Source organism: Polypterus senegalus, chromosome 14, assembly GCF_016835505.1.
Source record: "Polypterus senegalus isolate Bchr_013 chromosome 14, ASM1683550v1, whole genome shotgun sequence".
Taxonomy (NCBI): domain Eukaryota; kingdom Metazoa; phylum Chordata; class Cladistia; order Polypteriformes; family Polypteridae; genus Polypterus; species Polypterus senegalus.
The window spans coordinates 136,139,223-136,211,311 of record NC_053167.1 but is presented as its reverse complement, the minus strand read 5'-3'; the positions used below and the strand labels follow the sequence as shown (position 1 = coordinate 136,211,311).

The following is a 72,089-nucleotide window of genomic DNA, read 5'->3' as shown; positions in this document are numbered from 1 at the left end:
GGTTTTTAAAGACTGCTTACTTCATTGTGCTCTAACCTCAGTTGTAAAAGAAACGTTTTAAGGATCCCATAGGATACCCCTCACAAACCGTTTTACACGCTGCATATGGCGATTCACCTCTGTGAGAAACATGCCTCTATGAAGAGTCAAGGTAGCTCGGAGGTGCATGACATGCACATGACATTAATCTGACCTGCACTGCATGTGCCCTCTACGACAGACGAATATAAATGACGCTGGTTTTTCTGTGTCATTGCGTCCGAGTTGGTGGGCGTGGCTCTGTGAGTCGTCGTCGTATCCAATGGTCTTGGAGTTGGTGGGCGTGGCTCCTTCCTGTGTGCGCCATAGGTGTCTCACTTGTCAGCGGCTCAGTGAATCCACGCCTCTTCCGGCATGCTTTCCATAGGCGTCTTGCCTTAGTGAATTATATATATATAAATAGATAGATAGAAATGTACTATATAATAGATAGATAGATAGATGTGAAAGGCACTATATGATAGATAGATAGATAGATAGATAGATAGATAGATAGATAGATAGATAGATAGATATAATAGTTGAGCATGCAGACAATGAGTGTAGATTTGCTGACACACATTTTTCCAAATGTTACTGGAGAAATTCCCAAAATTGATGTAACACTCAAAAATAGCAACCCAATTCCATCCAAAAGAATCCTTACAAAGTCAATTATTGGTTTCAGATTTCCACAAATGAAGGAATACATCAAAAATACCTGATTCTTTTCCTTTCTTTACTTCTCCTCCAGCGTAGTACTCAGCTGCTTGACAGAATTGCTCCCCCTGCTGGACGGCGACTCCATGGCCTCATTCAGGGCGTTCACGTTGGGGCTTTCAGAAACACATGCTGGATTCTCCGAGGCATACATTCCTTGATGTTCCCAGCCTCCATTTATGTAAAAACAGTGGAGTTTCGCACGCTTATCTCTCACAAAGGTGGATGATGACTTGTGGTAATTGAAAGCACATGAGCGCCATTCTTACCAGCATTACCGTTTAATGGCCATCAGATGAGCAGAAACACACAGCCATGTGGGCCGCAGACCAGGACAGGCTTCAAGAAAGAAAGAAAGAAAGATGGGCAGCAACTATTGTGTGAAGCTCACTGGGTCTCCTGGGTGGGGATTGCAGTTATTTGCGTGCAGAGATCTTGTGTGTGTTAGGTGATAATGTGAAAGGCACTATATAATAGATAGATAGATAGATAGATAAATAGATAGATAGATAGATAGATATTTCCCATTACTCTCTACTGATACCACTACTAGTACAAGGCGCTATATAATTGATATTTTGCATATCATTCCTCATTTTTGCCTGCTTTGTCCCATTTTCTTGTCTGTGCTGACCTGGGAGATGCCAGTAAGGACAGGGGGTGGACTGGCACTGCTGCACTTGCCAGTTGCAGCATTACGCGGGTCACGAGATGTCTAAGCTGCTGATGATGTCACCGCAGCCCACCTTTTATAACAGACCTAGAGGTGAAAGCTGCAGAAGCCCCCCATTCCCCTGCACAGACCAAAGGCTTTCCTGTTTGAAGCCTCAATGACTCCGATGGCCAAAGCCTGCCACCTGCTGGTCCTCAGCGGGACTGCACGCCTGCTCGTGATTCACAGCGGGGTTTCCTCCCTCATTCAGTGGTCGGTATCGGTGCAGGTGATGTCGGTGGGCTCAAAGACAAGTGATAAACGTGTTTCACGATTTGATTCTTTCGACTTTGAGTCCCTCCTCCCACCACTAGCAGTCCTCTGGGATTCCCTCAGCCAACAGGACGCAGATGGTTTAATTTAATTCAATTTATTTCGTGTCACATTCTGTCTGCCTGCTCGTTATTTGTGGATGTTAAGTGTAAATAAGTTTTTATTGCCTTAATCAGCGTCCCACGGCGCTGCGGTTAACAAGATTTCCCAAAGGCTGTGTCTCCGCCAGCTGACAGATTAGCTAGAGAATTAAATTCTTCCAGTCTGTGGCAGGTGCAGACAACTGGTTTCCAAGAATTTGCCATCCTGGAAGTTGACAACTTTAAGTGCCCAGAAAACTGACTTGGGAGTGTCGGGGCTCAAGTTGGGACGAAGGGCGAGATGAGCAGAAATGGCTCCCTGAATCTGTGTGAGTGCAAGAAGTCAGCAAAGAGGGTCTCAGACGCTCCTGGTGACCCAGCAGTGGTGGCTCAAGGTCCGATGACATTCTGCATGCTTTTTGTAGTTCAAACCCGAGAGGCCCAAATGGCTGCCGAGGAATTTTGGGAGTGCAGAGCTGGACCCTCCATCTGCCCGGGGGTCCGAGATGTCCGTTTTCACAGCCTGTAGTGGAGATCTGTGTCATGACAAGGGCCAGACCACCAAATGATCCCCCCGGGGTGGTCAACTGGACTCAGCAGGCAGGGGGTTGGCCTGGCAGATCTTGGAGATGAGGGATTTGAGCACAAAGAGCAAGATGGGGGGCTGCTTCTGTGATGTCATTTGGGGGGCCTGCGGCTGGGGGTGTGAAGTTTCTTTTCATTTTTTATTTTAAATAAACATGTGAAAATGTCTAAAATCCTGTTTTTGCTTTTCTGGGTGTAAAATATGAATGGAAATGATTTTAAGAACAAGGCTGCAACATAACAAGAAGTGAACAAGTGAAGGGGTCTGAATACACAGTGTTAAAAGGCGAGTTTACAGGGGGATATCCTGGTTATGGGGGGCTTTAACTGGGGTAACCTTACAAAGAGCGGAGCGGAGTTTTTAGATGTAATTAATACCAATATGGGGGGGGGTCACCTGTGTGGATTTAGTGTTTAGTAATAATTGATGTGATTGGACCTCTAGGGTCACATGACCGCAATATAACACAAATGTCAGTGTTTTGTAAGACGTAAAGAGTAAAACTTCTGAGCAGATGAGGCAAAGTCTAAGGAGGACAGACTGGGATGAGCTCTGAAGTGTGGAGACGGTCGAGGGGCAGTGGAGCAGATTTAAGAATATTTAACATGTAATGCAGGACAGGTACAGACCTAAATCTGGAATTAATAGGAAATAAAAAAAAAAAACTCCACAGTGCGTTAATAAAGAGTTAAAAAAAAAGCTGCTGCAAAGGAAAAAACAGAACAATAAGACGTCTAAGATTAATAACTCCAAAATGATCCATAAGGCATATGAGAACTTGAGGGCAACCATTGAGAAGGATATTAGAGAGAGGAACACAGCAGACAAGGCGAACGGCGACCCTAAGAGATTCTTAAAGTGTTTTAGTAGTAAAAGATCAGTCGGGGGGGACGTGAAGTGCATCAGGAATAGTAAAGGGGAACTAAAAAATACAGACAGTGAAAGAGCAGATGATCTAAACTTGAATTTCTCTGAGGTGTTCACAAGTGAGGAAGTGGATAACCTCTGAGCCGTAACAGGGACTACTAAGGAGGTACTGAGAGATTTGGAAATTGAAGAGAGAGAAGAGCTGCTGAGATTAAACAGGCTGAAACCAAACAAATCACCAGGACCAGAGAATATCGACCTCGAGTTCTTAAGTTAGGTTAAGTTAAGTTCAGATATAAACCCTGGACATGTATCTTTACCAAGAGAGCATTGGAGAGAATGTGAAGGACTGGAAAACAGCAAACATCCTCCCGTTATATAAAAAGGGGGACCGGGCAGATCAGAGCAACTACAGGCCAGTAAGCTTAACGGGCATCACCGGAAAATTAATGGAAGGAATTATTAAGGAGAAGATTGAGGAGCACATGGCAAGGACAGGACTTATTCTGAACAGTCAGCATGGGAAGAGAAGAGGGAGGTCGTGTTTTACTAACAGGCTGGGATTCTATGAGGAGGCAACAAAAAGATACGACCGGAGTGGAGCAGATGATGTTATTGATCAGGACTTTCAGAAAGCATTTGATGAGGTGCCACATGAGAGGGTGGGCATCAAATTAAAAGAAGTGGGAGTTCAGGGTGATCAGTGTAGGTGGGTGCAGAATTGGCTCAGACACAGGACACAGAGGGGGACGGTGTGAGGACCTTCATCAGAATTGGCTGACTAGCAGGGGGCCGCTGCTATTTTTAATATCTATAAATGATTTAGACAGGAATAGAAGTAACAAGCTGGTTAAGTTTGCAGATGATACCAAGACAAGTGAATTAGCAGATAATTTGGAATCCGTTATATCATCACAGAAGGACTTGGACAGCAGACTGGCTGGGCAGATTTGTGGCAAATTAAATTTAATGTCAGTAAATGTAAAGAATTACACATAGGAAGTAAAAAATGTGAGGTTTGAATACACAATGGGTGGTCTGAAAATCGAGAGTCCACCTTATGAGGAGGATTGAGGAGTCATAGTGGACTCTAAGCTATCAACTGACAGACAGTGTTCAGCAGCCATTAAGAAGTCTAACAGAATGTCAGGTTATATAGCGCCTTGATGTGTGGAGTACAAGTCACAGGAGGTTCTGCTCAAGTCTTAATAACTCACTGGTGAGGCCTCATCTGGAGTCCGGTGTGCAGTTTGGGTCTCCAGGCTACAAAAAGGACATAACAGCACAAGAGAAGGTCCAGAGAAGAACGACTAGGCTGATTGAGGGGCTACAGGGGAAGAGTGATGAGGAAAGATTAAAAGAGCTGAGCCTTTACAGGAGATGAAGAGGAGACCTGACTGAAGAGTTTAAAATTATCAAGGGAATTAGTGCAGTGGGTCGAGACGGCGACTTTAAAATAAGTTCATCAAAAACACGGGGACACAGCTGGAAACTTGTGAAGGGGAAATTTCACACAAACGTTAGGAAGTTTTTCTTTACACAAAGAACAATAGACACTTGGAATAGGCGACCACGTAGTGTGGTGGACAGTAAGACGTTAGGTACTCTCAAAACTCGACTTGATGGTTTATTGGAAGAATTCAGTGGACAGGACTGGTGAGCTCTGTTGGGCTGAATGGCCTGTTCTCATCCATCTTGTTTGAATGTTCTAATGAAGGAATATGAATGACCAAAAAGAAATATCTCGATAGACACAAAGCGCACTGACTGTATTGCAGAAGACAGTAAAGGCAGCTGAGTCTTCTATAAACTCCTGCAGGATACATGAAGTCGACATTGAAAGTATGGAGACAAATTTCAAGTTGAATTCATTTTTGCACAGCAGTACCATCTGCTGGGGACACCGGGCAGAGCCACACCTGCTGTTAATGCAGAGCCACACGTATAACGTGACGCACACATCTGGAGACAGCCAGCAGGTTAACCCTTAAACCGCCAGAACCAGTGCCATTTGCCAGCACGCCGGAGCTGATCAGTCAGTGCCGTACGTTTGTTGAGCTGCCAGCTCGTGACAACTGGCGCCCCCTGCAGCCACTGCACTAGACCGGCCTGCCAGCCTCAGAGTTGGCCTCTGCGTGCAGCCAGTTCAAGCGCAGTTGGCTCTGTGATTTACTGAATTTCATCCATGGCGCCAGTTGCACCAACTACATACTTGTATAATAATAGATTGTTCCAGTAGTTTTTTTTTTAATAGTTTTTACAGTTCATCGGCAGTCTGTAAAATGATCAGCGTGGCAGCAATTGTGATGCTCTTTGCATGAAAAAACATACGTGTTCCATTAAAAATTCCTTTTTTCTTTGAGAATTGTGACTTTTACTTAAAAAGTGCAGCAAAAAAGTATTTGGCGTCCAGGGGTGCATTAACCCCCCAAAGTATGTGGCAGTTTAAGGGTTAAAAAAGGATTATCAGGAAGAGAGTGGGAGAAAAACGTGGAGGAAAAGCCAAAAGGAAACCCAACGAGATTCTTTCAGAATTTCAGTAGTTGAAGAAAAGTCAAGGAGGAGGTGAAGGGAGCGGTAAAGGGGAGCAGACAACGATCCTGCACCTTATAGAAGCGAGTCAGTAGGCTCACGACAGCAAGAGTAGCGGACGACTAAGGAGGCACCGAGCGATCTGGAAATGGTGAAGCAGAGAGAGAAGAGCTGCTGGGATTAGATAAGCTGAAATCAAACTCATCCCCCGGAAGATCGAGTAGAAAACTTGCTTGAGTTCAGAAAAGTCCATCGGCCATTTCTTACGAAAGGTGGAGATTTATAATACACGACCTTGGGGTGAAATTTGGCTTAAGTGTCGATTAAGTGCTACCCAGGCTTTTATGGGTGTTGGCATTATAGCGACACCAGGTGGCAGGACGATGAAGTGAAGAGAAAAATCTCATTTCATTTCCAGTGTCCTCGAGTTAATTCCACCAGTTAACGGACATGTTCTCTCCGTACAGCTGGCTTTGACGCGTACGCTTAATGGCGGTGAACTCTTTGAGCTTTTCAAATGCAGTTGGTTTCGCACATAAATCAACATAAAACGTCTGTTGCTTCTTGCGGTGGCCGCCAGTTCGCCATCTCTTGTGGCTCGAGCCGCTCACGGGCAGCAGGCCGGGCTGCCAGGCTGTTGTCACGTGGCGAGTGGTTTTAGCCGTCTGGTTTGACCCCTTGTCATTATAGGTGGTGGTCCTCTCGGGCGAACACTGCCATTGGTGTGTCAGCTGCACAAACCAGTCAGCTGATGCCCGGTACCTCCCATTCGCTTTCGAACCACTGGTCTCCACATCGGAGTCCGACAAGTCAGACGTCCGATTCAGCGATGCTACGCAAAGTGCCGTACACTCGACTATTTCTGTTTACACGTTCACTTCGGTCTCTCGGCAGATGTCGATGTCATTTTTACCGTCTCTTGCTCCTTGTTACTCACGCAAGCGGGGAGTCTCGGTCAAACCAACGCGGCTGAAGTTCCTTCTACCAAACAGAGTGGAACAAAAACGTAACGGCGAGGTTTGTCACCGTTGTGTGGGACGCCTGGAAGGACCAGGAGAGGGACAATACCTCCCCTGGGTCACGAGAGGCCAGCCGCCATGGTCTGCATGGGGGCCACGGGATCAGAGCTTAGAAGTTCATCCCTGTGGGCGTCCGTGGCCACCGCCAGGGGGCGCCCGGAGGATCATAGAGCCTTGGAATGCAGCACTTCCGCCCCACACCAGGAAGTGCCGTCAGAAGATCATCAGGAAGCACCTGGAGCACATCCGGGGTACTATAAAGGGGGCCGCCTCACTGCATTCGGAGAGCCGGAGTCAGCAGAAGAGAAGGGACATCGTGTGCAGAACTGTAAAAATAAAATGCGTGTGTTTCGGGACATTTGGCGTCCGTGTCTGTCAGTTCCTGGCCCGGGAACAAAGGGAATGTGCAGACCGGCTGGTTTCTTTACAGGCATCTGCAACGATTCCCAGAGGCAGGCAGCCATGCCCAAGTGCTGCAAGGCCGTCACCGTCATACCCACGCCAACGAAGTCCTCTGTCTTCTCTCGCCAAGGTCATCTGAAAGCTGGACGACTCACAACACACGGCACTCTTCAGTCTGCCTGTCGCCCGCACCCCACTGAAGATCGACTGCACGTCACCTGGCCCTGGCCTTCGGGACAAAGGAGACACTTCTGCCAGAAAGCTGCTCTCAGACTTGCAATACAATACAATGCAATTTATTTTTGTAGAGCATCAAAATCACACAAGAAGTGCTGCAATGGGCTTTAACAGCCCCTGCCTCTTGACAGCCCCCCAGCCTTGACTCTCTAAGAAGACAAGGAAAAACTCCCAAAAAAAAACCTAGTAGGGAAAAAAATGGAAGAAACCTCAGGAAAGGCAGTTCAAAGAGAGACCCCTTACCTTGGGCGTGCAGCGGGTGTCAAAAAGAAGGGTGTTAATACAATACAATACAATACACAGAACAGAACAAATCCTCAATACAGTATAAAAATAAAAATATTACAAGTACAGAGCAGAACTTAACAGTAGATGATATCACAGAATACGATTTGGATTTGTTTAGAGTCCTGGAGACCTCGGCCATCAAACTGCCTCCCACTATTGGCCATTCCACAGCTGAGACAGCCAATCTGATGACAGGACCCCTCTACCTCACGATTCCTGCGATCCTCCATCAGGGATGACTTTACCTTAGGCAGGCAAAACAACCTGGCAGGTGGGCAGTGGCACCAAGTGCCACATTTGAGTACCGAGAAGAGAAACAGAACAGGTGAGGGTTAGTAACAAATTCTAACTATCCTGTTACTTATGTTTTATTGCTAATGACTGACAACAGAGATGCAGTCTGTACAGTTAATCAGCAGCTCTAGTCAGGGTGTGCTAAACTGAAGTCGTGAGTCTTCAGCCTGAGACCGAAGGGGCATCTCTTATAGTAGCAGGCAGACCACTCCACAGTTTAGGGGCCCTTCAGCTCTGATTGCAACACCATCACCACATGGACAAGAAGGACTACTTTGGAACCCAAACCTTTGACTCTGGGGGTCCCAGTGGGTTTTATTTCTTTTCCGGTGTGCCCCCCTGCTGGCTCAGACTGGGTGACTGAAGCCAAACTAGCAGACAAAAATGACCAGAGCGTCACTTGACAGCTACTGGAATCTAAAATGGGGTGGGGGGGCTGTGTGCCTTTGCAGGGGGGTTATTGGGTGCGGTTTGATCGAGAGAGGAAGTGCAGCGCAACACAAAGGAGAATCAAAGAATTGTCATTTTAACACCTGCTTTGTCGGCTCTTCCTCATAATTTAAGCCCTATGATGTGCCCACCTTGGACTAAGAGGACAAGTCAGACATGACAGCCCATCAAGGAGTTACCACAATGCTGCAGTCACGTCAGACCCAACAAGATCAAAAAACAGAGATGTTGTGTAGATGGAGGGTGGGACGGCCAGCAATACCATCAGGGTCACCAAACACATAAACCTTGGCTTCAGTTCCATAACCCGTTCTACAAATATAGCTGGGCACCGCCGGGCACTTCGGCCAGCGTGTAATAAAAATAAACCAGAAGAGTTGACAAGACCCCTAACTGAGAGTACAGACAACAACTTAATTATGGGTAACAAGCTGGAGAACGCAATTCAAAGGTGGGCTCTGGCAGCGAGAATCAAGCCCACCTCTGAATCACATGCGGCCTCCTGTAAGCCCCCCACCCCTCTGAAATACGAGCCTCCGCTGGAGAGGCTGGCTTCACTCCCTGGCTGGCAGGCGCGCTGGCACGGTCGATGGCGGCACACAGCCCGTCCTGTGATCCGTCGGCTCCGACCGGACCCTCAGCTTGGCCGCCATTCCAAGGTTTCGCTGACCTCTCGTGTTGACAGATAAGTTTTTGCTCAACTTCATAATACGGCTCAACAGAATCACCATTCACCCTCCTCTCGATACAGAAATCCGAGGACTCAGAAATATTTAACATCAAGAGCTGATAATTACAGAAAAACAAACACCAACTTTACGGAGCGACGGGGGAAACTGAAGCCAAGTGGAAGAAAAACGTTTAAGAAGTCGGGTTGATATAAAATACCAAAGCGCCACCCAGCTACGAGAACACCACACTGCGTCTAGCAGCAGCCTGGTGGGACAGGCGGTGCACAGGCAGCTGGAAACTCGGGACCCCAGTGAAGCCACTGGCAAGGGGGTTTTGGGAGGACTCCCTATTATACATAAAGAAATGAAAAATGAAAAACAGCAGACAGAGGGGCGGCATGGAGGAGAAGCGGAAAGAAAAGCAATGCAGCAGGTTCAAATCACAGCACAACACAAGGGGGCGCCGTTAACACCCGGGTCGTGAAATGTGCCACACTGATTGGATAGATAGATAGATAGATAGATAGATAGATAGATAGATAGATAGATAGATAGATAGAGTGGTGTGAAAAACTATTTGCCCCCTTCCTGATTTCTAATTCTTTTGCATGTTTGTCACACAAAATGTTTCTGATCATCAAACACATTTAACCATTAGTCAAATATAACACAAGTAAACACAAAATGCAGTTTTTAAATGATGGTTTTATTATTTAGGGAGAAAAAATCCAAACCTACATGGCCCTGTGTGAAAAAGTAATTGCCCCCTTGTTCAAAAATCACCTAACTGTGGTGTATCACACCTGAGTTCAATTTCCGTAGCCACCCCCAGGCCTGATTACTGCCACACCTGTTTCAATCAAGAAATCACTTCAATAGGAGCTGCCTGACACAGAGAAGTAGACCAAAAGCACCTCAAAAGCTAGACATCATGCCAAGATCCAAAGAAATTCAGGAACAAATGAGAACAGAAGTAATTGAGATCTGTCAGTCTGGTAAAGGTTATAAAGCCATTTCTAAAGCTTTGGGACTCCAGCGAACCACAGTGAGAGCCATTATCCACAAATGGCAAAAACATGGAACAGTGGTGAACCTTCCCAGGAGTGGCCAGCCGACCAAAATTACCCCAAGAGCGCAGAGACGACTCATCCGAGAGGTCACAGGAGACCCCAGGACAACGTCTAAAGAACTGCAGGCCTCACTTGCCCCAATTAAGGTCAGTGTTCACGACTCCACCATAAGAAAGAGACTGGGCAAAAACGGCCTGCATGGCAGATTTCCAAGACGCAAACCACTGTTAAGCAAAAAGAACATTAGGGCTCGTCTCAATTTTGCTAAGAAACATCTCAATGATTGCCAAGACTTTTGGGAAAATACCTTGTGGACTGATGAGACAAAAGTTGAACTTTTGGAAGGCAAATGTCCCGTTACATCTGGCGTAAAAGGAACACAGCATTTCAGAAAAAGAACATCATACCAACAGTAAAATATGGTGGTGGTAGTGTGATGGTCTGGGGTTGTTTTGCTGCTTCAGGACCTGGAAGGCTTGCTGTGATAGATGGAACCATGAATTCTACTGTCTACCAAAAAATCCTGAAGGAGAATGTCCGGCCATCTGTTCTTCAACTCAAGCTGAAGTGATCTTGGGTGCTGCAACAGGACAATGACCCAAAACACACCAGCAAATCCACCTCTGAATGGCTGAAGAAAACAAAATGAAGACTTTGGAGTGGCCTAGTCAAAGTCCTGACCTGAATCCAATTGAGATGCTATGGCATGACCTTAAAAAGGCGCTTCATGCTAGAAAACCCTCAAATAAAGCTGAATTACAACAATTCTGCAAAGATGAGTGGGCCAAAATTCCTCCAGAGCGCCGTAAAAGACTCATTGCAAGTTATCGCAAACGCTTGATTGCAGTTATTGCTGCTAAGGGTGGCCCAACCAGTTATTAGGTTCAGGGGGCAATTACTTTTTCACACAGGGCCATGTAGGTTTGGATTTTTTCTCCCTAAATAATAAAAACCATCATTTAAAAACTGCATTTTGTGTTTACTTGTGTTCTATTTGACTAATGGTTAAATGTGTTTGATGATCAGAGACATTTTGTGTGACAAACATGCAAAAGAATAAGAAATCAGGAAGGGGGCAAATAGTTTTTCACACCACTGTATGTCTCTGTTATATGCCATTTGGAATTGGTGTCATACAAGGTGGTGTAATTGTTTGTGGTGTGCCATCTGTTGGAAGCAACACCTATATCTCTGCTATATGCCATTTGGTGTGGGATTCATAAAATCACAGTTAATGCTTTTGATGCACCATCTGTTGAAATGACACATGCAATGCCTATGTCTCTATTTTATGCCTTTTTGTATGTGTTTTGTAAAAGCAGTGTTAATGTTTGTGATGTGCCATCTGTTGGAAAGACCAATGCAATGCCTATGTCTCTGTTAAATGCCATTTGAAATGGGTGTCGTAAAATCAGAGTTAATGCTTGTGATACGCCATCTGTTGGAATGAAAGAGACATAGTAACCAGACTGACACACAGACACTTGCCCCTTCTCGAGGTGGATATACACACACACACACCACTGTCATGACCCTCTCATACCTGACCATTGTTTGTGCCTGTGGTTTTAAAAGCTCTGTGCTGTACATAAGGACAGCAGCACACCAGGGCTGATCCTCGCTGACATTTTTTTCTTGTGCCTTCCATTACTATGGATATCTTTGTACTTTAGTGTTAGATGTTTAATGGCTAAGCAGTGGTACTTTATAACTGGCGATCTGAGTATTATGGAACCAAATTTGTATTACTGTATCCTTCCTTTTGCCTTTCATTGACAAAACAGGGAAATGGGAAGGAATTGGTGCAACCACTTCAATGTGATACGTTAATAACTCTTGTCATTTTTCAGTCGACATTACACCTTTTAATGTTTTACCACGTCAGATTAAACGATAGCGTGATTAAGACTGCTGCAGCAGCAGATATGCTAAAAAAAAAATAAATCCAGCCGCTCAGTTAAAAAATGACAATTTGAATATCCTTCATGTTCAAAGGATTAACTGAGGTTTCTAAATGAGAGAGGACATGCAGGTGACGAGTGTAACAGAACAAGATGCAGAGGACAGAGAGATATGGAAGAAGATGATCTGCTGTGGTGACCCCTAACGGGAGCAACCAAAACAAGAAGAAGAAGATTGGGGTTTCTAAAGTTTATTCCATTTTGTAATGAACATGTAAGAATCAAGAAAAATGCAACTAAGCGTGTAATTGGGGGGTCAAGAATGAACTTCTGTGATCATTTTCTTTAGGTTATGGAAATGGAAGCAAAAGTTTATGTGTTTGGTGCCCCTGGTGTTATTGCTGGCCGTCCCACCCTTCATCTACACAGCTCCTCTGCGCCAGTGAGTACTCAGATTGACTACTTAACTCAAGGGCTCTTACAATACTGGTCTGGCTATAAAGACACACACACACACACTCACCGGCCCCTTTATTAGGTCCGCCTGTTCAACTGCTTGTTAATGTAAATCTCTAATCAGCCAATCACAAAGCATTTCAGCCTCACAGGTGGCGCAGTGGTAGTGCTGCCGCTTTGCGGTAAGGTAAGGAGACTGTGGAAGATTGTGGGTTCGCTTCCCGGTTCCTCCCTGTGTGGATAGCGCTTTGAGTACTGAGAAAAGCGCTATATAAATGTGATGAATTATCAATTATAGCATAATCCGCATAAATATTCATTGATAGGTGAACACTTCCTGAAAGACACAGTTGTCCAAATGAGGAGGGTTGGAGGATACGACTGTCAGTGAATGAAAAGATGGAACTCTGGAGAGAGCAACATACAATTGTCCATGACTGAAAACTGGTTTTGGCAGATACAGGCATATCTTTTTGAAAGTTTGGCCCTGTGCTTTATTAATTATCATTGAAAATGCCAAACAAACAGGAAATTGTCTACCTGTAAAAGTAAAAGCCAAATTTGAATCTGATGGGGTCATTGAAATCCGGGGAATAAGGACAGTTTGCGAGGTAGCAGCTGTGATAGTTTAACACTCCAGTACATTGTGGTGAATACTGGTAACAGAGAGTCTAGTGCCATTACTGAGACCTTTTGCTGGCATGAGGTGTCTGAGAAGCATGATGACTGAACCAATTTCAATTTTGAGTTTATGCGGAGGCATGCCTGTGGGAGTAAGACTATTGAGGCATGCGGACAGATGAGCAGTCAGTACGCATGCCTCGAGAGTGAGGGTGGACGCGAAAGGAGGGTTAGAGTTGGCGGGTGGGGCTCTGTCGTGCGTATCCCATGGTCGGGTGACTTAGTCAATTATATATCTAGATTATTATTATTGTCAAGACCACCTGCTGAAGTTCAAACTTAACATCAGAATGGGGAAGAAGAAAGGGGACTGAAGTGACTCTGAACGTGTCAGATGGGCTGCTCTGACTATTTCGCAAACGGCACACAAACATCTCTGGGGTTTACAGGGGTGGTCTGAAAAAAGGAAAACAGCCACTGGGGGGAAAAAAATGCCTTGTTGATGCCAGAGGTGAATGGCCAGACTGGACTGGGCTGACATAAAAGCAACAGGAACTCAAATAAGCACTCATTACAAGGGAGGTGTGCAGAAGAGCAGCTCTGAACTCACAACACGTCAAACCGTGAAGCAGATGGGGGGCTACAGCAGCAGGAGACCACGGCGGGTGACACTCCTGTCAGCTAAGAACAGGCGAGTGCGGCTACAATTCTCACTGGGCTCTGCAAAACTGGACAACAGAAGATTGGAAAAATGTTGCTTTGTCCAAGTCTCGATTTCTGCTGCCACATTCAGACGGTGGGGTCAGAATTTGGTGTCAACAACATGAAAGAAGGGATTCATCCTGACTTGTCTCAACGGTTCAGGCTGGTGGTGTAATGGTGTCTGTGATATCTTCTTGGCACACTTTGGGCCCCTTTGTACCAACTGATCATCATTTAAATGCCACAGCCTACCTGAGTATTGTCACTGACCACGTCCATCAGTGTCCCCATCTTCTGATGGCTCCTTCAGCAGGATAACCCACCATGTCACAAAGCTCAGATCATCTCAAACATGACAATGAGGTCACTGGACTCAAATGACCTCCACAGTCCCCAGATCTCAATCCAGTAAATCACCTATGGGATGTGCTGGAACAGGAGATTCACATCACAAATGTGACGCTATCATGTCAATGTGGATTTGAGGAATGTTTCCATCACCTTGTTGAAACAACGCCTTGAAGATTTAGAGCAATTCTAATGGCAAAAGGGGGTCCAACCGGGTACTAGCAAGGTGTACCTAATAAAGTGGCCAGTCAGTGGGGATCAAAGTAGTTATTAGTGTCACTCCAGCACTGTGCGGTTCAGAGTGGGCTCTCGGGCACCATCACTGTCTGGTATGGCAGCAGTACAGCAGTCACTTGAGTGAATGGTTAAAGATCGCTGGCACTGAGCTTTCATTCTTATTAAGGAAATGGGTTGGGAGCAAAATCCTGCAGCCACTGCGGCCCTCCACAACTGTGGTTTGAGGACCCCTGCTTTAGTAGGATACATAGGCCCTGTGATACCAGCGAAGCCCTTCTGAATACTGAGAATACCCTTTCCCCTGTGACAAAGCACACATCACCACAAACAGAACAGAGATTCGAGTTTACTTCAACGGCCAGCACAGTCCACACATTTCACTCCAGTAAAGAGCCAGTGTGATGAGGCAGAGGTCTCCAGTCGAACAAAACCTACAGGGTCTGCACAACAATATAGGGCCAGCATGGGTCAAAACCCCCAAGGAGTCTTTTCATTGGAGTCCATCTCAGAAAGACCCAAAGATCAAATACATACTTCTCCAGCACTAAACTGGTGAACCTGAATGTGACCTGTGAACAAGTATACACGCACGCACACACACACACACACACAACACAGTGTGTAATAAACAGCAAATAAACACAAACTGGACTAACAGACGCCTTGGCCTTGCACGTACATTTAGGTGTATCTGAAACACAACTTGTTCTGAGGGCTGTTTTGGCATATTTGATTATCGGTATTTAAGATATGCTATATACTGCATACCAACATTAAAACACTTTAACCTTATTTGAAAATGCAATTCATAAAAGCACAAGGAAAACTGGCAAATAAAAAAAAAATATATATGTTTTTCAAAAGCTACAGAAGATAAAATTTTGACTTTTAATACTCTATCCTTACCACACCAGTAAATACACTGTGTGCACAATTATTAGACAAGTGAGTATTTTGACCATATCATCATTTTTTATGCGTATATTCCAACTCCAAGCTGTATTAACTTGAATGCTTATTGGATTTAAGCACGTCAGGTGATGTGTATTTGTGTAATGAGGGAGGGTGTGGCCTAAGGAGATCAACACCCTATATCAAGGTGTGCAGAATTATTAGGCAGCTAGTTTTCCTCAGGCAAAATGGGCCAAAAAAGAGATTTAACTGACTCTGAAAAGTCAAAAATTGTAAAAAGTCTTTCAGAGGGATGCAGCACTTTTGGAATTGCTAAGATATTGGTGTGTGATCACAGAACCATCAAACATTTTGTTGCAAATAGTCAACAGGGTCGCAAGAAACGTGTTGAGAACAAAAGACGCAAATTAGCTGCCAAAGATTTGAGAAGAATCAAACGTGAAGCTACCAGGAACCCATTATCCTCCAGTACTTTCATATTCCAGAGCTGCAACCTACCTGGAGTGCCCAGAAGTACAAGGTGTTCAGTGCTCAAAGACATGGCCAAGGTAAGGAGGGCTGAAACCCAACCACCACTGAACAAGAAACATAAGTTGAAACGTCAAAACTGGGCCAAGAAATATCTGAAGACAGATTTTTTCAAAGGTTTTATGGACCGATGAGATGAGAGTGACTCTTGATGGACCAGATGGATGGACCTGTGGATCAGTAATGGGCACAGAGCTCCACTCCAACGTGGAGGTGGGGTACTGGTATGAGCTGGTATTTTTAAAGATGAGCTAGTTGGACCTTTTGCATTGAAGATGAACTCAAAATCAACTCCCAAACCTACTGCCAGTTTTTCAAGACACTTTCTTCAAACAGTGATACAGGAAGAAGACCATGATTTTTATGCACGCCAATGCTCCATCACTTGCATCGAAGTTCTCCACTGCATGGCCAGCCAGTAAAGGCCTTAAAGATGAAGGAATAATGACATGGCCCCCCTTCCTCATCAGACCTAAACCCTATCGAGAACTTGTGGGCACTTCTTAAACGCTAGATTTACGGGGGAGAAAAACAATCCACCTCTCTGAAGAGTGTCTGGGAGGCTGTAGTCACTGCTCCACAAAAAGCTGATCGTCAACAGATCAAGAAACTGACAGACTCCATGAATGGAAAGGCTTATGACTGTTATTGGAAAGAAGGGTGGCTATATTGGTCATTGATTGATTGATTGATTTTTTTTGAAATGTCAGAGATGTTTATTTGTAAATTTTGAGGTGTTTGTTTATTATTCTCACTATAACAGATGAAAATAAACAAGTGAGATGGGAAAATTTTCATTTTTCCTTTAGTTGCATAATAAATCTGCACACTAATAGTTGCCTAATAATTTTGCGTTTTTGTATTCCCCTGATGATGTTCACACTCACATTTCCGTTATTTTTAACATTCAGGTTTCAGGTTTATTAACATTTTGGATTGACTGATAGCACTGTGTTTGTTCCATATTAAAATAAATCCTCAAAACACTACAACTTGCCTAATAATTTTTGGATGACTGACACAGTGTATGCAGAAGGAAACCTGAAATCACAACATTATCAACAAAAAAAGAGGAAACATTTTAAAATAAGACACAGATATGTTTAACATTTTATTTAAAATAAAAAAAAAAACAAAAAACAGATTTTCCCCAAAAATAATGTACAAAATACACCCTCTAAAAAGAAAGCTATACAAAAGCACTCCTCACAGCTATCGTAAAGCTGCTCTTAAATTGGCTTAATCTTGAAGTGCAAGCCAATTAGACTGAACACTAGACACTTCAAGTCTTGAACCAGGTAGTAAAACACTCGGAGACCTTCAGGATCTCTGACAGGGGGAAAAAAAAAAAACAGAAAAAAAAAAAATGCAATTAGACAAATTAAAAAATTGGCAAAAGAACTGCAAAATTAAAAAAATAAAAACATGCCAGAATATACTCTTGGAAGGAAACAGAGGCAAATGGACTCATACAAGTACATTAAAAATGACCTCAGTGAGGATCACACTAAACTAGCGGTCAAGAAACTGAAGCCACCAATAACTGGGCTGGCACCGTCCATCACACATCAACGATCGTCTATTCACTGCATCTGCAATACGCACATTAATATGAAGCCCCACAGACAGAAATACTACACATAATTCTCCCTCCTTTTGAACCAGGAATAACTGAAATTCACTCTTGCCCTGAAATAAATCTAATAACCCAAAAGTACGGCTGGGCAATATACTGAATTTTTATTTAATTTGATATTTAAGAAGAAAAACAAATCAATATTTCTAAGCAAATATCACAACATTCAGCAGTTTTATTTGACTTTGCACTACTCCTTCGGAATGTTATATTAAATCTGCAAAGTCTCCAGTGCTCTTTCGACACATGCCAAAGTCAACGAGTGCCCAAGTTGCCTGGCAGTGATGAGAGAGAGCAAAAAACTGGAGTGAAGATCAGAAGAGGAAGAGTTTAGAAGAGCTAGTGTTAACTCTGCTGTTTGCATATGGTTTGCTTTTACTGGGATGACAGTTCAAGCAGTACAATGATTAAATATTTAACACGCGTTGCTGCAAATGAAGAGGCCATCCGGGCACCTGCAACAGATGCCTCCCCACTTACCTGGCAAAAACAGGTCCCCAGAGAAGCAAAATTGAATAAAGTGTCCAGGGATCCATTGCACAGCGCATGAGTGGACACGCAGTCGGTAGAAGAGGGTAACAGCCGCAGTGACTTACTGTAAACGGCACTTTCACTTGCTTAACTTGCACACTAAAAATACTCACACTTTGTCAGTGGTCAGATAACTGCACTACCCAGTAATTCACATCAAAACTGACAAGGAAAGAAGAATCGAGACGAGAATAGGCCATTAAGCCTAACAAAGCTCGCCAGTCCTATCCACTTATTTCTTCCAAAAAACATTAAGCCGAGTTTTGAAAGTCCCTCCAGTCTTGCTGTCTACCACACTACTTGGTCGCTTATTCCAAGTGTCTATCGTTCTTTGTGTAAAGAAAAACGTTCTAATGTTTGTACAAAATTTACCCTTCACAAGTCTCCACCGGTGTCCCCTGTTCTTGATGAACGCATTTTAAAATTACTGTGTCGATCCATTGGACTAGTTCCCTTTGTAATTTTAAACACTTCAGTCAGGTCTCCTCGTTATCTCCTGTAAAGGCTCAGCTCTTTTGATCTTTCCTCATCACTCACCCCCTGTAGCCCTGAATCAGCCTAGTCATTCTTCTCTGGACCTTCTCTTGTGCCGTTATGTCCTTTTTGTAGCCTGGAGACCCAAACTGCACACAGGACTCCAGATGAGGCCTCACCAGTGTGTTATAAAGACTTGAGCAGAACCTCCTGTGACTTGTACGCCACACATCAAGGCGCTATATAACCTGACATTGTGTTAGCCTTTTTAATGACTTCTGTCAGCTAGTGGAGTGTCAAGTCCACTATGACTCCTAAATCCTTCTAATAACGTGGACTTTCGACTTTCAAACCTCCATGTGTGCTTTCAGACCTAACAAGACCTAAACTTAATGCAAACGTTAAGCTCAGCTCTTTTATTTTTTCCTCATCACTCATCCCCTGTAGCCCTTGAATCAGCCTCATCGCTCTTCTCTGGACCTTTTCTAGTGCTGCTATGTCCATTTTGTAGCATGGAGATCAAAACTGCACACAGGACTCCAGATGAGGCCCACACATCATAAGTCCTCATCTATCCCATTTCCTGTCAAATACATAACAATATTATATATTGTTTCCTTTGCTAATACAGTGGGATGCAAAAGTTTGGGCAACCTTGTTAATAGTCATTGTTTTCCTGTATAAATCGTTGGTTGTTACGATAAAAAATGTCAGTTAAATATATCATATAGGAGACACACACAGTGATATTTGAGAAGTGAAATGAAGTTTATTGGATTTACAGAAAGTGTGCAATAATTGTTCAAACAAAATCAGGCAGGTGCATAAATTTGGGCACCGTTGTCATTTTATTGATTCCAAAACTTTAGAACTAATTATTGGAACTCCAATTGGCTTGGTAAGCTCAGTGACCCCTGACCTACATACACAGGTGAATCCGAGTATTTAAGGGGTCAATTGTAAGTTTCCCTCCTCCTTTAATTTTCTCTGAAGAGTAGCAACATGGGGGTCACAAAACAACTCTCAAATGACCTGAAGACAAAGATTGTTCACCATCATGGTTTAGGGGAAGGATACAGAAAGCTGTCCCAGAGATTGAAGCTGTCTGTTTCCACAGTTAGGAACATAATGAGGAAATGGAAGACCACAGGCTCAGTTCAAGTTAAGGCTCAAGTGGCAGACCAAGAAAGATTTCGATAGACAGAAGCGACGAATGGTGAGAACAGTCAGAGTCAACCCACAGACCAGCACCAAAGACCTCCAACATCATCTTGCAGCAGATGGAGTCACTGTGCATCGCTCAACCATTCAGCACTTTACACAAGGAGATGCTGTATGCGAGTGATGCAGAGGAAGCACAAACAGAGCCGCTTGAGGTCTGCTCAAGCACATTTGGACAAGCCAGCTTCATTTTGGAATAAGGTGCTGTGGACTGATGAAACTAAAATGAGTTATTTGGGCATAACAAGGGCGTATGCATGGAGGAAAAAGAACACAGCATTCCAAGAAATACACCTGCTACCTACAGTCAAATATGGTGGTGGTTCCATCATGCTGTGGGGCTGTGTGGCCAGTGCAGGGACTGGGAATCTTGTCAAAGTTGAGGGACGCATGGATTCCACTCAGTATCAGCAGATTCTGGAGACCAATGTCCAGGAATCAGTGACAAAGCTGCGCCGGGGCTGGATCTTTCAACAATACAAACACTGCTCAAAATCCACTAAGGCATTCATGCAGAGGAACAAGTACAACGTTCTGGAATGGCCATCTCAGTCCCCAGACCTGAATAGAATTGAAAATCTGTGGTGTGAGTTAAAGAGAGCTGTCCATGCTCGGAAGCCATCAAACCTGAATGAACTAGAGATGTTTTGTAAAGAGGAATGGTCCAAAATACCTTCAACCACAATCCAGACTCTCATTGGAACCTACAGGAAGCATTTAGAGGCTGTAATTTCTGCAAAAGGCGGATCTACTAAATATTGATTTCATTTCTTTTTTGTGGTGCCCAAATTTATGCACCTGCCTGATTTTGTTTGAACAATTATTGCACACTTTCTGTAAATCCAATAAACTTCATTTCACTTCTCAAATATTGTGTGTGTCTCCTATATTTAACTGACATTTTTTATCGTAACAACCAACGATTTATACAGGAAAATAATGACTATTAACAAGGTTGCCCAAACTTTTGCATCCCACTGTATATGTTATTGTGGTGAACTATACAATATGAAGAAAATGTGTATATGAGTGTCTATAAGGTCCCAATCTTCAGTTTTTAAGGAGAACATAACAGCTAGTGCATTTTAGGTTAAAATAACTGCAATATCAAGTTAAGTCCATATTGCCCAGTCTTACCCAAAACTATTGATTCATATGGCAACAAAAACCTAATATTTAAAATCACAGTGCTGATAATTCACAGCCTACAAAACGATTCAAATTTTCATAATTTCTTTATAGTTGTGACCATAAAAATCACTTTATTTATATATATATATATATATATATATATATATATATATATATAACAGACAGGCCCACATAATGGCTGCTGTGAAATTTCCAAGTGTCTGTGTTAAAAAGAATAAAAATAAAAAAAAAGGAAAACACACTTACTTGGACTGGTTTACGTCAATTAAAGACCCAATCTTGGAAGTTGTGAATGAAATATGCTCATCACCGATTACAATCTCCAACTCCTATGTAAGAAAAGCAGTGATAAGTGATTAAACATGTATTCGCCAAGAGAAGAGAGCTTCTTCTACATTTGTCCATTCCCAACCTCAGTACCTTTAAAGGACATCTTCTGCTTGTTTGTTCTTCAAGCTTCACTCTTTAGTACTAGGGTGTTGTACCGTGTTAGCCATTATGAATGTAGAGAAAAGCCAAGCAAAATTACACCTTTTATTGGCTAACGAAAAAGATTACAATATGCAAGCTTTCGAGGCAACTCAGGCCCCTTCTTCAGATTACATCTGATGACATCTCGCCTGAAGGGGGCCCCGAGTTGCCTCGAAAGCTTGCATATTGTAATCTTTTTCGTTAGCCAATAAAAAGGTGTCGTTTTGCCAAGCTTCACTCTTAAAATTTGTCACACAGGTTCTTCTCACCATAAGTCAAGTTTGACAGCGTCGGAGCAAATGGCATGAAATACTACAGGGTGAGCAGCTCAAAACAGAAGCAGCACCCCTCAGGCTGGGACGGCAGTACAATGGTAAGCAAACTTTGCCTCTCAGGCAGGGAATTTGGGTTTGAGCAACAGGGATAAGCGCAGCCTTACGTGGATTGTGAAGCAGAATTTGGGGGAGATTCCCAAGGAGTGGACTGCGGCTAGAGTCAGTGCTTCAAGAGCCACCACACACAGACGTATCGGGGACATGGGCTACAACTGAAACAGCATTCCTTGTGTCAGGTTGCTCCTGAACCAGAGAGGACGTCAGAAGCGTCTTACCTGGGCTAAGGAAAAAAACAGACTGGACTGTCGCTCATTGGTCCAAAGTCCTCTTTTCAGACGAAAGTCAATTTTGCATTTGATTTGGTAATGAAGGTCCCAGAAATCTGGAGGAAGAGTGGAGAGGCACAGAATCCAAGTTGCTTGAGGTCCAGTGTGAAGTTTTCACAGTCCATGATGACTTCGGGGGCCATGTCATCTGCTGGTGTTGGTCCACTGTGTTTTATCAAGTCCAAAGTCAGTGCAGCCAGATGTCTTCCAGGAAATGTTTGAGCACTTCATGCTTCCCTCTGCCAACAAGCTTTATGGAGATGCTGATTTCATTTCCCAGCAGGACTTGGCACCTGCCCACACTGCCAAAAGTACCAACACCTGGTTTAATGGCCATGGTGTGTATCACTGTGCTTGACTGGCCAGCAAACTCTCCTGACCTAAACCCCATAGAAAATCTGTGAGGAAGAGGAAGATGAGAGACAGCAGAGCCAACAATGCAGACGAGCTGAAGGCATCCTGGGCTTCCATAACACCTCAGCAGGTCCACAGGCTGATCGCCTCCATGTCAGTCATTCATGCCAAAGGAGCCCCGACCGAGTATTGAGTACCTACATGGACAGACTCTTCAGTAGGCCAACATTTCTGTATTAAAAATCTTTTTTTTTTTTTTAAATTGGTCTTATATAATATTCTCATTTTTTGAGATACTGAATTGTGACTTTTCATTACCTGTAAGCCATAATAAGTAAAATGAAGAGAAATAAAAGCTTGAAATATACCACTCTGTGTGTAATGAATCTATAGAATATACAGGTTTCACTGTTTAAGTTGAATTACTGAAATAAATGAACTTTTCGATGATATTCTAATTTATTGAGATACACCTGTATTTTGATAATGTACACTACTAACCACTTTAAGTTCTCTTAATCTCATACCTTACTCACATCTCATATTAGAGCAGAAGACGACTAAGAGGAGACCTGACTGAAGTGTTTAAAATGATGAAGGGAATTATCCAGTGGATCGAGACGGTGACTTTAAAATGAGTTCATCAAGAACACGGGGACACAGTTGGAAACTTGTGAAGGGGAAATTTCACACAAACATTAGGAAGTTTCTCTTTGCACAGAGATAGCGGAGGCTCTGATCAATCAGCAGATTTTCACGAAAAGAAGACTTAATCGTTGAACCGTAAAAAGGCCTATCACCAAAACCAATACCTCCCAGCGCTGCTTTTTCTAAGCTTTAACACTGGAATGTTGTTCCGTGTTAGCCATTATGAATGTATCGAAGGGGCCTGAGTTGCCTCGAAAGCTTGCATATTGTATTCCTTTTAGTTAGCCAATAAAAGGGGTCATTTTGCTTGACTTCTCGCTAAGCTTTAACAGTAATTTAGTTGCAGTGCTCCTTTAATCGAGGTAATACGGTAGTTGAGCCAGAGGGTTTTCTTTTTTTCCCCTCTTTTGCATCAAACTTTCTGCAGTGTAAACAAACAGCAGTGAGTGGAAGCCTGATATTACCAGTGAAGGACAAATGATTGGTATATTAGCTTTTACATTAAAGTGGAGTAATAAACTGGGGGGGAAAAAAAAAAGTAACCAGAGAAGCTGACTTGCACTAATAGAGAAACGGCAAGAAAAGCTGCTTTAAGGAATTCAGACCTTTATTTTGTCCTTGAAATTAAAATGGACACTTGAGTTTGGACAGCGAGGTTGTTTGAAAACGAAGAAGCTTATGCTTTTAACTTTAAAAATAGAACAAATTTGAAACTGCTGCTTAGTAAACAATAGGCTTTCATAAAAAAAAAAAACTGTACTGTGTTTATTATTTGTTGTATGTCAACACAGCTGCTGCTGGATTATGTGAATTTCCCCTTGGGATTAATAAAGTATCTATCTATCTATCTATTCACTGAGCAGCCAGCTCATGACCACTGCTGGGTCTCACTGTCCCTGGGATTGAGTGGCCGCACTAGACGAGCCTGCGAGCGTCAGCCTCTGTGTGCAGCCAGTTCAAGCGCAGTTGGCTCGGTGATTTACTGAATTTCATCAATGGCGTCGGTTGCACCTTGTACAAACTGTATAATGATAGATTGTCGCAGTAGTTTTTTTACTCAGTTCATTGGCAGTGTGTAAAATGATCAGTGTTGCAGTAACTGTGATGCTCTTCGCATGAATAAAAAAAAAGTTTTCCATTAAAAATTCACATTTTCGTTGTGAATTGTGACGTTTACTTAAAAAGTGCAGCAAAAAAGTATTTTGCATCCGGGGGTGCGTTAACACCCAAGTATGAGGCAGTTTAAGAGTTAAAAAAAAAAAAAGCCCTCAAAGTTAAGAAATGCACAAATTTCAGTTGGGCTTTAAGAAGTTCAGGACTTCTTCTTACTTGGCTCAATAACTCTAAACGCTTTGATTTTTGTTTTATTTAACTGTACTGAATGATGAATTCCTACCTGACGTCCGACTCTGTCAGGTGGGGGCCACAGAGCATCGTCTTCCTTTGTGATTTCACTGTCATCAATTATCCTCTTGAGTTCTTCCATTACACTCTTATGGACGTAGGCCTATAAGAATTCACAACAAAAGCAACATAAATCAGATGACCTTTTGAAATGCAGTTAGTGCCAGGCAAGCTTAAAAAAAAATGAATGAGTGCTAAATCTTCCTACAAGTGCATCTCATTTAAGCACACGGTCACTTTTGACAAGATGGCCCTGCAACCAAGTCATGTTTCCAAGTCCTTCAAATGAAACCCAGCCCCTGTAATGCTGCCACATTGCTATACGTCAGCTTGTGTGTTTTATTTTCTTGGGGTTTCATTAACTGTCTTAATACAGATGAGAGATGGGTATATGGCGAGTGGCTAATGGCGATTTATCATTAAGATGGGAGAGTCACAGTCTGAGGATGGCACGGTAATGTGAAGCTGCATGGACGTAAAGGTCATGTTAAAAAGTCAAGCGTAGGTCTGAAAGGGAGAAGAGCAGAGGGAAGGGAAGAAAAAAAGCCGACAACAGAAAGGAATTCCACCTGCCAATGGAATCACATGAAAGAAGGGCGGCCCACTGCCCAAGCACCATGATCTTTATTTGGTGAAAAAATAAAGAGCATGCCAGCAGTAGGGCCTTCAAAAACCTGGATGAAACGCTTCCAGATCACTTTATCAGGTGTCGCAGGTGGCTGGGTGTGGTCACCAATCAGCCACCTACTTAAGGAGCCGCCGCCCTGTAATCAAGGCTGGAGTTGGGTGAGGAGAAAGACAAGGTCGAGGCAGAGGAGGCGTGGAGAGGCCCGTGTGTTGTGTATGTGAAGAAAGTGGCTATTGAGAGCCTAGACTTTTGGGGGGGTTGGTGGCGATGCACTTGACTTTGTATAGAATTGTGTAAATAAACGTGGGTGATGGAGCAAATGGTGTCCGTCTGTGTGTGTGTCCAGGCTGCTATCTTTCACACAGGACACCTCGGAGTGATTGCTTCATGTTCTAATCCAGGTATTGCCAAGAAACCAAGATTCAAGTTGCAGGTTTGATTTAATACCCTTTTTTGAGTGAGTAGAGAATATCGTCACAGTTAAGAGAATCAATGAGGCACAGACAAATGGACACATAAGGACAAATGCTGTCCACATTACCAATGAGTGTCGCATTATGATGGCACCATCAGTATTAACAATGAGTACACAACAGAGTAGGAGCACATTGTTTTAGACAGGCAGACCATGATAGGGCCCTTACTGTATACAATGGAATTATTACCTGCATGTCCTAATCACTAGATTCACAATGAATTCTGAGGACTATAGAAACATCCTAACTACTCAAGGTCCAGTAAAAGCCTCCCAAATTCACTGGACAGTGCTTCATTATACAACAATATGAATGACCTTAATCATACTACCGAGACAACACAGGAGTTTATTAAAGCTAAAAGAATGGAACATTCCTGGATGGCCAAGCCAGTCACCACATTTCAATCCAACTCAACAGGTCTCCCCGTATGCTGAAGCAAAAATGTAAGGGGACAAGACACCAAAACAAGCAGGAGCGGAGGATGGCTGTATTAGAGGCTTGGCAGAGCAGCTCCAGAGAAGACCCTCAGCACCTGCTGATCTCTATGAATTGAGGACTTCAAGCAGTCATGGCATGCGAGTGATATGTGACAAAGTCCTAAAGGTGACGGCTTTAACAGACCTGCCATCTCTGTGTCCAAACATTATGGAGCCCCGTAGACAAAGTGTTGTGCGGCCAAAAAGTATGCAAATCCCTTTAAATGAAAGTCTGCAATGAGCACTTTAATCACAAGGGAATTGTCTGCTTTCTAATTGTAAACTGGGGAGCAATTAAAGAGAATGTGTCTTTGTTCCAAACCTTATGGAGAGCACTGTATAATAATAAAACATCCATTTTCTAAATCTGCTTTATCTTGAGCAGGGTTACAGGGAAACTGGAACCTATACCCCCTTAAAAGAATAACGTAAATTGTGCTTTGCATTGATCACCAAGAGAAGTCAAAGTCGGTCACTAAGAAAAGCAGAAACTGATCTACGGCACAAATGTTTTACTCATGGCCAACAATATTCAGCACAGTTAAGAGTAAAGGGCTTCAGCAAAGTAATGTTAGCCACTGGTAGGATGGATGGATAGATGGATATGAAAGACACTATATAACAGACAGACAGATAGATAGATAGATAGATGAGGCACTATATGAAAGATATCATATAGTGCCTCTCATATCTATCTGTCTGTCTGTCTATCATATAGTGCCTTTCATATCTATCTATCTATCATATAGTGCCTATCATATAGTGCCTCTCATATCTATCTATCTTATAGTGCCTCTCATATCAATCTATCTATCTATCAATCATATAGTGCCTCTCATATCTATCTATCTATCTATCATATAGTGCCTTTCATAACTATCAATCATATAGTGCCTCTCATATCAATCAATCATATAGTGCCTATCATATCAATCTATCATATAGTGCCTTTCATAACTATTTATCTATCAATCATATAGTGCCTTCATAACTATTTATCATATCAATCTATATAGTGCCTTTCATATCTATCTATCAATCATATAGTGCCTCTCATATCAATCAATCATATAGTGCCTCTCATATCTATCTATCTATCTATCAATCATATAGTGCCTCTCATATCAATCTATCATATAGTGCCTCTCATATCAATCTATCATATAGCGCCTCTCATATCTAGCTATCCGAGAGGCACTATATGATAGAGATAGATGAAAGGCAGTATATGATAGACAGATGACAGATGTGATAGGCACTAGATAGACAGAGATAGATATGAAAGGCACTATATGATAGACAGATAATATTGGCAAAAGTATTAGGACCACCCCCCCCCCAATCAATGAATTCAGGTGCCACAATCACTGCCGTGGCCTCAGGTGTATAACATCGAGCCCCTCGACATGCAGATGGCTTTTACAAACATTTGTGACAGAGTGGGTCGCTCTCATGAGCTCAGTGAATTCAAGCGCGGCACTGTGATGGGATGCCACCTGTACAGGAAGTCCATTTGTGAAATTTCCTCGCTGCTAAATATTCCTCGGCCAACTGTTAGTGGTATTATAACAAAGTGGAAGCAATTGGGAACAACAGCAACTCCGCCATGAAGTGGTAGGCCACGTCAAATCACAGAGCGGGTACAGCGCATGCTGAGGTGCGCAGAAGTCGCCAATTTTCTGCAGAGTCAGTAGCTACAGACCTCCAAAAGCTCAAGAACAGTGCAGTGTAGAGAAAGAGCTTCATGGTATGGGTCTCCATGGCAAAGCAGCTGCAGCCAAGTCTGACATCACCAAGTGCAACGTAAAGCATCGGAGGCAGTGGTGTAAAGCCCACCGCCACTGGACACAAGAGCAGAGGAGACGTGTCCTCTGGAGTGACGAACCACGCAATCCGATGGACGAGTCTGGGTTTGGAGGTACTCGCCTGACTACATTATGCCAAGTGTAAAGTTTGGTGGAGGGGGGATTATGGTGTGGGGTTGGGCCCCTTAATTCAAGTGAAAGGAACTCTTAATGCTTCATCATACAAAGCCATTTTGGACAATTTCATCCTCTCAACTGGTGATGGCAACTTGACTGGGCACACCCCAGAGCACAACGTAAGGTCTATAAAGAAATGGAGAAGTGAGTTTGCTGTGGCTGCACATAGAGAGCCCTAACCTCAACCCGACAGGACCCCTTTGGGATGAATGAGAGCGGAGACTGCGAGTGAGCCAGGCCTTCTCGTCCAACATCAGTGCCTGACCTCACCTATGGCTCTCCTGGTCACAAATTCCCATCAACACACTCCTACACCGCACGGAAAGCCTTCGTAGAAGGGCTGACGCTGTTAGAGCTGCAAAGGGTGAGCCAACTCCACATTAAAGCCTGTGTGTTAAGAATGGGATGGCGTTAAAGTTCATGTGTGAGTAAAGGCAGGCGTCCCGATACTTTTGGCACTAGAGTGTAGATGGATAGATAGGCAATATATTATAGAAAGGATGGCACTATAAAACAGATAAGACACACACACCAGAATGACTAAAAAGTAAGGAAAAAAGAAAAAACAATTCTGCCTTGGCAGTCCCAGTGAGGCGCTACACAGGCGTACTGCTGTTGGAATAAAAGGACCCCCAGTTGTGTCTCGCGACACTCTTCTGCTGAATTATTCGTTGTCTGAAAGTCCTCAGCGTTGGGGTATCAGAGAGAGAAGGTGCAGATTTGTTCATAATGGCACTCAGTTTTGTTTTAATTCTCTCCTTTGCTAAGACCTCCAGGGGTCCAGAGTGTGTCCCATATCTGAGCCCACCCTTTTAATTAGCTTGTTAATTAATATCACTGAATTTAAAAAAAATACAATTTTCAAAGAATGAAAAATGCTTTCCTAAATGACGGTCAAAGAACAAAGCCCCACATCGGCCATCGCCGGGGGGTTCTTACCTCTTTTCGAATCATGACATCGTTCTTGTAATTGCTGTTGTTGGCGTACCTCAGTTTACCTGTTGGAATATAAAATATTTTCTTATGAAGAACTTATACACTCGTTTAAAGAGATATGAAAGCTTTTTTTTTTTTCCTTTCTCTGACAATCTTGCTGTGCAGTTACAGTTTTTGGATTTGCAGGAGCCACATTTTAGGAATTAAGATTATAATGATGAAATGTTCAAAGGCAGCACTGTATCATATAGTGATGTAGAGAAATGTTGAGTACGCTCAGGTTGGAATCAAAACCAAAAAAGCTTTCATTTGAACTCTCTTTTAATATTTTTCCTCAGAAATTACACATAAAAAGTGAAGTCGTTTAATGTGTTCAGACCAACGTGTGTATTTATTATAAATCTATTTATTTAAAGATCTGTAAAATGCCAAACCTCGAGACAAACTTCTATCCATCTACTATAATGTACATTTCAAAGCCATCTCTTCTTGTCAGCTTTACACGTTTTAAATAAATAAATAAACACTTCGAATTCAATTCACTTCGTTTGTGCGCCGCGAGCGCAGCCTTAAAGCGCTCTGACAATCTCACCGGTAAACTGCAGTGACAAACTTCACTAAAGGCTAACGACTGACTTGATAAGCTCCTCCGAACGCCAGCAAACAATACAAGCTGTGCAAAAAAAAAAATGGGATTACTTTATTGTTAAAGCAAACAAATAAAAACGTTTCTGTAAGCAAAATGAACCCTAAACATTCTACTAAAATATGAGCTGGAGAGTCGCACATTATTTCGCTCATTCATATAAAAGTTTGAAATATTTTTCATTTGTATAGGGCATAGAAAAAAGACATCATGGCGAAATGATTTCTCAAATCACACCCTGCCGGTCCTCAGTCCCATTCACTGCTAATGTAGTAGACACGCAAAAGCGAAAATCCCCACGACGAATTCTAGGCCCATCTGCATCCTCGAGCTTTCCTCATCCCCTAAACACACCACTCGAGTCACTTTACCGCCCGCATTTTTAAGCGCGATAAAACAAAATGTGCCTCACCATCAGGCCGGAACTCAAACTCCAAAAACTCGTGACCAAATTTTCCCTTGTGCCCAACGTAATAACGTAAGTAAAAATCACTGGACATTTTCTGGGGACGAATGCGTCTCTAAATCATACACAAACGTATCAAACTGCCCCAGCAGCGAACCAAAGTGAACCACGAGCGGATCAAACTGAGCAACGGGCGCCTCAGCCGCACGCCGATGACGTTCTTCTTCTTTTGTTATCCGGCAGTTTAGAGACTCTTGGTGTGTTACCGCCATCTGCTGTACGGAGGGAGAACCCCGCATTCAAATCTAAACGAGAAATTCTTTTTTTTCCAATCAACTGTATGCTCACTAATTCAAAGTTATGATTTAGTATCTTATAATTTCGATATAATATGTCATAATTACTACTTACTGTCGCGTAAATATGACTTAGTATCTCATCATTACGACTGACCATCTCGTACCTATGACTTACTATCTCATAATTCCGACCTAATATTTCATTATTATGACCCCGTGTTCGGATTCAACGGGTTGGAAAATGGATGGATGGACTTACTATCTCGTACTTATGACGTAGTATTTCGACATTTCTATTTAATACCTCATTATTACGATATACAATCTCATAATTTCGGGTTAGTATCTCATTATCACGACTTACTATCTCATAATTTTGAGTTAGTATCTCGAAACTATGACTTACTATTTGAGCTTTCATTGGACAAAACAGTGTCACATGACTTGAGCAGTTTTAGAGCCGAGATTCCATGCAGCAGGAGCTTCCATAGAACACAGTGATGTGGCACATGTTCAGTTGTTTCCGTTGATCCACATTTGCGCACTTTCAGTCTCAGTGACAACTAATTAATAACAACAACAACAACAATAATAATAATAATAATAATAATACTTGTTATTTATATAGTGCCCAATCTTCAATTTAAGGCACAATGACCAAGCTTTAACCTACTTAATATTACTCCTTCTCTTCTGTTTTTACCTATATGTTTAAATTGGGTAACATTATTATGTATAGCAACATTTATTTCTATAGCACACTTTCATACAAAGAATGTAGCTCTCAAAGTGCTTTACAAGAAGATAACAAGAAAGTTAAGAGATAAAAACAAAAACCAACAAAATTAGATAAGAAAAATAATGAACAAGCAACAAACAAAGATAAATAAATCCATACAAGCTCATCTAACACAGATATGTAATTAGTAGAAACGTAGTGTCCTTGCAAACAACATCATATTGTAAGTCTCCACAGATGAATCCGGTGGTCACTTAGCTGAATGGACAGAAAACAAAAGAAAAAAACAAAATCTGCAGGGGTTTCAGGGCAAAAGACCACTCAGACGCCGCCCCCCTTCATAACCACACTAGGCCCCCCACCCCACTGGGGATTCTCCCTAACATAAATGTGCTTAGGTCAACCCTCTTTTTTTCCAGGCTGCATCCCAGAGGATTCGACGCAATGGATCTTGTAGACAGCTGGGACACCTGCCTTCATTCCAGTTTCACGGCGTCTGCCTTTATCAACTCCGTCCTGTTTGATTGCAATGCCTGTCTTTATGTACAACTTTTAACTTTGTTATAACTCTTTTCCAGATTCATTGTAACTCTTTCCTTTTCCACAGCTTCTTAGCTAACTTCATTTTCGTCCACCATAACATGTGCTGGAACCGAATCGATTATTACCCTTTTGCTGTTGAATGTTTTAATTATGTGTTATTCATTCATTGATTTTATTTTAATGTTATAGGCTTTCACCTATCTATCTATCTATCTATCTATCTATCTACTATATAGTGCCTTTCACCTATTTATCTATCTATCTATCTATGTATATAGTGCCTTTCACCTATCTATCTTTCTATCTGTCCATCTATCTATTATATAGTGCCTTTCATACCTATCTATCTATCTAGATTCTAAGTAAATATTTTTTGAGTGTCAGGTGTGGGTATGATATAGATATTAAAGCATCATTGGGGATGTCAGTAATAAATAGTCTCTGTAAAAATGAAACTGGAAAATTCTGTCAATAAAGGTGAGAATCCAGTAATACAAATGGTATTTTTTTCCAAATTCCCAATTCAGTTTACAGGGATATTATTATAAAGAAACACGGGAGGGATGCTACTTACTGATATAAGCAGACTATCGGCACCTTCAGTTCCGTTATGTTCAATTCTGATTGGCGCTCTGCGCAGACGCAGAGTTCTTGAGCCATCCATCCATCCATTCTCTTCCGCTTATCCGAGGTCGGGTCGCGGGGGTAGCAGCTTAAGTAGAGAAGCCCAGACTTCCCTCTCCCCGGCCACTTCTTCCAGCTCTTCCGGGAGAATCCCTCCAGCGTGTCCTGGGTCTTCCCCAGGGCCTCCTCCCGGTTGGACGTGCCCGGAATACCTCACCAGGGAGGCGTCCAGGAGGCATCCTGATCAGATGCCCGAGCCACCTCATCTGACTCCTCTCGATGCGGAGGAGCAGTGGCTCTAATCTGAGCTCCTCCCGGATGACTGAGCTTCTCACCCTATCTTTAAGGGAAAGCCCAGACACCCTGCAAAGGAAACTCATTTCAGCCGCTTGTATTGGCGATCTCATTCTTTCGGTCACTACCCATAGCTCATGACCATAAGTGAGGGTAGAAACGTAGATCGACTGGTAAATTGAGAGCTTTGCCTTACGGCTCAGCTCCTTTTTCACCACGACAGACCGATGCAGAGCCTGCATCACTGCGGATGCCGCACCGATCCGCCTGTCGATCTCACGCTCCATTCTTCCCTCACTCGTGAACAAGACCCCGAGATACTTGAACTCCTCCACTTGGGGCAGGATCTCTCCCCCAACCCTGAGAGGGCACTCCACCCTTTTCCGGCTGAGGACCATGGTCTCGGATTTGGAGGTGCTGATTCTCATCCCAGCCGCTTCACACTCAGCTGCGAACCGCTCCAGAGAGAGCTGAAGATCACGGCCTGATGAAGCAAACAGGACAACATCATCTGCAAAAAGCAGTGACCCAATCCTGAGTCCACCAAACCGGACCCCTTCAACACCCTGGCTGCGCCTAGAAATTCTGTCCATAAAAGTTATGAACAGAATCGGTGACAAAGGGCAGCCCTGGCGGAGTCCAACTCTCACTGGAAACGGGCTCGACTTACTGCCGGCAATGCGGACCAAGCTCTCTTATCAGGGGGTCCGGTACCCCATACTCTACCCCCCACAGGATTCCCCGAGGGACAAAGTCGAATGCCTTTTCCAAGTCCACAAAGCACATGTAGACTGGTTGGGCAAACTCCCATGCACCCTCCACGACCCTGCTAAGGGTGAAGAGCTGGTCCACTGTTCCGACCAGGACAAAACCACACTGTTCCTCCTGAATCCGAGGTTCGACTATCCGACGGACCCTCCTCTCCAGAACCCCGAATAGACTTTTCCAGGGAGGCTGAGGAGTGTGATCCCTCTATAGTTGGAACACACCCTCCGTCCCCTTTTAAAGAGGGGACCACCACCCGGTCTGCCAATCCAGAGGCACTGTCCCCGATGTCCATGCAATGTTGCAGAGACGTGTCAACCAAGACAGTCCTACAACATCCAGAGCCTTAAGGAACTCCGGGCGTATCTCATCCACCCCCGGGGCCCTGCCACCAAGGAGTTTTTTGACCACCTCGGTGACTTCAGTCCCAGAGATGGGAGAGCCCACCTCAGAGTCCCCAGGCTCTGCTTCCTCATTGGAAGGCATGTTAGTGGGATTGAGGAGGTCTTCGAAGTACTCCCCCACCGACCCACAACGTCCCAAGTCGAGGTCAGCAGCGCACCATCCCCACCATATACGGTGTTGACACTGCACTGCTTCCCCCTCCTGAGACGCCGGACGGTGGACCAGAATCTCCTCGAAGCCGTCCGAAAGTGCGTTCTCCATGGCTCTCCAAACTCCTCCCATGCCCGAAGTTTTGCCTCAGCAACAACCGCCGCTTCGCTTGGCCTGCCGGTACCTATCAGCTGCCTCCAGAGACCCACAGGACAAAAAGTCCTATAGGACTCTTCTTCAGCTTGACGGCATCCTCACCGCCGTGTCCACCAACGGGTTTGGGGATTGCCGCCGACAGGCACCACCACCTTGCGGCCACAGCTCCGTCAGCCGCCTCAACAATAGAGGCACGGAACATGGCCCATTCGGACTCAATGTCCCCCACCTCCCTCGGGACGTGGTTGAAGTTCTGCCGGAGGTGGGAGTTGAAGCTACTTCTGACAGGGGACTCTGCCAGCCGTTCCCAGCAGACCCTCACAACACGTTTGGGCCTACCAGGTCTGACCGGCATCTTCCCCCACCATTGAAGCCAACTCACCACCAGGTGGTGATCAGTTGACAGCTCCGCCTCTCTTCACCCGAGTGTCCAAGACATATGGCCGCAAGTCCGACGACACAACCACAAAGTCGATCATCAACCTGAGGCCTAGGGTGTCCTGGTGCCAAGTGCACATATGAACACCCTTATGCTTGAACATGGTGTTCGTTATGGACAATCCGTGACGAGCACAGAAGTCCAATAACAAAACACCGCTTGGGTTCAGATCGGGGGGGCCATTCCTCCCAATCACGCCCTTCCAGGTCTCACTGTCATTGCCCATGTGAGCATTGAAGTCTCCCAGCAAAACGAGGGAATCCCCAGAAGGTATGCCCTCTAGCACCCCCTCCAGAGACTCCAAAAAGGGTGGATACTCCAAACTGCTGTTCGGCGCATACGCACAAACAACAGTCAGGACCCTTCCCCACCCGGCGGAGGGAGGCCACCCTCTCGTCCACGGGGTAAACCCCAATGCACAGGCTCCGAGTCGGGGGGCAATAAGTATGCCCACACCTGCTCTGCGCCTCTCACCGGGGGCAACTCCAGAGTGGTAGAGAGTCCAGCCCCTCTCAAGGAGATTGGTTCCAGAGTCCAAGCTGTGCGCCGAGGTGAGTCCGACTATATCTAGCCGGAACCTCTCGACCTCACGCACTAGCTCAGGCTCCTTTCCCTTCAGAGAGGTGACATTCCACGTCCCAAGAGCCAGTTTGAGCAGTTCTTGAGCACCAATCAATAAACAGCACTCTCTTGAGTCCGCCCTCTCAACTTTGACGAGTGATAGTGACAATTTTCATTTCTGGGCTTGTTTCATGTCACTGAAAGAAATAAATGAAAAATTAAACAAATACAAAACTGAATAAGCAACAGAGATATATTTTGTGACACATTTATTTATATTAACATTTCATGCTGTTATTATTTATCTATTGTCATATTTAATTTTGTAATGATCGATAGTTATAAGTTACCTGAGGAAGGGGCCTAAGCTGCCTCGAAAGATCGTATATTGTGATCTGTTCAGTCAGCCAACAAAAGGTGTCATTTTGCCTGCTTTCGCATTGCATCCATTATGGCTAACACGGTTATAGAACACTGCGGTGGGTTGGCACCCTGCCCAGGATTGGTTCCTACCTTGTGCCCTGTGTTGGCTGGGATTGGCTCCAGCAGACCCCCGTGACCCTATTCGGATTCAGCGGGTTAGAAAATGGATGGATGGATGGTTATAGACCATCCTGCTACGTTTCCAAAGAGCAACTTCGCTCGTCTATTCGAAAATAGCGTTGCACTACTCCCAATGACCACTAGAGGCCGCCGCTACTCCGTCTAACATGTCTTTCTCAACATTGCGCTGGGCTTGCGCTCCATTCCTTATTCACGATGTGTTTTACGGCGGACGCTTTCTTCTCGAGAACTAAACCGCGACTCCGGAAGGGAAAACCAGGCGCAACGGATCGGTGAGCGGCGTCAATAAGACTGGACAGACAGGCAGACGGACGGAGAGGCAGCCAGCCGCTATGGTGGTAAGTGTTGTGTACTTGCAGGTGCTTGGTTGAGCCGTTGCCTGGCAAATAAGCTTCACGTGTGCGACTTTTTTTTTTTTTTTTGCAGAAAATCGGCTTGCAGTTTAAAGCCACATTGGAAAACGTCAGCAACGTGAGGCCGGTGGGCGATGACTTTCGCTGGTACCTAAAGGTAAGTGATCTGAGAGTGAGCCGAACCGCTGTCAGCCCTTCGAGAGCCGCTGAGACGGAGTGGGGAGGCAGTCCGGTTGGACACACTGGAGCGCTCCATTACGCCCCAGTCACACGCTTGCTGATACCCAAATAGGCGTACCAGTGACCAGCAATGGACTGGCAGTGCCATCCACCATACGATTTATAGTGACCGTTTAAAAGAGCCAACAGTCCAAAGATACAAATCGCACACTTAGGGGCGTGTGGTGAACTAAAAATAATTACAGTAAAGGGGCGTGCCGGCCATGATGGGCAGCTTTAAAATTATTTGGCATAGAGCTGCCCAGTCCACGATAAAAGGGGCAGGCACGTGGGGTCTACCGGACTGAAAACAAAGGTGTAGTGTAGACTGACAGGAAGGATGACCGAGACAGGAGTGGACTGGACTGGACATTTAGAGTGGTGTGCATACGTTTGGTCCCCCCCTTGCTTAAAATGTCTGTCACTGCCAGGGCCAGATTAAGACGAAATTGGGCCTGATGCTGCAGTGCAAAAAAGGATTATTTTTTTCTCGGCATTGGTGCCTGTGCATTCGACACTCGCCGTACATGCGCACTATGAACGACCAAGGAGCCTTAATTGCTTGTGACGCAACCAGCCAGCCTTTATTGAACAGTAGAAACATACCCGCACTTCGCAGCGGAGAAGTACTGTGTCTGAGACATCACACACTGCATGCGCGGGTTTACCTTTCCCAGTCCTGCAAAGTCCGTTCACGTGAGCCTCTCGGAGTACATGCATCGAAGCTTCTCAGCTGTGCTTGTGCTATCTCGTGCGATCTGGCGATGTCCACGGCTTTATTTAATGTTAGCTCAGACCCGGCACTTAAACGTTTCTCTCGCACTTTTGCTGAGTTTGTGCCAAACACTATTCTATCCCTGACCATCTCAACTTAGTTTGCATAAGCACAGTCCTTCACCAGCAATTTTAACTCCGTTACAAAGTGATGGAAAGTTTCGTTTATACGCTGCGTCCTGTCATTAAACTTGTATCTCGCGAGTATCGTATTCATCTTAGGCATGACAAATGCCAGCGGCAGCCTGTCTATGAACTTAATTTAAACTTACGGTTTACACTGTGCTTTGTTTCCGCATACGGACTGAATATGCTTGTATGTGTCACTCGCTCTCGTATTCTTTTGCTGCCTTCTCAATTGTAAGCACAGTCCTTCCCCCATGAATATTTCGCGGCAGCGTGTCTATTGGATAGCTGCTGACGGAAGGCCTTATATGGGCAGGCACAACTCCGCCTCACACGGCGACCGAGCAGCAGGCTATGGCCGGTATATATGTACATAAGTAGGTTCCAGTTATGACCGTTACGCGTAGAATTTCGAAATGAAACCTGCCTAATTTTTTTGTAAGTAAGATGTAAGGAATGAGCCTGCTGAATTTCAGCCTTCTACCTACAGTACACGGGAAGTTGGAGAATTAGTGATGATGAGTGAGTCAGTGAGTGAGGGCTTTGCCTTTTATTAGTATAGATGTATAATAATAACGACTAGTATCGTAACAACTCGAGATTAACATCAAACTATGTAACATCAACATTCAATAGCAATTGTCTGAAAAGTGCATTTAATGCAGAAAACCTAACAATGAAATACAGTAATCCCTCCTCGATCGCGATAGATAAAAATCCACGAAGTAGAAACCCTATGTTTGTATAGTTATCTTTATATATTTTAAGCCCTTATAAACTCTCCCACACTGTTAACATTATTAGAGCCCTCTAGACATGAAATAACACCCTTTAGTCAAAAGTTTAAACTGAGCTCCATGACAAGACAGAGATGGCAGTTCTTTCTCACAATTAAAAGAATGCAAATATATCTTCTCTTCAAAGGAGTGTCTGCATCAGGAGAAGAGAATTTAAGAGCGAGCGCTCGTAAAGAAAAGCAAACGATCAAAAAATCAATACGTGTCCTTTTAAGTTTGCTGAAGCACCGCAATAAAGCGGCAGTTTTCAGAGGAGCGTCTGTATCTTTTAAGCAAACAGCCCCTCTGCTCACATCTCCTCCGTCAGGCGCAGAGAACGTCAGAGAGGGTGAGAGAAGCAGAGACAAGCAAACAATCAAGCGCCGCACGGGAAGCATATCTTCTAGCATTGAGGAGTTTTAGTTAATATGCAATACATGCTCTGATTGGGTAGCTTCTAAGCCATCCGCCAATAGCGTCCCTTGTATGAAATCAACTGGGCAAACAAACTGAGGAAGCATGTAACATAAATTGAAAGACACAGTGTCCGCAGAAATCCGCGAAAAATCCGTGATATGTATTTAGATATGCTTACATTTAAAATCCGCAATAGAGTGAAGCCGCGAAAGTCGAAGCGCGATATAGCGAGGGATTACTGTACCCAAAATTTTTGCAATTCTCTTATGAAACAGAGTAAGAAGAAATGAATTTGCAGGGTCAAAGTGGCTCAGTTCAGGCTCTTGAGGGTAAAAATTTGTCCACGATTTAAGTTTCATAATAGACCATCCATGCCGGGCCCGCAAGCTTTAGTTAGTTTTAGTTTTACCTTTACAGATAACCATTTAAATAGCCATTGATTTGTACTGTAAAACTAACTTTCAAGGTGAAAAATTTACTACGTGGCACTTACCGAACAATAATAAAGTGGCAAGAATCTCCAAGATATTGCAAAAACCGCAGCTAAATTACTAAGTAAACCGTTTAACGTAAAATTGATAGCATTAACTTGAAATCTTCAGTTAACAATAAACACAACGACGTTATAGTTATGTCACAGCGCAAAGAACAATAGTAACTGTATAATAAGTAACGCTGTGTCTAGGCGTCCGAAAGTCGGACTCCAAATTTCATTCTAAGAATTATTTTGAGATTAATATAGCAAAGGAAAACTGTTCAGCTTCCGGAAAATTCTCGTCTGTTTTCATCTGGGCCTATTTCAGGACTGGGCCTAATGCTGCAGCATCAGTAGCACCCACCTTAATCAGGACCTGGTCACTGCAAATAGTTAAGTGAGCAGAAGATGAGCTGAACAGCAAATTGTCGGTCGTCACGTTAAAGACGACACATTTCTTTTCAGCGTTTTATACAAGATTAGTGTATCGTTTTTATCGTAAAACTGTACAGTGAAAGAAGGAAAAGAGCACCATGCCAAAGTGTGTTTGATACCTGAGGTCTCGGGTAACGTTTCCCAAGGTGGTCTCAAACCTTCATTAGCCTAACATGACTCTCATTCACAGTCAAAGCTGTAGAAATTCTCAGACTCCTCTCAGCCTGTCCTGACAATCAGCAGTCATGGGCTTCCTCTAAGCAGCTGCCTGGCACTTTGACAAATCAAAGAATCGACGCTCAAAAAGCAGGAGTAGGTGACAAGATGACAACAAAGTGTTTTCAGGTTGCTGTTTCCTCTGCTCATCATGTTATTAATAAATGGCAGTTAACAGGAACTGTAGAAGTCAGGCTGAGCTCTGGAAGATCAAGAAAACTTTCTGAAAGAACTGCTGGTTGGATTGCTAGAAAGGCAAATAAAGACCCCCGTTTGACTACAAAAGACCTTCAGGAAGATTTATCAGACTCTGGAGTGGTGGGCCACTGTTCAACTGTTCACTGACAACTCGACAAATACGACCTTCACGGTAGAGTCAGCAGAAGAAAACCTCTCCTGCATCCTCGCCACAAAATTCAGCACCTGAAGACTGCAAGTAAACATTTAAAACAAGCCTGATGCATTTTTAGTAACAAGTCCTGTGGACGGATGAAGTCAAAATGGAGCGTTTTAGTCACAATGTGCAAAGGTATGTTTGGAGAAAAAAGGGGCGGATTCCTGGAAAAGAGCACGTCGCCAACTATGAAGCATGGCGGTGGAGCGATCAGGCTTGTGTGGCAGACAGTGGCACTTGGGAGCATGTCATTGGTAGAGGGGAGAATGGAGTCAAATGAATACCAGCAGAGTCTGGAAGCAAACATCACATCATCTGCAAAAAAGTTAAAATGAGGATGGGGGTCCTACAAGAAGATAATGGTGCGAAACACACCTCCACATCTACAGTGGAGTACCTCAAGAGGTCAAGCTGATGGTCGTGTTGTGGCCCTCACAGGAACACAATTACTGAGCGACGTTGGGTCACTAAATACTAATGCAGCACAACCTGAGTTGCATTTTAAAGATGGTAGGGATTTGGATGAATATGAATAGGGTAATGGGGGGGCCTGTCTACCATTAATGGTGTGCCCCACCATGAGGCCTGGAGAAGCAGGGGACTGGGAGAGGGGCAATTCCTACCCCGGGACGCAAGAGGGTAGCCCACCAGAATTACATGGGAACTGCAGAGCTGGGAAGCTCAACTTTGTGGGGAGACCCGTGGCCACCGCCAGAGGGACACCTGGATGGTTCAGAACATAGACATATATAGGTAGACGCCGCATTCACCGTGTTGCCCAGTCGACACGATACGTCAGCGCGTCCGCTATATTGCGAGTGGCAAAAGTGCCATTAAAAAACTAATACAGGTAGACATGGAAACCGGGTTTTCTGATGAAAAACCAATAACTTTTAAAACAGCATCATTTACATACAGCAGATTTTGGCAAATCGTTTACATGTAATTATTTATATCCATTTATACACTAATAATGGCAATTATTAAATAATAATACTAATTGTTATTATTAAATAATTCCTCCCATATACAGTGGTGTGACAAACTATTTGCCCCCTTCCTGATTTCTTATTCTTTTGCATGTTTGTCACACAAAATGTTTCTGATCATCAAACACATTTAACCATTAGTCAAATATAACACAAGTAAACACAAAATGCAGTTTTTAAATGATGGTTTTATTATTTAGGGAGAACAAAAATCCAAACCTACATGGCCCTGTGTGAAAAAGTAATCGCCCCCTTGTTAAAAAATAACCCAACTGTGATGTATCACACCTGAGTTCAATTTCCTGATTACTGCCCCACCTGTTTCAATCAAGAAATCACTTCAATAGGAGCTGCCTGACACAGAGAAGTAGACCAAAAGCACCTCAAAAGCTAGACATCATGCCAAGATCCAAAGAAATTCAGGAACAAATGAGAACAGAAGTAATTGAGATCTGTCAGTCTGGTAAAGGTTATAAAGCCATTTCTAAAGCTTTGGGACTCCAGCGAACCACAGTGAGAGCCATTATCCACAAATGGCAAAACATGGAACAGTGGTGAACCTTCCCAGGAGTGGCCGGCCGACCAAAATTACCCCAAGAGCAGAGACGACTCATCCGAGAGGTCACAAAGACCCCAGGACGGCGTCTAAAGAACTGCAGGCCTCACTTGCCTCAATTAAGGTCAGTGTTCACGACTCCACCATAAGAAAGAGACTGGGCAAAACGGCCTGCATGGCAGATTTCCAAGACGCAAACCACTGTTAAGCAAAAAGAACATTAGGGCTCGTCTCAATTTTGCTAAGAAACATCTCCATGATTGCCAAGACTTTTGGGAAAATACCTTGTGGACTGATGAGACAAAAGTTGAACTTTTTGGAAGGCAAATGTCCCGTTACATCTGGCGTAAAAGGAACACAGCATTTCAGAAAAAGAACATCATACCAACAGTAAAATATGGTGGTGGTAGTGTGATGGTCTGGGGTTGTTTTGCTGCTTCAGGACCTGGAAGGCTTGCTGTGATAGATGGAACCATGAATTCTACTGTCTACCAAAAAATCCTGAAGGAGAATGTCCGCCATCTGTTCACAACTCAAGCTGAAGCGATCTTGGGTGCTGCAACAGGACAATGACCCAAAACACACCAGCAAATCCACCTCTGAATGGCTGAAGAAAAACAAAATGAAGACTTTGGAGTGGCCTAGTCAAAGTCCTGACCTGAATCCAATTGAGATGCTATGGCATGACCTTAAAAAGGCGCTTCATGCTAGAAAACACTCAAATAAAGCTGAGTTACAACAATTCTGCAAAGATGAGTGGGCCAAAATTCCTCCAGAGCCTGTAAAAGACTCATTGCAAGTTATCGCAAACGCTTGATTGCAGTTATTGCTGCTAAGGGTGGCCCAACCAGTTATTAGGTTCAGGGGGCAATTACTTTTTCACACAGGGCCATGTAGGTTTGGATTTTTTTCTCCCTAAATAATAAAAACCATCATTTAAAAACTGCATTTTGTGTTTACTTGTGTTATATTTGACTAATGGTTAAATGTTGGTTTTATGCTTTGGAAGAGATGAACCACCGTTCTGGGAGTTTGAGACACGGATACAGAGGAAAGGCGTAGAAGGAATACAACTAATTGAGCGACATGGGGTTAGTAAATACTAATGGTGCACAATCTGAGTCGTCTTTTTAAAGATGGTGTGGATTCAGACGAACATGACTGACGTTCTCTCAGTGGCTAATGGGGGCCTGTCGACCATTAGTAGTAATCAAAAATCGGACATTAAATGAGCAACGTGCCTCACAGTGACAGAGTCTGAGAAGGCGGCTTTATGAGAACGCGGTCAAGAGATGAACCACCGTTCTGGGAGTTTGAGACGCGAGGATACAGAGGAAAGGTGTAGAAGGAACGCAATTTATCGAGCGACATGGGGTCGGTAAATACTAATGGTGCACAATCTGTGTCGTCTTTAAAGATGGTAAAGATTCGGACGAATACGAATGACATTCTCTCAGTGGCTAATGGGGGCCTGTCGACTAATAATTAGTAATCAAAAATCGGACATTAAATGAGCAACGTGCCTTACAGTGACAGAGTCTGAGAAGCCGACTTTATGGTAACACGATTAAGAGACGTTGAGACGCACAAGGAAATCAAGGAATGGCATTGGAGGAACTGCAGGAACACGAAGGGCAACAGAGGTTGAGGCCCGCGAGGGTACTGGATAGAGACGCATTATAAAGTGTAGCTGGTATTCTAATTAAAGCTAAAAAATGAGGCAGCACAGAGGGATTACTGCCTTGAAACAATTGTGAGTGTAACCTAGAAAATGAGAGGTTTAACTTCTGTTTGCTCTTTTTTTCTTTAATACAGCTAAAGTGTGGAAATTGTGGAGAAGTTTCCGAAAAATGGCAGTACATCACTTTAATGGTACGTCTTGCAGGTGGTGGGTCGCTTTCACAGCTGTATCCTTTATAGAAGTTTGGGGGTGGGAGCACAGTGGTGAAGACGTCTCTTTGAGTGTGGACCCCAGTTTGTTTCATAGCCAAGATGCTCTTGTGTGTTTTCACGTATGTGTTTATGTCAGGCTCGTATTCCTGGGAGGCCACAGTGGCAGCGTTCTTAATTATCAAGCAGTCAGTGCTGCTAATGGCACATCCAGTACTGTGCAAAAAGTCTTAGCCACTTGAGGGAGTTCACAAAAGTATTTAATTGTGACTCAAAAGAAAAGAATGGAGATTACAGTTGCAAACATTCCTTGGGCAAAATGGGAAGAAATCCACTAGGATATTGGAAAGTCCTTAAAGAGAGAAGGTGTTCAAGGAAGAGTCCGGGGTTAAGGAAATTGAAGATCGTGTTTAGACTTTTGGGATGGCACAGTGGCAGAGTGGTAGCACTACTGCCTCACGGTAAGGGGACCAGGGTTTGTCTCCTGGGTCCTCCGTGTGTGGAGATACCATGTTCTCCCTGTGTCTACGTGGGTTTCCTCCCACACTCCAGAGCCGTGCAGGTTAGGTAGATTGGTGATATTAAGTTGGCCCCTGTGTGTGTGTGTGTGTGTGTTTGTTTGGACTGCCACCTTCGCCAAGGTTTGTTCCTGCCTTGCACCCTATGCTAGATGGGATAAACTCCAGCACCCCAATCCCAGAAGAACCCTGTTTAGGACTAAGCTGGTTGGAAAATGACTGTTTTCTTGTTCTTTTTTTAACCACGATTCTTGGTTTACACATTTGGGCTCTCACATTTTGGTTTTGTACCTCTTTTCTTGGTATGTCAACGTTTTGCTTTGAGTGACCTGGGACCTCATTTTATAAAGCTTGGGTACGCAACTTCCCACACAAACGTCGGGATTTATGAAAGGAAACTTGACATGAAAGCTTGTGTATATTTATGCTAACTCTGACCTATGCGTATACAACATTTTGGGAAAACAGGGACCCCCCACCCACTTGTAAGGTATGTAGGTAGGTAGGTGGCTACAAGTAGGAAAATGGAGCCAAATCGGATAAATGAGAGAGAGGTTAGGAGCAGGCACTGATACAGCACATTGCTGTACGCACCACATGACAAACCAACTCGGGACCCTAGGTTAGGACTCGAGTGCAGCCATGTAACGGGTGACACCTCAGCACCACACTAGTTTACGATGGCTGGAGTGCCAGTTCTGCCACCAACCCCCAGGTTTTTCCCTGCACTCAACCCGTATAATGATGTTTATCACCGAGCCGTTATTAGAATGTGCGTGGGTGTGACAAACCTGTTACACCTCACAGACCGTATTTCAGTTCCCTTTAAGAGGGCCAATGCTGCGTATTTGCACTGCAGAAGTTTCTTTTTATTTTTGGTTTTGTCATTTTTATATTGCAAAACTGGCCGACAGGTTAGAAAATCAAAACACCCCTTGGGATTGATAAAGTATCTATCTATCTATCTATCTATCTATCTATCTATCTATCTATCTATCTATCTATTATATAGTGCCTTCCACATCTATCTATCTATCTGTTATATAGCACGTTTTCTATCTATCTAATCTATCTAATCTATCTAATCTATCTAATCTATCTAATCTATCTATCTATCTATCTATCTATCTATCTATCTATCTATCTATCTATCTGACCCTGTAAGCTTCACATTACGATTGACCGTCTACGGCTGAAAACTCTCCTAAGAAGACCCCTACTAAAAATGTGTGTGTTGCGCACACTGCATATTCCGTAGTACCAGAGTAAGATTTCTATATTCAGACAATGAGAACCCCCTGTTATTTCATCAACTGCTCTCCTCTCAAATCTCAAATTATTGGCAACTGCTGTGTTGTGAGAGTGGGACGACCCCCATGCTGTGGTTTGAGAAGGTCCGGTTACGTTGTGCTTTATATATACGGCAGTTATAAAAGTGTAAAGCTTGCTTGTGTTAGGAGAACAAACAGAAATTGTAAGTTGAGTTCAACCGAGGACCCCAAAGCACAGCCATGTAAAAGGAGCTCTTGTGTTGCAGGACAGCATGCCCTTGAAAGGGGGACGAGGAAGTGCCAGCATGGTGCAAAAGTGTAAGCTGTGCTCCCGAGAGAATTCCATTGGTGAGTGTGGACACCATTGTTGTTTCGGTCTCTCTCTTGACTTCAGTGTGTTTTCTTTTCATGTAATCTTTTTTTTTTTTTGTTATCTTTTCCCTTTCTTTCTGTTTTATTTACTGAGTATTGTGTTTAATAATTTTTTTACTGTTCTGTATTATGTAATTAATGGTGTTGCATGTTTTGTTCCCTATGCCCTTTATTTTGAGCCTCGGGAGGCAGGACCACCCGTGGTCGTTGCTGGGGGGTTTGTCCCCACCCAGCAACATTTAAGAGGGAGCAACCTGCATTTCTGCTTTTTCGGCATTGAGATTTGTTCTTTAAAGGCAAAAGGTAAACCAAACAAATCCAGTCAAGAATCTTTAACACAATACATTACCTTTACATTAGAAACCTTTATGATAAAATGATGCAGGGGTCAAAAATCAGTAAATCTAAATATCAGAAAGTCAAAATCAGAAATGGAACAATAAGACGCAAAGCCGAGGCTGCCGTGATAACTGCAGGATCTCCATTGACACTGCTGGCCGCAGTCCAGAGCTGCATGATCAGGTGGTCCCACCCCTGTAGGCTCCAGATAAAGGGGACAGACCACAAAACACAAAAAAACGAATACAGGCAATACTAACATCGTACAAAATGGAAAAAATAATAAATAAACAACACAATATTACATAGATCAAGCAAATGAAGAACAAAAACTGAATTAATGACACAATCTGTCCTGATGAAAGTTTTCACCCTTTTGGAAGTTTCCGCTTTTTGTTGTGATAAAACATCGAAGCACAGTAGGTTTAATTTGGCTTTTTGGGCACTCAAAAACGGAAAGAGACTCTTTAATGGCAAGGTAAAAAACAATATCTGTAAGGTGGTCTCACCCCCTTCAAGTCAGTAGATGGCAGCCATGACAGCATTGAGCCTTTGTGCTCGGGTCTCTCTTTCTGTATCGGCTCTGACCTTTTCCTCCATTCTTCTTCTTCTCCACATTGCTCAGCTCTCTCAGGTGTCATGGTGGTCCCGAGTGAACAGGCTTTGTCAAGTCCAGACGCAGATTCTCCATTGGATTGAGATCTGGACTCTGACTTGGCCACTCCAGGACCTTCACATTGTTGCTTTGAAGCCATTCCTGTGTAGCCTTGGTTTTATGCTTTGGCTTATTTGTCTTGATGATCTTCTCCAAAGATGCAAACTTCTCCATTGGGTTTTCTTCCACAAATTTTTCTGTATTCATTTTCCCTTCACAAGCACCCAGCAACCTGATGCTTCCCCCACCACCAGATGGTGTGTTCGTGATGATGTACCACGTAACATGACATTTAGTCTGATGCCCAAAAAGCTCCATTGTGGTCCAGCAGACTTAAGAGTCCCCTGTGTCCCCTCTGCCGAGGTGTCCCGTGTGTTTCTTCTACTTTCCCCTCTCCCATAAAGGGCAACAGTTGTTGTCTACCAGAAGTCTCCATTGTTAATCACTGTAGTTTTTGTCACTCCTTCAGAGTTCTCCGATGTCTCTTGATGGCCTCCCTCATTCGTCTCCTTCAGTGTTTGTGGACCTCTGCCGTATTCTTTCCATTTCTTCATGACTGATTGTAGTGGATATTCAGTGACCTGGAGATATTCTTGACTCCGTCCTCCTAACTTGTGCTGCCTTCATTGTGCTGGTTAGGCCTCCCTACCGACTCCCCACAAGCTGGACCTTCTACAGTTGTGGTCAGAAGTTTACTTGCACTCATCCTGGACATGAATATCGCGGTAATTGCGGGCTGCTGATGATTTCTTTGAACTGTTCCTTTGCTAGGGTGGAATGATTGTACAACAAACATCATTAATGACGCTTAAAAAAAAAAAAAAAAATTGGTGCACAAGTTTGAATTTATTTTGGATTTTCTAAAATCCACACAGGGTCAACATTATACACACAGGCTCAGACATATGCAGTGGGTATAGAAAAGAATCACTTCGAAATATTCCCATTTTTTTTTTTGTTTACAGCCTTAAATGAAGACCCACAAACCAATATTTCTTCCCAGATTTACTTACTCAGTGCAACCTCTAATATCCAAGTGAAAGATATCACAGCTACAGTTCAGAAGAATTAAAAAAAAATTAAAAACAAGAAATCCTGAAATTAATAAAAGATCACCCCCCCCCAATGTCGATGTCATTTTGTTGACCCCCCTTTTGCTTTAATGACAGCCTTGAGTCTGTTGATTCTTCTCTATCAGCTTTGCCCATCTAGATTGAGCCCACTCAATATTTGCCCCCCACTCTTCTTTACAGAACTGTTGAAGTTCGGTCACATTGGATGGTGAGTTTTCCTGGTCTGCTATCTTCAGATCTCTCCACAGATTTTCACTGTGATTCAGGTCTGGGCTCTGACTGGCCACACCAGGACATTCACTTTTTTCTCCTTTGGTCAATACTGCTGTGTGCTTTGGGTCGTTGTCGTGTTGACAGGTGAACATTCTGCCCATCTTCAACTTTCTGGCAGAGGGTAGCAGGTTTTCCTCCAGAATTTAACGGTATTTTGCCCCATCCATTCTTCCTTCTACCTTAACAAGAGCCTCAGGCCCCCCATAACAAGATGCTGCCCCCTCCATGCTTTACTGTAGGTGTGGTATGTTGTGGATGGTGAGCTGCATTGGTGGACTGTTTGGTATTGAGGCCTAATAGTTTGATTTTGGTCTCATCTGACCATAAGATCTTTTTCCACTTGGCATCAGAATCTTCAAAGTGCATTCTGGGAAAGCTCAAATGAGCCTTAATGTGGCCTTTCTTGAGAAGTGGCTTTTTCCTTGCGACCCTCCCAAACAAGACACAATTGTGGAGCGCTTGTGAAATTGGTGTCACCTGCACACAATGACCACTCTTTGCCATAAAATCCTGTAACTCCTTTAAAGTGGCCATTGGGCTCTCTTACCAGTTTCCTCCTTGCTCTTCCATCCAGTTTGGAGAATCCAGGGAGGGTCCAAGTAGTACCAAACACTCACCACTTCTTTATGATGGACTTTACTGAGCTCCTTGGGATTGATCATACCTTTGAGATGTTTTTGTCTCCATCTCCTGCCTCATGTCTGTCCACAACTCTATCCCTGAGATCTTTTGAAAGTGTCCTGCCACCCATAGTCAGTTGCACTACCAAGCAATGGAATAAATGGACCAGGAACAGCTTCACTAATCACACTCATTACAACTGATCACCGCAATGGAAATGGTGGGCACTGACACCTGATTGAGGTTGGGGGTGTATATTTTATTCATCTCAGTAGGTCTTGTTTTTCAGCTGTGTAGCTTTGATATCTTTCACTTGGATGTTAAGTAAAGTGAATTGAGTAAGTAAAGCTGGGAAGAATTATTTTTGTGTGTGTGTGTTTTCATTTTTCGAAGGGGGATTCTTTTCTATACACACTGTATATGTTGACCCCAATTAATATTTGGTTGAATGTCCCTTAGCAAGTTGCACCTCGACCAGACGCTTTTGGTAGCCATCACTAGTTGGATATTTGACCAGTCTTCTTGGCAAAACTGGTAGAGTTCATTTAAATTTGTTGGTTTCCTGGCACATACCCAGCTTTTAAGCACAGCCCACAAATTTTCAATAGTGTTGAGGTCTGAGCTTTGGTAAGGCCATTCCAAAAAAGCTTAATGTTAGCCTTCTTGATCCGTTCCACAACTTGTATCAAAATCAGAGTTCAACAAATCAGAGTCCAATTCAGTGATAATACACAAAACGTCGTCTACGGGGTATTTTGCTTGCCATTCGCTTCGATCTCTCACCAGATGTCGATGCCATTTTTGCCGTTGTTTGCTCCTCTCCACACACGCAAGCGCAGGGAATCTCGGTCAGACCAATGAAGCTAACCCTCCTTCTAGTAAAGACAGCCCAACTGAAGCATAAAGGCAGGTTTTGTCACCGTCAACCCCTCCATTTGACAAAAGTCAGCATCCGCCCTGAAAGACTTAATGTTGTGAATTCTTTCTACTTGTGGATTTCCTGAGATAATAGCAACGTCTGGAGAGAATTTCATGTGAATAGCCTCACTGGAAACAGATTTACAGTGGAACCTCGGTTCATTTCCCACATAGGATTGTATGTAAATACATTTAATCTGTTCCAGACTGTACAAACTGTATGTAAATATATATATATATATTTTAGTTTTTAAGCACATATAGTTAATTATACCATAGAATGCACAGGGAAGAGTAAACTAAATGTAAAAACATTGAATAACAGAGAAAACCTTGAACAACAGAGAAAACTAACACTGCAAGAGTTCACGCTATAGCGCTACGAACCGGTCGCTAAAAACACTTTTTTTTTTATGAGTTTTAAGCACAGGGAAAAAAATGAACATTTGAAAAATCCGTAATTTAATAAACCACCAAGAAAAGTAACATTGCAACAATGCAAGCTATGAACCGATCACTGGAAACAGAACTGAAAACAAAAACAAGCCCAGTGCATTCTTTAACTGCCTTCTCTACCTTATGCATCCAGCTCTCTCTCTCTCTCTCTCTCTCTCTCTCTCGTGTGTGTGTGTGTGTTCCTCGCACACCTGTGTATGTGTGTCTCTCTCTCTCGCCTGCGTGTGTGTGTGTCTCTGTCTCGTGTGCCTCTGTGTGTGTGTGTATCTCTCTCTCGCGCACCTCTGTGTGTATGTCTCTCACACACGTGTGTGTGTCTCTCTTGTGCGCCTTTGTGTGTGTGTCTCTCTCTCTCGCCTGCGTGTGTGTGTGTCTCTGTCTCGTGTGCCTCTGTGTGTGTGTGTCTCTCTCTCACGCCTGTGTGTGTGTGTGTGTCTCTCTCTCGTGCACCTGTGTGTGTCTCTCTGTCTCGCCTGCCTGTGTGTGTGTCTCTGTCTCATGTGCCTCTGTGTGTGTGTGTGTGTCTCTCTCTCTCGCGCGCGCGCCTGTATCTGTATCTCTGTGTGTGTGTGTGTGTGTGTGTGTGTGTGTGTGTGTGTGTGTGTGTGTGTGTGTGTCTGTCTGTCTCTCTCTCTCTCTCTCGCTTGTGTGTGTGTGTCTCTCTCACGCGCGCCTGTGTGTGTGTCTGTGTGTCTCTCGCACGCCTCTGTGTGTGTCTCTCTGTCTCGCCTGCCTGTGTGTGTGTCTCTCTGTCTCGCCTGCCTGTGTGTGTGTCTCTGTCTCATGTGCCTCTGTGTGTGTGTGTGTCTCTCTCTCGCGCGCGCGCGCGCCTGTATCTGTGTGTGTGTGTGTGTGTGTGTGTATCTGTCTCTCTCTCTCTCTCTCGCGCGCTTCTGCGTGTGTGTCTCTCTCTCGCGCACCTGTGTGTGTCTCTCTCTCACACGTCTGTGTGTGTATATCTCTCTCTCATGCACGCCTGTGTTTATGTGTGTCTCAAGCACCTGTGTGTGTGCCTCTCTCTCGCACGGCTGTGTTTGTGTCTCTCTCGCACGCCTGTGTGTGTGTGTGTGTGTGTGTGTGTGGCGCTCTCTCTCGCTGCACAGGAAATGCACAGGGAGAGACTGAATATGTACAAACCGAAAGGGAAACTGGCTTGTTTGTATACCGAGTGTGTGGTCATGAACCGAGGCAAAAGTTTGGTGAACTTTTTGGTCGTGAACCGAGACGTTCGTGAACCGAGGTTCCACTGTACTGAAACACGTGTTGATGCGTTCAATACTTATTTCCCCCACTGCATATTTGAGCCTGTATGTATAATTTTGACCTTTGTGTGGATTTTAGAAAATCCAAAATCAGTTCAAACTTGTGCACCGAGTTCTTGCTTTTTAGAGTCATTAACGATGTTTGTTGTACAATCATTCCACCCCAGAAAAGGAACAGTCCAAAGACCACTAAAATGTAGCAGAAAACTGTCACTTGAACAATAATTGAGTTCTCATTAAGAAAGTGGATTGGAACAAAAAACCTGCACCTCCAGGACCGACTTTGCCTACCCCTGCTTAGCACATTTGCTTGGGTTTTGTAATTTCCACATTGTCCTCCCAATACAGAAACTGGGAAATAACAGCTCACCTAATTAGGCTAAAAACAGAAGTGGGTTGGAACCAAAACCGGCAGCCAATGGGGGTCCCCAGGACAGATTTTGGGAACCATTGATTTCGATAATCATTAATGGCCATACAGCCTACCCACTCTGGTCTCGAGTCTCTCTATCCAGGACAAATGAGTGGTGCCCTCACCTGCTGTGGACTTCTGATGGTGTCGTGATGGTTCACAACCAATGAGACCAACCCCACCCCACCCCCCTTTGTGTGTGTGTGAACTGTAGCTTTGTTTGGACCACAATTTTAATTTACGCCACTTCTCTCCACAGATATCCTGAAGGACACCTTGAAACCGTACAACGTGAGTCCTCTATTGCTCCATCCTGGTTTGTTCCTTTTAAGAAAGTGTAAAGTAGGATAAAAAAATTGTAATTGCTGCCTTACTGTGTTGGCCCCTTTTTCTTAACACTTATCTCCTGCATGCTTTTAGCTTTCCTTGCATGTCTTCTCCATGGGCTTTCTTCCAAAGACACGAGTGTTTAGGTTAAAGGCCTCAACCCACCCAAACTGGCTCCATAATCTTCTATACTAATAAAAGGCAAAGCCCTCACTCACTCACTCACTCACTCATCACTAATTCTCCAACTTCCCGTGTAGGTAGAAGGCTGTAATTTGGCAGGCTCATTCCTTACAGCTTACTTACTAAAGTTAGGCAGGTTTCATTTCCAAATTCTACGCGTAACGGTCATAACTGGAACCTACTTATGTACATATATACTGGCCATAGCCTGCAGCTCGGTCGCCGTGTGAGGCGGAGTTGCGTCCCTCATCGTCACGCCTCCCACGTAATTGAGTGCCTGTCCATCAGCGGCAATCCAATAGACACGCTGCCGCTAAATATTCGCGGGTGAAGTACTGTGCTTATGCAAATGAAGATGAGATGGTCAGGTAAAGCCGTGGACATCACAAGATCACACAAGAGAGCGGCTCACGTGAACTGACTGTGAGCGCAGTACGTAGAGAACAAGGAAGAGCTACAAAAAACGCATTACACAATTGAGAAGGCAGCAAAAGAATACGAAGCGAGTGACGCATACAAGCATATTCATAAGTGCAGCTACTGCGGAGACAAAGCACGGTGTAAACCATAAGTTTAAATTAAGTTCATAGACACGCTGGCGTTTGTCATGCCTATGACGAATACGATATTCGCAAGATACAAGTTTAATGAGAAGACGCGGGGTATAAACGAGACTTTGGATCACTTTGTAACGGAGTTTAAATTGCTGTAATGGAGTTAAACTTGCGGGTGAAGGACTGTGCTTATGCAAACGAATAGGAAAGCAAGGTGTAAAGCTTAACTTTAAATTAAGTTCATAGACACGCTGCCGCTGGCGTTTGTCATGCCTACGACGAATACGATATTCGCGAGATACAAGTTTAATGACAGAACGCAGGGTATAAACGAGACTTTCGATCACTTTCTAACTGAGTTAAAATTGCTGGTGAAGGACTGTGCTTATGCAAACTAAGATGAGATGGTCAGGGATAGAATAGTGTTTGGCACAAACTCAGCAAAAGTGCAAGAGAAACTTTTAAGTGCCGGGTCTGAGCTAACATTAAATAATTTCTGGTAAAGGACTGTGCTTATGCAAATGAATAGGAAAGCACGGTGTAAAGCTTAACTTTAAATTAAGTTCATAGACACGCTGCCGCTGGTGTTTGTCATGCCTAAGACAAGTACGATATCCGCGAGATACAAGTGAAGGACTGTGCTTATGCAAACGAATAGAAGGCAAATGTTACGTTATTTTTAAAATGTTTCCTTTTCTTTTTCATAACTCCTTTAACACACCACTTCTCTGCTGCGAAGCGCGGGTATTCTACTAGTAATAATAATAAAATGTATTTATAAAGCCTTTTCCATGCTCAAGGAACTTCACAGAGTCTCATAAAGAAACAGCAGGTATATGTAACATTGGATACAGATGTTTGCTGAATAGGAGATTAAAACAGATACAGGAGATACAAAAGCATTAAACAGAATAAAAGACAATAAACCAGAGTGAAATACTAAATTCAATACTAAAAGAAATGCCTGAAACAAATAACATCATTTGTGATACACACACACACACACACATTATACTGAACATCAGGACAGAGAGGTAAACTGAAAGAATGTCAGGTTAAGTTAGACGCCTTCCTGAACAGCCGACTTTGAAGTTGGAGTCAGCTGATCTCATTCATTTTGGGAGGTCATCGTTTTGCAGTATGACTAGGACGCTTTGCCCCCTGCTCGCTTTGCTGACCAGTACCCCCTAGACCCCATTCCCCGGCCTGCGCTATGTGCCAGCCACTTTGCATTTCTGCCACTCACGTTGTGAAGTAGGGGGGCTGAACGCACCCCAAGGAGACGCGGCCGCTCCTCCGACACCCCCACTAAAACGGTGATGCAATGGGAAACAAATATTTTTTTTTTTTAACCTCCGCTTTGCTCGATCAGCTGCTGTCTTGCTGCTGCCTCTGCATCTCACGCGGTGCTTCGAACATTTACAAGCCTGTACAGCAGCTGTCCTTTTGTCTCACTGCTTTGTCTCTCCTCTCCCCGAGACATCCTCTGCTCCTGTTGGGGGTCCTACTCCCCTATGAAGATGAAGATTTTCCATTCTTTTAATTGAGAGACGGAACTGTCCCCTCCGACTACACATGGAGCTCCTTTCACTCCGGAAAGAGACTGACGTTTGTCTGAAGTGTCTGAGTAACGTTTCTGTCTCTAAAATCTCCTGTGTATCTGTGCAGCTCTGTGACCCAAGCGTGACAGCATATGTGGATTTCACTTTCACCGAACAACAAATCTTTTAATTCTCGCGGATACGCCTCTTCATTGGGAAGCAGCAGTACTTTTCCCTGATGGCAACAGGAATTAGATGATCTACAAGTCTACAACTTAAAGTTTAAATCCAAACAATATCTACATACTTCTGTCATATCGCCTACGTCCTTATATTCGATCTCTTTTCGCTGTTCCGTTATTTCACTGAGTAATAATTTCCGTTTGCGCTAATTTTGAATTCTTTACGACATTCTACTTTGTCATCTACTCTTTGTCTTTTATTTCCAGCCCCGGCTGTGTTTAAATCTCTTGGCACAAAGTCTCATCTCACGGGATGTGAATGTGTCTCTTTGTGAAAAGTCACGTCTCATCCCAAGGTTTTTTTATATAATAGAGAGGTGTTATTTCATCCACTGGATGGTAGAAGAATACCGTCCCAAGAATTCTATAAAGCAGATCATTACACATCTCCCTATTTGTGACATGGGGATAACAACGTTTGTACTGCATTACAAACCCGAGTCACGCACAGGGTAAACACCAAAGAGGTTAAAAGCCCTTTTACCCCACTTTTGGACCCTTGCAGGTCATGAGCCTGCCTTTTGCGTTTGGGGCTAGGCCATCTGAGGTGGTGAGGCCACAGCTCCTTTGTTGGAGACCTGAGGAGCGAGCAGGTCTGGCTTTTGTTTTTTGAGACCTGCACTAAATTCTGAGCTTTGTGACAAGATACAGCGCATCCGGAAAGTATTCACAGCGCTTCATCACTTCTTCCACATTTTGTTATGTTACAGCGTTATTCCAAAATGGATTAAATTAATTTTTTTCCTCAGAATTCTACACACAACACCCCATAATGACAACGTGAAAAAAGTTTACTTGAGGTTTTTGCAAATTTATTAAAAATAAAAAAACTGAGAAAGCACATGTACATAAGTACTCACAGCCTTTGCCATGAAGCTCCAAATTGAGCTCAGGTCCATCCTGTTTCCCCTGATCATCCTTGAGATGTTTCTGCAGCTTCATTGGAGTCCACCTGTGGTCAATTCAGTTGACTGGACATGATTTGGAAAGGCACACACCTGTCTATAGAAGGTCCCACAGTTGACAGTTCATGTCAGAGCACAAACCAAGCATGAAGTCAAAGGAATTGTCTGTAGACCTCCGAGACAGGATTGTCTTGAGGCAGAAATCTGGGGAAGGTTACAGAAACATTTCAGCTGCTTTGAAGGTCCCAATGAGCACAGTGGCCTCCATCATCTGTAAGTGGAAGAAGTTCGAAACCACCAGGACTCTTCCTAGAGCCCACCGGCCATCTAAACTGAGCGATCGGGGGAGAAGAGCCTTAGTCAGGTAGGTGACCAAGAACCTGATGGTGACTCTGTCAGAGCTCCAGAGGTCCTCTGTGGAGAGAGGAGAACCTTCCAGAAGTACAACCATCTCTGCAGCAATCCACCAATCAGGCCTGTATGGTAGAGTGGCCAGACGGAAGCCACTCCTTAGTAAAAGGCACATGGCAGCCCGCCTGGAGTTTACCAAAAGGGCACCTGAAGGACTCTCAGACCATGAGAAACAAAATTCTCTGGTCTGATGAGACAAAGATTGAACTCTTTGGTGTGAATGCCAGGCGTCACGTTTGGAGGAAACCAGGCCAATACCATCCCTACAGTGACGCATGGTAGTGGCAGCATCATGCTGTGGGGATGGAACTGGGAGACTAGTCAGGATAAAGGGAAAGATGACTGCAGCAATGTACAGAGACATCCTGGATGAAAACCTGCTCCAGAGCGCTCTTGACCTCAGACTGGGGCGACGGTTCATCTTTCAGCAGGACAACGACCCTAAGCACACAGCCAAGATATCAAAGGAGTGGCTTCAGGACAACTCTGTGAATGTCCTTGAGTGGCCCAGCCAGAGCAGAGCCAGACTTGAATCCGATTGAACATCTCTGGAGAGATCTTAAAATGGCTGTGCACCGACGCTTCCCATCCAACCTGACGGAGCTTGAGAGGTGCTGCAAAGAGGAATGGGCGAAACTGGCCAAGGATAGGTGTGCCAAGCTTGTGGCATCATATTCAAAAAGACTTGAGGCTGGAATTGCTGCCAAAGGTGCGTCGACAAAGTATTGAGAAAAGGCTGTGAATACTTATGTAGATGTGCTTTCTCAGTTTTTTTATTTTTAATAAACTTGTAAAAATCTCAAGTAAACTTTTTTCATGTTGTCATTATGGGGTGTTGTGTGTAGAATTCTGAGGAAAAAAATGAATTGAATCAATTGTGGAATAAGGCTGTAACAGAACAAAATGTGGAGAAAGTGATGAAGCGCTGTGAATACTTTCCGGATGCACTGTAGATCACAACAAGTGATATGTGACCCATGGTGCCCTGCCCAAACCACTCTGTGCCAAGTCTGCCGTTATTTAACCAGGGTACAAAGCTCAGACCAGATACCAGACGCTCATCTGCCTGTCTAAATGCCGGGAGGCTTTCATCCAGACCTCTATTAACCTTGTTTTGTCCTTTCTCTCCAGGCTGAGGATAGCGAGCGTTTTAAAACAATCGTTCAGTTTGAATGCCGTGGACTGGAGCCTGTCGACTTTCAACCTCAGGTAAGCCATTGTGTTAGGTTGTTTAACTTTTTGTTAATTTTCTCCGGGTGGAGTTAACTTTTTCCGGAATTCTCGTCTATATTTTCTGGGGTTTTAAACGTCGGAGAATCATCGTTTGTTCTGCATGCTTTGGTTTGGCTGTTTTTCATCATCATTAGTGTTTGCTTTTGTAAATATACACAGAGCCACATTGTTTCCCACAGCCATTGCCATTTTGGTGTAACCCAAGGAGCCAGTGGTGTGGGCCATCCTCTGGGATCGCGCTGCGTGTTGTTGTCCAAGATGTGCATTTTAGAATTCAGTGTTGTGGAAAAAGCAATTTAACATTTCATGAATCAGTCCGGCTGTCTTACCTGCCTAAGATGGCTGAAAATTCAAGTAGTCAACGTAGACGTCAGCGTTTGCTTGCAGTGCACCACACCTATGTCTCTGTCATATGCCACTTGCTATGGGATTTGTAAAAGCAGCATTCAGTTGGAATGACAAATGCAATGCATTTTATTACTAGAAATGTTTGTGACTGCTTAATTAGTGACAACGTCATATGTGCAGACAGTGAGAACAAGGAGCCAATGGAGTGTGGTGGCAAGCATTTCAGAGAGGACGAGAGGCAAAGAGAAAATGGGTTTGAGCACAGCATGATGCGTTGGCTGGTTTTGAGGCAATAAATCACTTTTAGTTAGATTTACCTAATCAAGACTTTCTAAACGTCCATCAGTCATTTTCTAACCTGCTTATTCCTGAACAGGGTTCTGGAGCCTATCCCAGCTAGCATGGGGTGCAAGGCAGCGACAATTCTCTGTACAGGGTGCCACTCCATCACAGGGCAAACACCAACACACTCATGAACCAGACACACAAGCCAGTTCAGTATTGGCAATACAGCATTAGTGTTTGTGATGTGCCATCAGTTGGAATGACAAACGCAATGCATTTTATTACTAGAAATGTTTGTGATGCACCATCTGTTGGAATGGCAGAGACACAGCAACTAGACGGACACACAGACCCTTATCTTTTTATTAAGATGGACAAGCTGTGCCACCAGTATAAGACGGGTTGAATTCTAGGTTTTCAATGTAGACCTCAGCGTTTACGTTTGTTATGCACCAACTGTTGGAATGTATTTTGCAATGCATGTAGTAATAAAATGCATTACATTTGTCATTTCAACAGATGGTGCCTTATAAACATGTATAATATTTTATTATGGGTGCTGCAGCTTTTCTGTGTGTAGCCTCCTCAGTTGTCTCCTCATCATTATAACGTAACGATCACGACTGGGCGCCTCGACCACGTCTGGTTTGCTGTGGCTCTCAAAAGAGTCAAAGAGGAAACTACAAAATCTACAAGCTGAAGTGACCCCTCTCAAGGGGAATCTGAAACTGTAAACTCATTCGCAATTGAAGTTGCTCAGACTTCTTCTCTTTTAGGACAGACATGTTTGCAAGTCTTGACATTTCAAAACTTTATACTTCTCTATTTGAGATATCATATACTTCTCTATTTGAGATATCATAACTTGAATTATGCCCTGTGATGGACTGGCGCCATGTCCAGGGTTTGTTCCTGCCTTGTGCCCTATGCTGGGTGGGATAGGCTCCACTAATCCCTAGGCAACCCTGTTCAGGACAAAGCGGGTTAGAAAATGACTGACAATGATAATTACATTTTGTTGACAGATTTAAGTGTCAAATTTCAATGGGAAGCGAGGTGTTTGATGCAAACAGACAGACGTGATGGTGACAGCAGGCACTTGCCACACAAATGGCACAAATGTGTATGTAACACCTTCACGGCAAGTCAACATCCATCCAGAGGCGGCGTTAGGTGTACGCAGGGTCTTGGGCGAGTGTCATATGCGGGGCCGAGAGCCATAAGTGCAGGCTATATACCGTAGCACCCGTTCACGGGCTTGTCCGCCTTATTATTGTTAAAAAACATGGTGCCTTACACTGAAAAAAGTCTAACATTGATGGTGTTCATTCAACGTAAATTCTCTCTTTCAAGCACCTTAAGATTAGTCATTTAGTGTTGCAGCTTGAAATATTTGGTTTCAGATCTCAATCAAAGTAATAAAAAAAATTGTTTGTACCAAAGTAAGTTATGGTGGAGGGAAGAAATGTAAAAATCCTATTTCAGTTAACCTAATATTTTAGGTTGTTCATGTGCTGTGTTTGAGGTGACGTTTGTATTTTCTTCCGGTCGAACTTTCCAGTTTGATGGCTTTCCAACTGCCAAAGAAGAAGAAGAACTTAAAAAAGAGATTTAGTATAAAACAAGTGAATTGCACCCAATCACTCTAAGTGTTTGCCTCAACTTAAACATTGTGGGATCAATAAGCTAAAAAGAATTCTATTGGTTCAGATTGAAAATATTAAGTGTGAATCGTCACGGTTTTTTTCCAGTGTACAGTGGTGTGAAAAACTATTTGCCCCCTTCCTGATTTCTTATTCTTTTGCATGTTTGTCACACAAAATGTTTTTTGGTCATCAAACACATTTAACCATTAGTCAAATATAACACAAGTAAACACAAAATGCAGTTTTAAATGATGGTTTTATTATTTAGGGAGAAAAAAATCCAAACCTACATGGCCCTGTGTGAAAAGTAATTGCCCCTGAACCTAATAACTGGTTGGGCCACCCTTAGCAGCAATAACTGCAATCAAGCATTTGCGATAACTTGCAATGAGTCTTTTACAGCGCTCTGGAGGAATTTTGGCCCACTCATCTTTGCAGAATTGTTGTAATTCAGCTTTATTTGAGGGTTTTCTAGCATGAAGCGCCTTTTTAAGGTCATGCCATAGCATCTCAATTGGATTCAGGTCAGGACTTTGACTAGGCCACTCCAAAGTCTTCATTTTGTTTTTCTTCAGCCATTCAGAGGTGGATTTGCTGGTGTGTTTTGGGTCATTGTCCTGTTGCAGCACCCAAGATCGCTTCAGCTTGAGTTGACGAACAGATGGCGGACATTCTCCTTCAGGATTTTTTGGTAGACAGTAGAATTCATGGTTCCATCTATCACAGCAAGCCTTCCAGGTCCTGAAGTAGCAAAACAACCCCAGACCATCACACTACCACCACCATATTTTACTGTTGGTATGATGTTCTTTTTCTGAAATGCTGTGTTCCTTTTCGCCAGATGTAGCGGACATTTGCCTTCCAAAAGTTCAACGTTTGTCTCATCAGTCCACAAGGTATTTTCCCAAAAGTCTTGGCAATCATTGAGATGTTTCTTAGCAAAATTGAGACGAGCCCTAATGTTCTTTTTGCTTAACAGTGGTTTGCGTCCTGGAAATCTGCCATGCAGGCCGTTTTTGCCCAGTCTCTTTCTTATGGTGGAGTCGTGAACACTGACCTTAATTGAGGCAAGTGAGGCCTGCAGTTCTTTAGACGTTGTCCTGGGGTCTTTTGTGACCTCTCGGATGAGTCGTCTCTGCGCACTTGGGGTAATTTTGGTCGGCCGGCCACTCCTGGGAAGGTTCACCACTGTTCCATGTTTTTGCCATTTGTGGATAATGGCTCTCACTGTGGTTCGCTGGAGTCCCAAAGCTTTAGAAATGGCTTTATAACCTTTACCAGACTGATAGATCTCAATTACTTCTGTTCTCATTTGTTCCTGAATTTCTTTGGATCTTGGCATGATGTCTAGCTTTTGAGGTGCTTTTGGTCTACTTCTCTGTGTCAGGCAGCTCCTATTGAAGTGATTTCTTGATTGAAACAGGTGTGGCAGTAATCAGGCCTGGGGTGGCTACGAAATTGAACTCAGGTGTGATACACCACAGTTAGGTTATTTTTGAACAAGGGGGCAATTACTTTTTCACACAGGGCCATGTAGGTTTGGATTTTTGTTCTCCCTAAATAATAAAAACCATCATTTAAAAACAGCATTTTGTGTTTACTTGTGTTATATTTGACTAATGGTTAAATGTGTTTGATGATCAGAAACATTTTGTGTGACAAACATGCAAAAGAATAAGAAATCAGGAAGGGGGCAAATAGTTTTTCACACCACTGTATGTAGGGGCCATTGGCCGTTTGAGTACATTACGTATTGTAATTGTTCTTATATTGGTTTAGTGGCCTTTAACCAACTTAATTAATGATTCAGAAACGTTTTGCACGCAAAATTAACAAACTAGATAACAGTCGTTTCTGCCGAACCCGCTGGAGTCGGCAAATTTATTTAATTACGCAGAACCAGAGCACTTGGAATAAAACGAACACTTACCAAACAAACCGCTGCTTTGACAGTCACAGACAGAAGTCCACTCTTCTGGCTTTTCGCTGAGCAAAATCGTTGATAAGATCCTCGTAGTCCAACGTTGAGGCAAGTTCCTTTTCGATTGCTAAACTGCACAGTTTGTTTCGCGACATTGTTGATCGTAGGTCATTTTTGATAAGTTTCAACCAGAGGCGTCCGTTAGGAACGTCCTGCCGAAGACCCAAAAGCAAGAAACATGATTTCTCACTCTATATTTCGACAAGAAAGAAGAGTCGAGATAAGGCCATTTGGAGACACCTGCATGGTATTAGCGTCGCCTTCTTTGCTGACCCAGTTTAAATCCGAAACTGAAGGGCGTAATTATTATGGTATTTTGAAACCAAAAATGTCGTGCTAAGAGCCTTCTCGGTTATTGGTATAGATGCCGGGAAAGGCTTCTAAAGTAACGAGTCCTCGGAAATCCACCGCGTACCGTATTTCAGTCTATAACTGATTTGAATGTCTTGCAGAGGCCCCGCGTATTTGTATGATGAGCTGACGGTGACAAAAGAATCTCCTATCGTCCTATCGCGGGGCCTGGGGCGTTTTCCCTAATCGCCACCCCCAAAGGCCGCCTCTGATCCATCTTTTAGAAACTGTTAGTGTGGAAGGCTGTCTGGCTTGGCCGGGATGATCTCGATCCCTGAGTGGACCATCTGGAGGAGGGAGGAGTACAGGGGATTCCCAACTTGGCTCCTGCAGGTTCCCTCCTGGTGTGGCATGTCAATCGCACACCTACAGTTGAAGTCCGTAGTTTCCATACACTGAGGGGGAATTCTGTCAAACTCACTCTGTAAGCCCTCCACAGATTTTCTTACTAACAAACTATAAAGCTGGGAAATCATGGACGACGTCTACTTTGTGCAGGCAAAAGTCATTTTTACTAACAATGTTCACAGACCTCCGAGCGTTTTCCACTTTTTATTGCCCATATCACAATTCCAGGGGTCACAAGTTTCCACAGATTTTTTTTAAATATTTAGTTGCATTTCCTTTAAATTGTTTAACTTAACCCTAATCCATGAATGAGGGGGTCTCCAAGACCCCCAGTTGCAGATTTTCAAATTCTTTCCCTTTCAAGGTAATATGACGGCCATGAAATTTTCCGACTTTTCATTTTGTGTTGGCCTGAAAAATGTGCCGAAATCCGCTTCTCAGTAGCTTAGTGCAAATAAGTGAAACGGTAGCACAAAGTATTTGGGGGTCTCCAAGACCCCCTCCCCATTTATGGAAACGTTACTATTTTTGTACGAGCGTTTTTGCTTCATTTTATACTTTCTATTTAAATGTGTATTTTCTTTAGTTTAGATTTTCTTAGTCCTACGTGAGGCATTGCTGGTGTGTAGTTTGTTGAAGATCAAGTCCAGTCGATGTGTTTATGAACAATCAGTCAACGGGCAACAAAGAAATTCAATGCAAGTGAAGCCCTGGCTGAAATAATGAAGGCCTTGTCGGATTTCGATACATCGGACAACTCAAATGAAGAGGACAGTGATGATGGAAGTGACGCTGTGTCACGTGATGAGGAAACAAAAACTGATGCTGAAACAGCCCCGTGGAGATGCAGCACATGTAGCTAAGAGGCGACGCTGCCACATGTAGCTAAGAGGCGACGCTGCCACATGTAGCTAAGAGGCGACGCTGCCACATGTAGCTAAGAGGCGACGCTGCCACATGTGCCCAAGGGTAAAGGAGAGAAAGGTAAAGGCCGCTTACTGCCAGTACAAACTTCCAGTTTGCCAGGAACATTCCGAGCGTTCCTTTGTGTGTCTGACCTGCAAACCCGTTGAAGTTGAGGCCGATTCTGAGTGACTGTCCTGTATGCGAATCAGACGTGTAACTGACGTCTTGTTTTAGTGCTGCTATGACTCTATTTTATATGATTTGGTGACAACTGAACACGCATTACTATTACAAAGGGACCAAGTAAACCATTGAAAATTGACATCACATTTACTTCGTTTCAGAGGTAATAAAAATTTCTGAAGTTATTGTATTGCTTTTTAGGCAGATTTAACCAGTTTCAAATGGTCTACAAGATGGGGGTCTGCAAGATCCCCCCCTTTCGTGGAAACGTTCTAAAAAGGGCATTCATGGATAAGGGTTAAAGCCAAATGTCTCGGTCGCCTTCCAGAAGATTCTTACACTAACTTGTTGGAATTTTGTGCCATTCCCCCTGACTGAACTGGTGTGACTGGGACAGGATTGTAGGCCTCCTCACTCGCACACACGCTTTTTCAGTTGGATTGCGGTCAGGGCTTGGTGATGGCCACCCTAATACCTTTTGACACAACTCTGGAGGTCTGCTTGGGGTCCTTGTCCATCTGGAAGACCCATTTGTGCCTGAGCTTCAACGTCCTTGCCAAGCTCTTGAGATGTTGCTGCAGTGTGTATCCATCATTTTCCTTCCTCATGATGCCATCTATTTTGTGAAGCATGCCAGTCCCTCCTGCAGCAAAGACCCCCATAACACACTTGACGGTTGCAGTGTTGTCCTTTGGCTTGCAGGCCTCACCCATTTTCCTCCAAACATAACGATGGTCATTATGGCCAAATAGTTTGATCTTGGAATCATCAGACCAAAGGACTTTTCTCCAGAAGGTCAGATCTTTGCCCCCATGTGCCACTGCAAACTGCACTCTGGCTTTTTGATGGCGGCTTTGGAGTAGTGGCTTTTTTATTAGTGAGCAGATGTTGATGTTGGACTCGTTGTACCGTGGATATCGAGACTTGTCTGCTTGTGTCCTCCAGCACCCTCATGAGGTCCTCTGCTGTTCTTCTAGGATTGATTTGCACTTTTCATACCAAAGTCCATTCTTCTCCAGACACAATGCGTCTCCTGCCTGAGTGGTGTGACGGCTGGGTGGTCCCATGGTGTTTATACTTGTCTATTACTGTTTGTATAGATGAACGTGGAACCTTCAGGTGTTTGGAAATTGATCAAAAGGGTGAACCAGATTTGTGGAGGTCCACCATTTTGTTTTCTGAGGTCTTGGCTGATTTCTTTTGATTTTTCCTCATTATGTCAAGCAAAGAGGCAGTGGGTTTGACGATCGACCTTAACACACATCCACACGTTGACTCCAGTGAGGCTAACTGGCTATCAAGAAGCTCACTGTCTGCTGGCCTAAAGGCTTGACATCATTTTCTGGAATCTTCTAAGCCATTTAAAGGCACAGTTAACAAAGTGTATGGAAACGTGACCCACTGAAATTGTGATATCATCAGTAAAAAGTGAAATTCTCGGAGGTCTGTGTGCTTGGTGTGTGTGTGTGTGTGTGTCCTGCGGTGGGCTGGCACCCTGCCTGGGATTTGTTCCTGCTTTGTTGGCTGAGATTGGCTCCAGCAGACCCCCGTGACCCTGTAGTTAGGGTATACTGAGTGACTGACTGACTCTGAGGTCTGTGAACATTGTCAGCAAACTGACTTTTACCTGCAAAAAGGAGACGTCTTAAACGATGTGCCAAATTTATAGTGTGTTAGCATAAAATCTGCAGAGGGCTTATAAAGCGAGTGTTCAAGAATTCAACCTCAGTGTACGGAAACTTCCAACTTCGACTGCAGCCTTCCGGGTTGACGTTTTTGTCTTCTTTTGTTTTCTTTTTTTTTTTTAAGGCGGGCTTTGCAGCAGAAGGAGCCGAATCTGGAACACCATTTACAGAAATCAACCTACAAGAAAAGGTAAGTGAGGCACTGCCATCATAAAGGTGACAAAAGAGGCAGAGCAGAGCAGGTCAGAACGACGTGGCCTACTCTGATGGACCTAAGGAGTTAAATGTCTGTAGCCTCGAGCAGGGGAGGCGGCGTGGGGACCCAATTCAAGTCACATTGTACAAGATACATTGAGAGATTAAGTACAGCGCATCCGGAAAGTATTCACAGCGCATCACGTTTTCCACATTTTGTTATTGTTATTCCAAAATGGATTAAATTCATTTTTTTCCTCAGAATTCTACACACAACACCCCATAATGACAACGTGAAAAAAGTTTACTTGAGATTTTTGCAAATTTATTAAAAATAAAAAAAACTGAGAAATCACATGTACATAAGTATTCCCAGCCTTTTCCACGAAGCTCCAAATTGAGCTCAGGTCCATCCTGTTTCCCCTGATCATCCTTGAGATGTTTCTGCAGCTTCATTGGAGTCCACCTGTGGTCAATTCAGTTGACTGGACCTGATTTTGAAAGGCACACACCTGTCTATAGAAGGTCCCACAGTTGACAGTTCATGTCAGAGCACAAACCAAGCATGAAGTCAAAGGAATTGTCTGTAGACCTCCGAGACAGGATTGTCTCGAGGCACAAATCTGAGGAAGGTTACAGAAACATTTCTGCTGCTTTGAAGGTCCCAATGAGCACAGTGGCCTCCATCATCCGTAAGTGGAAGAAGTTCGAAACCACCAGGACTCTTCCTAGAGCTGGCCGGCCATCTAAACTGAGCGATCGGGGAGAAGGGCCTTAGTCAGGGAGGTGACCAAGAACCCGATGGTCACTCTGTCAGAGCTCCAGAGGTCCTCTGTGGAGAGAGGAGAACCTTCCAGAAGGACAACCATCTCTGCAGCAATCCAAAATTCTCTGGTCTGATGGGACAATGATTGAACTCTTTGGTGTGAATGGCAGGCATCACGTTTGGAGGAAACCAGGCACCGCTCATCACCAGGCCAATACCATCCCTACAGTGAAGTATGGTGGTGGCAGCATCAGGAACTAGGAGACTAGTCCGGATAAAGGGAAAGATGACTGCAGCAATGTACAGAGACATCCTGGATGAAAACCTGCTCCAGAGCGCTCTTGACCTCAGACTGGGGCGACGGTTCATCTTTCAGCAGGACAACGACCCTAAACACACAGCCAAGATATCAAAGGAGTGGCTTCAGGACAACTCTGTGAATGTCCTTGAGTGGCCAGACTTGAATCCGATTGAACATCTCTGGAGAGATCTTAAAATGGCTGTGCACCGACGCTTCGCATCCAACCTGATGGAGCTTGAGAGGTGCTGCAAAGAGGAATGGGCGAAACTGGCCAAGGATAGGTGTGCCAAGCTTGTGGCATCATATTCAAAAAGACTTGAGGCTGGAATTGCTGCCAAAGGGGCATCGACAAAGTATTGAGCAGAGGCTGTGAATACTTATGTACGTGTGATTTCTCAGTTTTTTTATTTTTAATAAACTTGTAAAAATCTCAAGTAAACTTTTTTCACGTTGTCATTATGGGGTGTTGTGTGTAGAATTCTGAGGAAAAAATTAATTGAATCCATTGTGGAATAAGGCTGTAACATAAGAAAATGTGGAAAAAGTGATGCACTGTGAATACTTTCCGGATGCACTGTATGTGGGTCATCCTGGTTCCAACTTAATGACGAGGACTAATCAATTAAAAGGCCTCCAATTGTTACTAAATCAAGATTAGGAATGTGAGAAATATAAAACATGATCAGGTGATGGTCATCTCCAGGCCAGGCAGGAAGCACAACCTCTGAGTCCTAATGATTGTTATGAAAAGATTTGTTGATTACTGGTGGAAAGGAGCTTACAAAGTGAGGTGATGGTTACAGCACAAGGTCATTATTACAAAGAGAACACGGAAAGTGGATGATGAGAATTCTGTACGAAACGTGGATGTTTTGTGATTAGAACTGAAATAAAAACGAGTCGCGCCCAAACCACCAGGCTCAGTCCATTAACTGTGATGGGCTTTATGTGCTCCGCAGTTGTTTTCTATGTTGTGCAATAAAGTCTAAATTCTGACTGCCTTTCTGAAGACTCTGCTCATTTTTTCTGAAGATTTCTCCACAACAGTTGGAAGTTAAGGCTGGGGTTAGTATGGTTAGCATGTAGGATAAATGGTTAAGGTTAGGGTTTGGTGTGGTTAGCGTGTTAGTCAATTAGATTTGTGACGAGCTATAAACGTTTATTAGCGAACTGCTGGTCTAGACTTCTGTAGACCTGCAGTGACGTATGGTTCTGTGACTCTGCAGGTCAATACGTCTCCATCCTGCTGCCATCTCGAATGAACATGCACCAAGCTGTATGCTCTGTTTCTAAAAGAAATCGTGATTCATCAGACCAGGCCGTCTTCTTCCATTGCTCCGTAGTCCAGTTCTGATGCTCACATGCCTATTGTAGGCACTTCAGGTGGTGGACAGGAGTCCACATGGGCACTCTGACCAGACAAGCAGTGACGCTCTGTGTGTTCTGACACTTTTTTTCTCTCATGCTTCAGTAGACCTTCTATGGGATTGGGGCAGACGGTCTAGCCTTCTCTCCCCACATGCATCCTTGGGTGCCCTGGACCCTGTCGCCAATTCACCTTCTTGGTCAACTTTTGGTAGTTACTAGTCACTAGATAGCTCTGCCATCTTGGAGATGCTCTGACCCACTCATGTAGTCATCACAATTCATTCCTTGTCCAAGTCGCTCAAATCCTTGCGTTTGCCCCTTTTTGTAGCTTCCAGCATGTGACCTTCAAGAAATGGCTGCTCCATTGGTGCCTATACTATCCCACCCCTTGGCAGATGCCATTTTAATGGTATTCACTTCATCTGGCAGTGCTTTTAATGTTGCGGCTCATCTGTGTATTTTGGATAAATGAAGTGGATAGAGTGGAGGAGACTATTGGGCCTGCGGGGGGCTGGCTTCTGCCTTGTGCCCTCTGTTGGCTGGGATTGGCTCCAGCAGACCCCCGTGACCATGTAGTTAGGATGTAGCGGGTTGGATAATGGATGGATGGATGGACTATCGGGCTGCTTGGCTTGTTCTCATCACAAGTGGTCAAACATTCCAGTTTGACTGGACCACACTATCACTTTAAGACTTGAATGGCCACCTGAGAACTTCATGGAGTGTTTCCTCCCTTCCACTTAAATTTTACCTCAATGTCCCAAGGATTAATTTTGAATGAAAGGGTGAAGGTTTTTATTACTAGAATCTAGATTACTCAGTGTTTTCATTTTCCCCATTTGTTTCTTTTAACCAGGATTGGAATGACTATGACGAGAAGATCAGCGAATCAGTGGGCATCTATGAAGTGACGCACCAGTTTATCAAATGCTAGAAGCACTTGGAGCAGCGCAGTCCCCATCTGTTCAAACACATCAGTGCCACCGCCTTCCTGCTGATGGGACCCACCCTGCTGGGGGGGATCGTAGCTGTGGAAGTTGTCAAGTATCTACTATTATGGGCAAAACCCTATGGAAAGAAGACCACATGGGCCTTACAAAACATACAGAGCAGGAAAAATAACCCTGGACCAGGGTTATGGACTAGGCCTCTGAAAATGAGGGCAAATAAAAGGATTTATTTTGTGCATTATTGAGATTTCCTGCAATGTTTTCATAAGGTTCTTATCGTCTTTGTGCACAGAGTACACTGAAGTTCTTCCTTTAGTGTGCTAATCAACATCCAACACGTCTCCACTGGGTGGTGCCGTCATTACCTGACCTTGAAACTTGCGTCTTCCTTAGCTAAAAGAACAACATGGGCATCGTCATCTTCTGGTTTTTCTCAGTCATCTCCACAAATTTCCAGAAGCAATCTTAACATTGTCACTACTGGAATCGGTTTATATGGTACAGCGCAACACTACGATTAAAGGAATAGAAAGAGGGAGGCTGGGAGCATCTTGCACCCCAAAATGATATTCTTTAGGTTACTTGCTCCATGTAGTTTGTAGTGGTGTCTGAGAAAATGTTGTTTTTATGCATAATGGACAGGAAGAAAGTTTATCTAAACTAATAAAATACAAAGCCCTCACTCACTCACTCGTCACTAATTCTCCAACTTCCCGTGTAGGTAGAAGGCTGAAATTTGTCAGGCTCATTCCTTACAGCTTCCTTACAAAAGTTAAGCAGGTTTCATTTCGAAATTCTACGCGTAATGATCATAACTGGAACCTACTTATGTACTTATATACGTCCATAGCCTGCAGCTCGGTCACCGTGTGAGGCGGCGTTGGGTCCCCCATCCCCACTCCTCCCACGTTGTTGGCTGCCTGCCTATATAAGGCCGTCTGTCGCTCCGGTCTCTACATTCCCTTCCTTGCTTCGCCACGGGATTCACGTCTCCCTACTGATAACTGCAGCCTTTTTATTTAATCCACTGTTTCTCCGCTGTTTTATTGTTCATTTATTACGATTATAGTTATTGTGTAGGTATTTTAGATTTACTTTACATTGTTCAGGTACCCATTTCCTTTATCGTTCCAGCCGTACCCCCATTAACATGTCTATCGAGGTGATCACCATCGATCAAAGAACTGTCACTTACTGAGTGGTTTCCATGCCCGGAGATGGCGCCTGCCTTTTCCATTCTCTGTGTTACATATTGCACTGCCATATCAGGCTCACTCTTGATATCCATTGTGTCTTATGTATTGAATGACTGGACAGGTTCAAGGTGTGGACTGATGACGGTACAGGAGATAATTAGACTACACAGGAGCACTAGAAGAGTCAAATGCTTAAGATAGATAGATACTTTATTAATCCCAAGGGGAAATTCACATAATCCAGCAGCAGTATACTGATACAAAGAAACAATATTAAATTAAATAGTAATAAAAATGAAAAAAATTAAAATAAAATTAATGTTAGTATTTACTCCCCCGGGTGGAATTGAAGGGTCGCATAGTGTGGGGTCTCCTCAGTCTGTCACTGAAGCTGCTCCTCTGTCTGGAGATGATCCTGTTCAGTGGATGCAGTGGATTATTCATGATTGACAGGAGTTTGCTTAATGCCCGTCGCTCTGCCACAGATGTTAAACTGTCCAACTTTACTCCTACAATGGAGCCTGCCTTCTTAACAAGTTTGTCCAGGCGTGAGGCGTCTTTCATCTTTAAGTCCTTCACCTATGGATCTGCATGTGAGTTGATGGCTGTCGCTGAATTGTTTGGTTGTCGCTTTCAAGTGTACCGAAATGGCCAAATATTTTACACCTTTGGACAACCGCCAATGCCTCTTAAACATCTTAGACTCACAGGTGACGATTTCAGTAGTGGACACTTTGATGTTTATGAATGTTTAAACTCTCAAAAGCTGGATGTGATTTTATCGATGAAACCGGTTGTGTGCTTACAACGCTTGACAGATGCTGAATGTCTCTTCAACACAAGTCCTACAAATACTGTCGTAATTGAAGCAAACCATGAAACTCAAACCGATTACGACAGCAGCAATCCAAGCTGTGAGAAAACAGTAAAAAGGAGGTGTTTCAGACGTCGTGGTACATTTTCTGATGCAGCTAGATGGAAACAACTTTGTGACGCTGTCGCTAATTACTCGCAGAAAAATCCACAAGTTCATAGACACGCTGCCGCTAAATATTGGCAGGCAAATCCACAAGTTAATACCGGATTGCCTGTTAAACATCTTAGATTCACGAGTAGCGATTTGGGTAGTGAGCACTTCGATGAATGAAACCTGTTATCTTTACAACGGTTGACAAACACGGAAGGTAACTTGAACACAACACGTCCTCCAAATATGAACCTGATTGAAAGAAATAATGAGAATCAAATCCTTGATGACAGCAACACTCATAACAATTACATTGACAATCATGTTACGTTATTTTTAAAATGTTTTCTTTTTCATAACTTCTTTAACACACTACTTCTCCACTGCGAAGCGCGGGTATTTTGCTAGTGGCATAATACCAGCCAACAGTGAGCAGCTGTCCAATGGCAAGCATTGTGAAAAACATCCATGGGGTGAAAAAAGAAATCTCAAGATTCTCATGTCACACGATCCACATGTTGGTTATCCAGTCGTACACTAAATTTGTGCAAAACGTATGCATTCTTTGCTAAGACACTAATGTTAAACCGGTATTTCTGGAGAAATTGGCGTACATCATAAACAAGCAGCTAAAGTCCAATGGGATTGAGTTTTTGAAGTGAAGACCCGCCTCTCCCCCTCACTCATTGGTCAGAAGTCCTGCCTTCAGTTCAAAAGCGCAGTTCAATCTGAAGGAAATCCACAAATTCCTGCTTGTGGACTATTTACGTTTTCCAGAGTTATTTATTTAACAGTGTTTTGGGAAAAGTACATACGTTTTGCTAGTGTGAGTATACAACTGGATGATTTCATTTGTGGATTATGTGACACAAACAATAAAGTTTAGATTTTTTTTCTCACGGATGTTTTTGATGATGTGTGCGGTCACTCACTGTTGGCCACCATTGGGTCTCCCGTTCAATCAGAAACTTGGTAATCTTACGTTTCATTAGAGAATGGATATACATTTTTATCAGCCAATGCTACAGACTACATGGGGTGAGTAACATACAGTGGTGTGAAAAACTATTTGCCCCCTTCCTGATTTCATATTCTTTTGCACGTTTGTCACACAAAATGTTTCTGATCATCAAACACATTTAACCATTAGTCAAATATAACACAAGTAAACACAAAATGCATTTTTTAAATGATGGTTTTATTATTTAGGGAGAAAAAATCCAAACCTACATGGCCCTGTGTGAAAAGTAATTGCCCCCTGAACCTAATAACTGGTTGGGCCACCCTTAGCAGCAATAACTGCAATCAAGCGTTTGCGATAACTTGCAATGAGTCTTTTACAGCGCTCTGGAGGAATTTTGGCCCACTCATCTTTGCAGAATTGTTGTAATTCAGCTGTATTTGAGGGTTTTCTAGCATGAACCGCCTTTTTAAGGTCATGCCATAGCATCTCAATTGGATTCAGGTCAGGACTTTGACTAGGCCACTCCAAAGTCTTCATTTTGTTTTCTTCAGCCATTCAGATGTGGATTTGCTGGTGTGTTTTGGGTCATTGTCCTGTTGCAGCACCCAAGATCGCTTCAGCTTGAGTTGACGAACAGATGGCCGGATATTCTCCTTCAGGATTTTTGGTAGACAGTAGAATTCATGGTTCCATCTATCACAGCAAGCCTTCCAGGTCCTGAAGCAGCAAAACAACCCCAGACCATCACACTACCACCACCATAGTTTACTGTTTGTATGATGTTCTTTTTCTGAAATGCTGTGTTCCTTTTACGCCAGATGTAACGGGACATTTGCCTTCCAAAAAGTTCAACTTTTGTCTCATCAGTCCACAAGGTATTTTCCTAAAAGTCTTG

At 43.7% G+C, this 72,089-nt stretch overlaps 2 protein-coding genes across 3 annotated transcripts; one reads left to right on the top strand and one right to left on the bottom strand.

Moving 5' to 3' along the window:
• Positions 1-17,046: 17,046 nt before the first annotated feature.
• Positions 17,047-30,261, bottom strand: magoh (mago homolog, exon junction complex subunit). Its single transcript, XM_039735621.1, has 5 exons — positions 30,036-30,261; positions 28,981-29,039; positions 24,469-24,579; positions 21,185-21,267; positions 17,047-17,253 (listed from the first exon to the last, which is right to left on the bottom strand). Exons 1-5 carry the CDS (start codon positions 30,121-30,123, stop codon positions 17,154-17,156), a joined length of 441 nt encoding a protein of 146 aa, XP_039591555.1. The 5' UTR covers positions 30,124-30,261; the 3' UTR covers positions 17,047-17,153.
• A 5,531-nt stretch (positions 30,262-35,792) lies between these two features.
• Positions 35,793-68,308, top strand: czib (CXXC motif containing zinc binding protein). Of its 2 annotated transcripts, XM_039735355.1 has the most exons (8): positions 35,793-35,906; positions 35,995-36,078; positions 43,114-43,170; positions 45,244-45,325; positions 51,618-51,649; positions 56,653-56,730; positions 64,612-64,677; positions 67,974-68,308. In XM_039735355.1, exons 1-8 carry the CDS (start codon positions 35,901-35,903, stop codon positions 68,049-68,051), a joined length of 483 nt encoding a protein of 160 aa, XP_039591289.1. In that variant the 5' UTR covers positions 35,793-35,900; the 3' UTR covers positions 68,052-68,308. The 2 variants fall into 2 exon arrangements, with proteins under 2 accessions (XP_039591289.1, XP_039591290.1); XM_039735356.1 differs by lacking the exons at positions 35,793-35,906; positions 35,995-36,078 and having other exon boundaries at positions 43,116-43,170; positions 45,249-45,325.
• Positions 68,309-72,089: the final 3,781 nt, after the last annotated feature.

Bases quoted from the DNA above. Each gene is read 5' to 3' on its own strand.
- magoh (XM_039735621.1), bottom strand. From the start codon at position 30,123: ATGTCCAGTGATTTTTACTTACGTTATTACGTTGGGCACAAGGGAAAA. The intron at 24,580-28,980 runs GTAAGAACCCCC...GAATTCTTATAG, and splicing joins ATGTCATGATTCGAAAAGAG to GCCTACGTCCATAAGAGTGT. The intron at 21,268-24,468 runs GTAGGAATTCAT...TTTCTTACATAG, and splicing joins CTGACAGAGTCGGACGTCAG to GAGTTGGAGATTGTAATCGG.
- czib (XM_039735355.1), top strand. The intron at 36,079-43,113 runs GTAAGTGATCTG...TCTTTAATACAG, and splicing joins ACTTTCGCTGGTACCTAAAG to CTAAAGTGTGGAAATTGTGG. The intron at 64,678-67,973 runs GTAAGTGAGGCA...TCTTTTAACCAG, and splicing joins AAATCAACCTACAAGAAAAG to GATTGGAATGACTATGACGA.